Source organism: Monodelphis domestica, chromosome 3, assembly GCF_027887165.1.
Source record: "Monodelphis domestica isolate mMonDom1 chromosome 3, mMonDom1.pri, whole genome shotgun sequence".
Taxonomy (NCBI): Eukaryota; Metazoa; Chordata; class Mammalia; order Didelphimorphia; family Didelphidae; genus Monodelphis; species Monodelphis domestica.
This window is the reverse complement of record NC_077229.1, coordinates 314,120,090-314,192,178: the sequence shown is the minus strand read 5'-3', so window position 1 is coordinate 314,192,178 and position 72,089 is coordinate 314,120,090. Positions and strand designations below refer to the sequence as shown.

At 36.3% G+C, this 72,089-nt stretch overlaps 1 pseudogene; it reads left to right on the top strand.

Moving 5' to 3' along the window:
• Nucleotides 1–31,807: 31,807 nt before the first annotated feature.
• On the top strand, nt 31,808–54,037 carry LOC100029511 (60S ribosomal protein L13-like; annotated as a pseudogene).
• Nucleotides 54,038–72,089: the final 18,052 nt, after the last annotated feature.

Genomic DNA, 72,089 nt, shown 5'->3' with positions numbered 1-72,089 from the left:
TAATTTGATGTAGTCAAAATTATTTATTTTACATTTTGTGACTCTATGTCTTTCTTGGTTTTTAATATAGTACAACTAGCTCTTGAATAGGTGCTTTATTTTTAATTTGCATTCCCAGAACTTAGCACAGAATAGGATGCATAGCAAGCTCTTAATAAATGTTGGTTGACTGACTTAATTAGAACTTTTTTCTTTCATTCTTCCTTTACCTTTCTTCTCCCATCACATGTTTCTGGATCTCAATTTCTTTATTGCAGAATGAAGAGCTTTGGACTAGATGGTTTCTGAGCTTCAACTCTGTATCTGAGATATTATGGAACTAAAAATGAGTATGTCCCAAAAAACATTGGAGAAGCATATGACAACTGATCGTAGGCAGCAATATGTAACAAATAAGGAATGATAAAAGAAATGCAGAGTAAAGGATAATATTAAAGAAATGTTTTAGTGAAAAAGAAGATAGGCTAGTCTGGAGGCAAGAGCAAAGGAAAATTGATATACAGTCTGTGTGCTTTGTCGTCCCTTAGGAAGAAGTGAAAAAGGGCCCACAGCACATTATGTAGAACCAATTGTGGAAAATTTATGGGAGAATATGAACTAGAGCCACACAGGATTGCCTGACACAGAAGGAAATGTATACATCAATGAGAGAACATCCTCCATCTGAAAGCCTTTTAGTATCTAATAGTTGCATACTAGCAATTATATGCCTGTGTAGATTTGAACTTTTCCATATCCTAGAACAGTGTCTTTGCACATAATAGGTGTTTGAATATTGCCTCTAATATTTATTAGCTGAGGGGCCCCAGTGAGTCGTTTGATTCCCCCAAGCCATAGTTTTTATTTGTTAAACAGAAATAATAGCATCTCTAGCACTTATAATTTTTATGGCATTTATTAATAGTACAAGCGCTGTTGTATTAAATGAGATGTGTGTCAAGTGCTCAACAAACCTCAAAATACTATGTACATATCAGCTATGATTAATTATTCTTTGTTGAAATGAATTTTATAAAACAGACTATAATAAAAATTTATCACAGGCCAAAGGATTTGTAAGGATATAAGAGAAGATTTCCCTCTTGCCATGATCCATGTTGGTTTTATATCTCTCTAGTTTGTGTTCAACTTTATTTTTCTAGCATCTAACACATTTTGGGTGTTTGATGAATGCTAAGTAATGAAATTATAGGTAGGCAGTAGTCATTTTCTTGTGGATATATAAAAGTATATTTATTCTCCTGCCAGAAATGGTTATATCTTACTTTTTAAAAAAATTTCTATTATTTAACAGTTGGTATGCTCTCCATGGGTACAATCTTGGGGAATTTTTCTTGTGCCCTAATAATAAGTATTATAACCTGAAAAAGATAACTTCTACAAAAGGCACTTCATATTTTTAATTTTAAAAATAATTATCTGTTTTATATCACATTCACTTCCAAATATACCCCTCCTTTGTCCCTATCCATAGAGCAATTGTTGACAAGGGAAGAGGGAGGGAGAAAGAGAGAGAGAGAGAGAGAGAGAGAGAGAGAGAGAGAGAGAGAGAGAGAGAGAGAAGGAAGTTTAGTAAAAAAAATTCACTGCATGAATTGAATTTGATAATACATATAATATTTCACAAACATATTGAATTTGATAGTATATGCAATATCCCAGCTCTCCTGAAAAGGAAGAGAGGCCCATCTTCTTAACTCTTCCCTGGGTTCAAGTTTGGTCAGTTTATACTGACCAAATATATATTCATTTTCTTTTTTTCTTTTCATTTAAACAATTTTAGTAATTATGTATCTTGCTTTATTATTCTATTTACTTTACTATATAACATACTATCCAAGTCTTCTTATGGGAGAATATGAACTGAACATTTCTGAAATTTTATATTCATTGTTTCTTATGGTGAAGTGATATTCTATCACATGCATATGCTATAATCTGCTTAGCCATTACCCAATTGATGGATATATACTTTATTTGCAGTTCTTTGCTAACACAGAAAGTGCTGTTGTGAATCTTTTGTTGTATATTGGAGTTTGTTATCACCTCTCCTATTCTAGGGGCATATGTCTCAAATTCCAAACTTCTTTTCAAATTGGTTCTACTAAATCATGCCAATTTAAAAGTATTTTTACTTTACTTTGTGAAACTAAGTGAAACTGGTGAAAAACTAAATGTATTTCAATCAAGAAATCATTATTAATAATCAATTATGACTAATTGTTTCTCAATAAGAATTTAGATTTAGAAGACCAATTCTGGAAGTTTAAGTTTAGACTTATCATATCGTGACTTTGGACAAGGTACCTACTATCCAAGTATTACCATGGCCATCCCTGGGTAAGAATAACTTAAAAACTGGGCCTGATTCAGGGAGAAGCTTGGAGCCATTAACAGTACTATATAATTTCAAAATGGCAGAGCTACACAGCTATCGTAAAATATAGCTTTGGAAAATAAAATGATTCAAATAAGCATTGGGTGATTCTGTCTTCTCTTTCAATCTCATACTGACTTCTCTGACTGAATTTCTACACCTGTTCCCAGTAGAAGAAAGTCTCAAGAAATAAAGCATCTTTCTTCTGACTCCAAGAACAATGGACTTTCATTTGATCTTCCTAGCAACCCATCAAGGAAAACATCATTATGTCCATTTACAGATGATTGAGGTGAGTTTCAGAAAAGTTAAATGATCCTTTGAATAATTTGTAGTTAATAGTGACAGGGTAAGTTCTTTTTGATTTTTCAAAGGAAGCAGATAAAAAAAATTATTTGATTTTTGCTCTCTGTAGAAACAATGCTAATGACTCAATCTGGCCTTTTGTTTTAAGCTCATTGAGATCCAGAATCAGAACCTACCTCTCCTCAGCCTTAGTGCTAGTCCTAATCCCCAGCCTGTGCTGGTCTTTCCTTGGACAGGATAGAAGATGGTCTAGGAGAAGAGAAAAACTAGGAATAGGGGAATTATTTTCAGATGGATTTTTATGTGTATGTACACATGCATCACATGCATGAGTATGCATGGGTGTGCATATATAAAATTGTGATAAAGACAAACAAAAAAAGAGAAAAACAAAAAAATATTTGGACATAGTATTTTTGGTATAATTTATAAGCATTTCATATAGTAACAACACATTTCTATAATATTTTAAAGTGTACAGATTATTTTCTTTGCACTTTTTGAGGTGGTTAGTAATTATTATCTTCCCCATTTTATGTGTGAGATAACCAAGGTTCTGAATTAAATAGTTGCCTAATGTCTTATAGATAATGTGTGGAAAAGTCAAGACTTAATGTTAGGTATCTTAACTCCAAGAACACAGAACTTTCACATGCTGTTTAAAAAAAATACTTACTTACCTTCCATCTTTGAATCCATACTAAGTATTGGTTCCAGGGCAGAAGAATTGTAAAGGCTAGACAATGAGGGTCAAGTGGCTTGTCCAGGGACACATGACTAGGAAGTGTCTGAGGTCAAATTTGAACTCAGGACCTCCCATCTCTAGACCTTCCTCTTAAGTCATCTAATAGCCCTGTTTGCATGTCTTTTTTAACCATAATAACACTCAAAGTTGACATATTTATCTCCATTTCATAGATAACAAAAGTGAAACTTAGAAGCAAATTCTTCTGACTAGTCCATTATTCTTTCTAGTATACTTCTCTAGATCTTTTCTCCTCTCTTATATTTTGTATAATTGAGAGCAGACTTCATTCCTTTATGCCTGGCAAAATGTACTACCTCATTTAGTATTACACTTTCAAATGATACTTTGTTCATCTTATTATTCAATATAACCTCTTAAACCCAGAGAGTAAGTTCTGTTTCCCTCAGTCGGCACCATGTAAGAGTCCTATGTTAGTTGGTCACCTGTCATTATACATGGCTGACATATTAGCCCATCTCTCTTCTTCTTTCCCATTTCCCTTCCTCCACTAAATAAGGTTTATAATAGAAACACTAACTCAACCTTAACAAACATGAAACTGTCAAGTGATATGATAAGACCATCGGGTGATGTTTTATGATAATGGATTCTCTTTGGGTTTTATTTCCAAGATCATGAGATGGTGTCTCACCCTATAAAGGGCAGGCAAAATGTGAGAGCCTCAGAAGAAGTAAATTCATAGGTTGGCAATATGTATTTCTGTAATTTCCTATAACCTACTTGGAGATTTCACCTGACAAAGACCTTATTTTTGTTCCATAAATTTAGTACTTTTTGTCTAAAAAAAGTTTGCTAGTACTCTATTGAAAATGAAAAAAAGAGAGAAAAAACAAAGACAATAATTTAAGCATTTTGGACACAATTGATTTTCAACTACCTTTCATATTGGGAAAAACTCCCAAAGTCATCATTTTGTATATTATAATGTTTTCGTAAAATATGAAGCTAGTCTAAACTTCAAATGTAAGATGACCAAGAAATCATATCATTGAATTCATATTGTGACTAATGATGCACCCAATCATTGTGCATAAGAATTAATGGTAGGGATTGGTATGAGAGATCTTTGGTAAAGTCTCACAAAATGTTATTTATAAAGAATCTTAGTAGCTATCTAGTCAAATAATTTCTGAATAAGGGTACCCTCTATAACAGACCTAACAAGTGGTGATCTGTCTTTGTTTAATGATCTCCAGGAGGGAGAGTTCATTAATCCCTACAGCCATCATTTCACTTGTTTACAGCTTGAATTATCAATCAGCTTTTTTGATCATCAGGTGAAATTCCTGGCATCACTGCCCATTCCTCTTTATCTTCCTAGTTTTCTCCCTCTCTTTTTTTTCATATTGCAGTCTCATTCCCATCCCCTCTCCCCCACCTCTCTTCTCTAGCCTCAATATCCTATTTTCAAAGATCCTGAACATAATATGAACTTTCACCATCCATATTGCTTTCCTCTAGATACTCCATTAGTGTTTTTCCTAAAACATGGCACCCAAACCTGAGCATGATACTTTAGATGTGTTCTTTACAAGTAATTGTATAGTTTGTCACCTCCTAATTTCTGGGAATGATAATTGTCTTTTTTAAAATGTTTTTATTATCAGGCAAAACACAAATCTATATTGGTTATTGTTGTAAGAGCACTTCTTATGAAACCAAAACCCAAAAATAAAATCATAAATATACTGATGTGAAAGATAGTATACTTTGAACCACATCCATCTAACACCAACCACCTCTCTGGAGGTGGATAGCATTCTCTGTCATCAGTCTTTCAGGATTGTCCCAGATAATTGCATTGCTGAGAGTAACCAAATTTTCACAGCTGATTATTGTACAGTATTGCTGTTACTATGTACAATGTTCCCCTGGTTCTGTTTGTTTCACTCTGCATCAGATCATGCAGATCTTTTCAGATTTTTCCAAAATCATCTTGCATATTATTTCTTATAGCACAATAGTATTCCATCACCAACATGTACCACAGTTTGTTCAGCCATTCCCCAATTGATAGGCATCCCCTAAATTTCCAATCCTTTTCTACCACGAAAAGAGCTGCTATAAATATTTTTGTACAAGTAGGCCCTTTCCTCTTTTTTTATTATCTCTGTGGTATATAGACTGTTAGATTTAAAATAGTTTTGAGCATTAAATAGTTGTAGATAAGAGAGTAGGAGCCATAAACTGTGATAATTAAAATGTTTGGGAGCAAGGAAAATATATATATATATATCAATTATGACCGCTGAAATATGTTTTCTACTGTGTCTTGGTTTTATATAAATATAAGATGGTCACCAGGAAATATATTCCCAATTTATGAATATGCCCAAGCCAACTGGGTTTTATAGAGAAATTTAATTTATAATACACTGATTAATCAATAGAAAAAGAGAGAAAGTAAGAAAGGAATAAGAATGAATAAATCAATCAGTTGGTTTTATCACTCACCCAAGATCTCTCTAGGTAAGGCTTCTCATGCCAACCTCAGGCTCCACCTTCAAGAGAGCCTCCTTTCAAGAAATGTTTCCAGAGAATTCTCCTCCTTCAGAGCCAGCCTTCTCTCCTGGTCCTTCCACAGAGCAACCTCCTCAGTCCTCCTTCAGAGCCACCTCGCTCAGAGCAAAACCTACTTCCTCTTTCCTCAGACCCCGCTATCTTTAAGGAAACCATCTAAGTCCCCTCCCCTCAGTTCTCACATCTACCAATCACTGTCAATGTCTCCCCTGTGCCAATGGTGGCTCTAGCTTAACCCAGGACCACCCAGAGGTCTGTTTCCTTTGCACATGTCTGTTGTAGGTCATATTCTCAAATAATTAAATCTTGATCTATGCTACAGTCCTTCCTAAATCCTGTTAGACTGAGTAGGGTGGAGATTGTAAGTTCCAAGACCTGGTTCTGTCATTCCAAGTATCTCTATTGTATCAATTCTAAAATCAATCATGATTCAAAGAACTTCCTGTTCTATGCTTAAGCATAGGTCAAAGCCCTTTCCATTGTTTAGCAAAAGGTTTCTGTCCTAAAGTAGTCTTAGGTAGGGAGGAGAAGGATCCTCCCATGCCAAGGGGTTTCACATTCCAATAGAGTTCTTACTATCAGTAGGACATTTTTTCCAGTATGAGATTTCCCAATGGGGAAATTTCCGACATTCATAAGTCTAAGAAATTTTAAGGTTTACAAGACCCAGTAGTGATATTACAGGATCAAAGGGCATATGCAGTTTTATAGACTTCTGGGCATAAGAATTTTGATTGTCTTAATCCAATTCAAGATAATATTAGCTTTAATAATATTCATAAGCTAACATTTATCTAGTGCCAGATATGTTTCAGGTACTTTTTACAAATAATCTCATTTGATTTTCACAACCACCCTAGTAGGTAAGAGATATTATCATCCCTATTTTATAGGGGAGAAAATCGGGGCAGGCAGTGATTAAGTAATCTGTCTGACATTGTTTAGCTGGTAAAAAGTGTTGGAAACTGGATTTGAAATGAAGTCTTTCCAGTTCTAGCTCTAGCACTCTATTCATGCACTACTTACTACTCTTGACTACATTTTATAGTATTAACATATCAACTTTGCAGTCCACTAAAATCCTTTTCAGACACATTGCCATTTTAACCAAGCTTCCTAATCTTATATTATGAAATTGGTTGTTTGACTCAAAGTTTGACTTTGCATTTAGTCTTATTAAATTTTTCTTCTTAAATTCAGTCAAGTGTTATATCCTGGCAAACTTTGGAGCTTATTAACTATCATTCCTAGCTTGTGTTATCTGGAAATTTGATCTGTATACTCTCTCTGCCTTTAATTCAAGTTATCAATCAAAATTTTAGAAAGCATAAGGCTAAATACAGATTCCCTGGGACATTCCATTGAAGATTTCCTACCAGGCATAGAGTGGTTAAATAGTTTTGTCAGGGCCACACATGTAGTCCATATCAGAGGTGGGATTCACAAGTTTATTTCACATTACTCTCCTTCTGACTTCTAGAGTCAGATACATTTGCCTTTTATTCATTTCCTGACAGATGACATTATACTTTGTGCCTTAATATCTCTTGAAAGACTAATCTTCAAGGTGATAATTCATTCCTTCTTCCTTTTCCACTCTCAAAAGTCTTATCTTCCTTCAAAACTGAATATAAACAACAATTCCTCCATGCATGGTTGCTTGATCCCTGCAGTCACTACAGCCTCTCCCAACCTCTCCTCAGAAATTTCATGTTTCCTTTATATGGTCTTTTATGGCTACGTATTGTTTTCTCCCAATAAAACGAGAGCTTTTTGAAGGCAAGGGCTATTAAATTCTCTCTATCCCAAACCCCTAGCACAGCACTAGGTATATTGAAGGTGATTAATACATTTCATTGACCGAATGATTCTTGATTCCAAGGCTAGTGCTCTATCCACTACACTGAGCATATTCCTTGAGCTTAGTAATGTAAATTGTAGTTCACAGTTTCCTTTGGGAAGTAGTTGAGGGGACGATCTAATTCTCATAATGTATATATTACCCCTAAATGACTGGGTATCTCCCTCCAGATATCAATGGAACAAATCACAAGGTTCAACAATACCAATCTTTTAATTGTTGTTTGTACATTTGGGGTATTGAATTATTGGTATTCTTAATCTGATCCATTCTTTGGTGCCACACACATACAACCCACTTATGGTTAAGATTGCCAGGCAAGTAATTACCAGAATGGAGTGCTAAGCAAGCAGTCCCTGTGTCAAAAGAATCTGACCTTGGGAAGATAATGAGACAAGGAGAATTCAGAACAGATGAAAGCCAAGAGCACCTACTTTATCTACTGACAGCCAGAGAACACCTTCATGCTCAATCAGTTTCTGCTAATGAGACAAGATGGGGCAAGATGGTAAAACAGCAGTAACAGGCAAACTTTTTTTTTTTAGCTTAATGATCTATAACTTAGTTAGATAAAATTGTCTTTTTGACCAGGCAGCAACATGAGTCTGGGAAGAGAGAGAGATAAAGAGAGAGAGGGAGGGAGGGAGAGAGAGAGAGAGAGAGAGAGAGAGAGAGAGAGAGAGAGAGAGAGAGAGAGAGAGAGAGAGAGAGAGAGAGAGAGAGGAGAGAGAGAGAGAGAGATTTTAGTTTTGTTTACATTAGAAAGCAATGGTGAGGGGCATTACATTGATGCCATTTTCTGATGACAACCAGACAGACAGCTCTAAATCTACCTATGCCACAGTCGGCCACAGCCAGCCAATCACTTAAATCACTCTGCTTTACAAATCCCGTCACTTACCGGTTTAAAGTCCAACACGAATTTTAATATGCATCTGACACTTTTAATTAATCAGAGCTTTATTCTTTCTCTTCTGTGGTGCAAGTTATTACATGCCTCCTGGAGATGACACTGCAATTTCCATAAAGATTTGAGTGGTTGTAAACCTGAGAGTTTTGATGCCTCTTTTGTTTTGGGGGGTTTTTTGGCAGCAAAGGTGGGGACCCAGCTGTTAGTGGTAACTACTTTGAAGTCTGTTTTTGAGAAGGAATAAGGGAGAAAATGAGTATTTCTGGACTTGTGAAAGCTTTTTTCCTGTTGTGCCAATTTACTGACTGAAACTTTTGGAAGAAATAAATAGAGCCTGAAGGGATATGACATTAATTTTATGGACATACTATCATAAATAGGATAAGTTTCTCCTGATCCATATCTTGGGTTGAAAGGCGAGAGAGCAGAGTAACTTGCCTCCTGACGTGCAAAATCAGGTTTTGAACCCATTTGACTAAATTCAGCATGCTTTCCACAGAACCAAAATGCACTGGAAAATTTACCTTCCTCATTCTAGGCAAAGTCTGAGGCCTGTTCTGTATTCAATAGTCCCAGAGCACTATTAAAAGCATGCTGTCTAAAGAAATTCCCTTCATAATAGGACACATGAAATGAGCTCTTTTCCTCTTTTAGCTTATTTCTTGACTACTCACTGAATTAATTCACAGACTGAGCATAGGAAAGGTGGAATCATCACATGTGAGCATTTAATGAGTAAATGTTCATTGAAGGAGCTAATGGAGGAAAATAATTACCCATCCAAATACCTCTACAGTGTTCTCTCTTCTTTGGTTACTTAGATTGTTAATACCGAGCACACTACTTGGCACTTTGGTGCTTAAACAATGCTTTGCGGCTTGATTGTGTTGACACCCAGGGACATGTGACAAGCATTTTGAATAATAAGATGGCACAAATAAGCAAAACTGATATTGTCTTCATTGTTTATTTATAGAACTGGAAACACCATCTCAGTGGGCTCCACATTAGGAGAGAAGACCAGGAAAGGAATAAACCCTTTTCTGAAGATTTAGCTTGTGAAGGAAGTATAAACAATATTTCTGAAATCTGAATTTAAGAACATGAATTCCAGAGATAAAAAAAAAAAACTGATTTCAAATATTTTTCACAAACACAAGGGCTGATTGAAACATAGATACACACATACATATGGAAAAAAAAAACCCAAACCCTTGGATTCTGTCTTGAAACCAATACTAAGTATTGGTTCCAAGGCAGTATTGGTAAGGGTCAGACAATTGGGGTTAAGTGATTTGTGGAGGGTCACAGAGCTAGGAAGTGTCTAAGGTCAGATGTGAACCCAGGATCTCCTTCCTTCTTTCTATCCACTGAGCCAAATAGCTGCCCTTTGAGGGGTGATTTTTGAGCCATAGTTTCTTGATGCTTCACCAATGAATCATGACCAGAGACTATCTTATCCTTTCCACTGTCACTGGTTAAGTGGAAGTAAACATCAGAATATTGTACAAAATGTTTGGGAGTTCCAAGGTTGAAAGGCTTCTCTTGGAAAGGGTAATCCTTGTGTATTTAAGTATCATCATTAGACAGCACTAGCCTCTTAGCTGTCCCTGTGTCTCATTCCTTAACCTGAAATGTTAGGGCATTTTTGTTGATGACCTTTTCAATTCCTTTTTTCTCATGAGAGTATTTTCTTCCCAGTTATCTAAATTTGAATGTTGTTGATCTCTAGTGTATGAATCTTGGAGAGCAAGCCTATGTAACATATAAAGGCTAACTTTCTCCAGGTTTTCAGGAAAGACTTAGTCACTGAAATGTTCAGGCTTTGAGTTACCCTTTTTTTTTTCTATGTATGGCAAGGAGATACCTAGTAGGAAGGCAACACTTATTTCTGTGCCCTGGGAATGTGACCAATGGAATGCTGGACACATCTTGTAGACATAGACAAATGTGATGAATTTAGTTTCCTCTATCCAGAAGTATTCCAGAATTCAGAGGGGCTCTGAGACTCTGCCAAGAAATTGGGAGACTAGATAGACTAACACTAAAATTGACCAAAAATACAACCCAACTACCACAGGATCATCTTTGATCTAGAGCTAGAAGGGGCCTCAGAGACCATGTGGTCCACACTCATTTTTTATAGATGACAAAGCTAAAGCCTGGGTAGCTTAATTTACTTGGCCATGATTGTATTATATAAAATTAGAAAGCTTTCAAGAAAATTATGGTGAGGGAAGGAGATGGGTACTCATATTTCTCATGCTCACCAATTTCTACTTTGTTCAATGATATTCTTGTTGCCTATAATCCTCTATAACATCAGAATTGAAGAGATTATGCCCACTTTCCACCCAAAGATCTAATACATCCAACATTTACTTATGCCATTAACCTTCCCATGCTTGCTCTTCCCCCAACCTTTCTTTTCTAACTCAATAATTGCATGTTTTCAAGTTGCTTCCAGTCTTCAACTCACAGTTAATATTGAAACTGAAGAAATAGCTTGGGTCCAATAAACATTTCATTTCTTGTCCTGGCACATTGTATTCTATCTCAGGCAGATGTTTAATTTATCTCCTTGAGGGAGCATTTTTCTAGAACTCCTTTTCACAATGGGGGGAAAAGTACTATATGCATGTTACTTTTTTTCTTAGAAAATCCTAGCCAGAAATATTTGATTTGGGCTATTGCTGGTAAAAACTAATGTACTAAGAATCTCTGGCTTGTCCCATAGCATTGTTTCTACTATAGAACTGTTCTTCAAAGCAATGTGCAAGAAAGGAATGAAGATAAAATGAATAAGTAGCCAATCTGAAGGATCAATGTGGTTTCACTGGTTAGAAAGTACTACTTAGTGCCAATGCCAATCACCATCATAATCGCTTACACTTATATAGGACTTTAAAGACTAAAAAAGTTCAGCATGAATGGTCTGCCCCAAATTGCTTTTCCCAAAACAACCAAATGGGCAGCTAGGTGGCACAGTAGACAGAGTTCCAGGCCTGGAGTCAGGAAGACTCATCTTCTGGGCTATATCAAATATAGCCTCAGACAGTAGCAAGTCACTTAATCCTGTTTACCTTAGTTTCCTCAACTGTAAAATGAGCGGGAGAAGGATATGGCAAACCACTCCAGTTCCTCTGCCAAGAAAACCCCAAATGGGTCACAGAGAGTCAGATGCAACTGAAAAATGACTGCACAACAACAAGAAGAACCAAATATAAAGACTTCAGTGTTGGTGCTTGATAACTCAGAATGAAATGTAGCATAGAGGCTAAGAGGGAAAGTTAGTGATAATGTTAGTCCCTGATTATATCCTCTTTATGTGAATAGTTAACAGACAACTTCTGCCATCAGAAAAGGCAGGGACACATAAATAGTTTCAGATTTGTAGAACCTCATTAGGACCAGTCTTCTATAAAAAGTAGAGATTTGTACTATATCCTAAAAATCAGAAAAATTTTACAGAGATACATGGTATGGTTTAAACATTGTGGGAAAATTCTATTTGAGAAACATTATCTGCATTTGAGAACCAAAATGTGCATTACTACTATTCAGATAATAAAGTCTACTCTCTTTAGTATTAGGAATTCATAGTTATGTGAAAGGACAATTTATGTGATACAATGGATAGGGTAGAATCATCTTTATGAGTTCAAATCCAGTCTCAGACTATGTGTGACCCTGGGAAAATCACTTAACTTTCGTTGTTTCATTTTCTGCATCTGTAAAATAATCTAGAGAAGGAAATGGCAAATAACTCCAGGATCTTTGCCAAGAAAACCTCAAAATGGGGTCATGAAGAATCAGACCCAACTGAAAAACAACCAAAGTGACATGAAATCTATAAAATGGAATATAACCTTGACTCAAAAATAATGGAACAAAGTAAATAACTTTACATGGACACTTCATAAATATATGTTGTTTCACTTAAATGGTCAAAAAGTCTCTTGAAAATTGATATACCAAGTGGGCATTGCTTAGTTTGAATGCTCTGAACTCAAACTTGGAATTTTCCTTGGCATTTTCTTCAGGCAAAACTTTGTAAATTTCACTTAAAGCTTCTTGAGTCAGAGTATTGGGTTGAATTGTGGATTAAATGAAGACCCACAAAAAAGTAAATGGGAAAGTAACATCTATTTCCTTCTCTCCCAAATACAAACTCTTCCATCTAGCTTTTAAAAACCTTTCCAAAAATGATTACAACCTCTATTTCCAAACTTATTTATACATTGCTCCCCTTCACATAATGACCTTCTTGATGAACCCCATATATAATACATTATCTCCATTTTCCATACCTTTGCACAGTCTTTCCCCCATTCCTAGAATGCCTTCCTTCCTCACCTCTCCCTCTTAGAATCCCTGGTTTTCTTTAAACACAGTTCATGTTACCTTCAACATGAAGGTTTTCCTGATCTCCTAGCTGCTTGTTCCTCCATATTATCTTTATGTATTTATTTATATATTGGGAGATGTTTGTGTATGCAAAAGTCACTGGCAATATAAATTCTGCAAGGAAATGAATTAAGGGTTTGATTAAATATGTGAGAATTCTAAAATAGTATGGTAGTCACCAATTTAAAATATTATAGCTCAAGTCAAAATGACTTTTAATAGCTTTTATTTACAGAGGTGGGAAGAGTGAAAGTAGAGAAATACAAAAAGAGGATAGAGATGTCTACCCTATCACACTACATATTGCTCCAGTGCTCAGCTCAGCCTGGCAGGGCTTGTTAATCTGACTGGAGGACCCAGAGCTCCACCCTCAAAGAAGGGAAGACCTCTCTGAAACTAATCTCTCTCCATATACCAGGAAAGGAAAGCCAGCTACTCATTCACCCAAGAGGCAGTTCAAGAACCAGAGACTCAGGTCGAAGTCCCAAATTGTAGTTCCAAGCTGCAGTCCCAGTCCAAGGTTCTCCAAACTCCAGATACAGGCCAAAGAGGACTACTGGAAGACTATCTCCAGAAGACTGATTGCAGAAGACTCTCTCTCCAGGGGCAGAAATTTAACACTTTTATGGTAACTTCTTGTCTCTTCCCCTCTTCACAGGGGCCAATCACAGCTTTCAAATTTCCTAGCACTGCCCAAGGGGGCAGTGTCTGTGGGATTCACACATCCCATCCTCTGAAGGTATAAACTCTTATCAAAAGGATTCACAAGTTCCTGACTGACTGAGTTATCACCCACTTTAGCAAATGACTTGCAAACGCTTTTACTTAGTATTAAATAGGGGTGCTTTGAGTTCTAGAGTTATCACTCATTTTAGCAAGTGACTTTCGAATTCTCTCTACTTCTTGAGTGTTAACTCAAAATAGACAAAGAGAATAAAGAATTCCTTTCCACAATTCCTTGTAGTCAATTCGTTCTATCTGTCTTGTCATTGTATCTCTGGTGCCTACCACAGTGCCTGCCATATACAAGCTCAATTAATACTTGTGGATTGCTTGATTTATTCTCTCTACCCACATAGCCCACTACTTTGCTTCAGACCTTCTTTCCTACACTAGCTTGATAGACTTGATAGATAGAAGAGAAGCAAGAAGTAATTATCAAGGGTCAGTAGGTGGTATCATAGTATGCCACATGCTTGGGTCTATACAGAGCTGACAAAGTTGACATGGCTCTCATCCTTAGCTGGAACTATACCAAGAGTGATTTAGACCCTGGGCTGAGGATGTGGGATTCCAGTCATTCATTCCAGCAGAATATAAGATCCTGGAGGACCAAGATTGTTTGCTTACTTTTCTTTACATCCTTAATGATTAACATAGTGTATGTGCATAAAGTATTTAATAACTGTTTATAGAATTGGATTGTAATGGAAAGAGTAAATGCACTCGGAGTCAAGAGACCTGATATCAATTGTCCCATGTCTTCACTAGTTGAGACACCTTGAGAAAGAGAATCTTCCTGGCAACTAAAAGAGAAGATCCAATTAATTAGTAAATGTTTAAAAATTTTTAAATTACATTTCCAGATTGCATATCAATATTATTTTTGATAATCCTTTTATCACCTTTGGAATATATGTTCTCTCCCTCTATCCCACTCTTATACTCTTCCCAAGATGGAAGGTAATATGATGTAGATTGGACATGGGTTATCCTGCAATACATATTTCCCCGTTCATCATGTTGTGAAACAAGACATATATTGCTTACACTAGAGAAAAATACATGGAAGAAATAAAGTGAATTATGTTTAAATCTGCATTCAGTATCTGTCAATTCCTTCTATAGAAGATTAAGTAGTTTAAAAAAAAAAACCCTTACGTTGCATCTTAGCAATACTATATATTGGTTCCAAGACAGAGGAGTGTTAAGGGCTAGGCAATGAGGGTTAAGTGACTTGCCCAGGGTCATACAGCTAGGAGGTATCTGAGGTCAAATTTGAACTCAGTACCTTCCATCTATAGGCTTGGCTCTCAATCCACTGAGTCATCTAGCTAATCCCAATAAATACTTAAAATTGAGCGATACCTTCTGCTAATCTCTCTTTTTTTTTCACTTCAGGTCATGTCAGGACTGGATAGAACTCCTTCCCAAGAGGAATATGGGGAAGATCAATACCCTGTGTCTCCAGTTTTATTTTCCGAGTGTCCATGAGCACTTGGAAATGAAACCTATATCCTGCCTAAGCAAATCTTGCCTTGTATTCAAGGCTGATTCTTCTAGATATGTTCTTTCTAGATTTTTTTCCTTGGGTATGGAGTATTGATTACAAGACAAACATGTCTAGTTTTGAGGCCATCTTGTGAGCTGAAGATGTTTGGCAATATTGGGTCTTTTGGTTGGAGCTGACTGGAATCAAAGGGGAAAAGTCCTCAGTAACAATAATTCAAGCACGCTTGGAACCAGTGACCAATAACAAGAGATTAATCCTAGCCTTGATTTATCCTTAAAGAAGGCATAAAACATGAAAGTGACACCACTCAGTAGTCTGTCAAAGTGTCTTATATCTTTTGAGTTTTAAATATCACCCTGCTATGAGAGTATAACAGAACATACTTAATCTGTTTTTCTGTCAATGTATACTTGTGCTTTGTCATTAGGATATAATGAGGTCCTGGACAAAGGAACTTAATCCATTTCTTCTTTTTTTAAACCCTTACCTTCCATCTTAGAATCAATATGTGAAATGGTTCCAAGGCAGACTAGCAGTAAGAGCTAGGCAATGGGGGTTAAGTGACTTGCCCAGGGCCAACCAGCTAGGAAGTGTCTGAGGCCAGATTTGAACTTAGGACCTCCTATCTCTAAGGCCTGGTTTTTAATTCACTGAGCTAGCCATCTGCCCCCTTAAACCATTTCTTCAGAGGTTATGACTCCCCAGGATGGAACCCTGACTAGTTACTTTGTGTCAGTACCAGTGGGGCTTTTTAGGAATAGAAGAGAGAGATTGCTCCAATTTACTTGGATTCAGCAGCAGTTCTAATTGTTACATATCCCTTTCCACCATTATGGATCTCAATTTCTTACCAAACAAACAAGAAAGATTAGACATGATGAACTTGGCAATGGTTGTAATTGCTAGATTTTTTCCTTCTATATTCTTCTATATTATATTCTCAGTTTCCTAACCAATAAAATGAGATAACTTCATCTCTGTCATCTCTGAGAGTCCTTCCAGCTCTGATATTCTATTTCAGAGGCAGCTCCATTTGTTGTTTATTTAGTGTTCTAAAAGATCTGACTTCTTTCTTGCTGTCAAAGAAGCCATATTATGGATTGGACGCTTTTTCCTTTTATTTTTAATCACACGGCACTTGTGAAGGAAAATTTTTGCCATACTCTGATATCAGCTCTGAAAGAAACTTCAAGCTGCCAGGTAATAAGTCAGGTCCAAACATCCATTCAACCTCTATAACCAAAATTGTTCCTTGAAAGTAATACAACTGCATCCAATTGTCTGAAGGAGATTTAAGGTAAACTTAATTTTCTAGACTAATGGAGGGAAGTGTGACACTGATAATTCCACGGAACTTCTAGGCTCACTATCCTGACTAGTTTTTGCTGAGTATAGTATTAACATGAGTTTTCATTCCTTGGATACACAGCCACAGGTGATAGGCAAGAGAAGGTGACCTAGAAATATGCTAAGCAGCAGGCAAAACCAGCATGGTATTAAGAAGTGGTGACCACATAAGCCTTGACTTCTGGATCCTTGTTTCTCTAGAAGATTTGGGGGACACCTGCATTGGAACTCTTGGTTTTTAATAGCCCTTTCTTTGTAACTGAAGCTTCTTGGAGTTTTTGGGGCTTGATGGATGACCAGGGTGACATACAACATCTGCCCCTATTGGCATGTTATGTTATCGTGCAGAGAGGCAGTGTTGCTCAGTGGACTGCATGAGGCAGGAAAAGTAAGAGAATCTGTATTCTCCTTCCAGCTCTGCCCTTCAAACCTGCTGGATGACCTTGGAGAAGACATTTAACTGATCTGTAGCTACTCTTCCCATCCATAAGCATGGGGGAAATAAGTACATTCCACCTACCTGTGAAGCATTGGCTAATCAATCACTGTTAACAGGCAGTAGCCAATATGATGGTGTAGGAGCAATGCTAAGAAATAGCAGCTTGCAAACGCACTCAGAGGATGTGCTTACCCAGTAAGTTGGCCAGGTATGACTCCATCCAAACCCACAGGGGGAGAAATACAGTGATGAACACATTTTCAGTAGAGCACCACACGTTGTAATATTATTAAGGTGAAGCCTTTGTAATTTGTCCAGATGATGTGAGTGCAATGCCAACTGGATAATGGGAACAATAATAATGATAATAAATAACAACTTACATTTATATAGTGCTTTGAGGTTTATAAAGTACTTTGCACACATTATCTCCTTCGAGCCTATTGCTTCATTAAATTGTATGCTCTTTTCTCAATTCATCACTTCCTCTATATTAGATAGCTCCTTGCCATTTCCTATCTATCTATCCTTCAATAACTAACTCGTCATTGAAGTGTTTCCCAACTATTCCTGCGCACACACATATATATATATACATATGTATATGTATATATGTATATGTATGTATACAGACCTCAAGGCTAATTTTACTTCTGTACAATCCACCTAGCTTAAGTTCTCTGTTCTAATCGGGGAGTCCTCATTACTCCTCATATATGCCATACAGATTCATATCTCTATACTCTTGTTCATGTTGCTCCTACAACCTAGAACACCTCCTCTCTAAGTCCAGTCTATTTTCAACTATCCAAATCCTATCCATCCTTCAAGACTCAGTTCAAGTTCTACTAGCTCAGCGTTACTTTTGTTAATTGCTCTGACTTGCACCAATCTCATCCCTTTCTTCATCTTTACTACACTTTTCATATGAACCTCTTTACTCAGAGCTGAAGGATGTACTACTTTTAAATCCATCACTATTTGTTCCAAACCTGCTAATCTAATTTTTCCAATTATGCAGGGGCCACAGTTATGAAGACTGGACCCACATCTTTATTAAAGTTCAATTAAGCAGTTAATTATCTGCTATTTTCCAGGGCTGTATGTATGAGGTGTTCAGGGAGGACTAGCACATCTTAGATGATGGCTTGATTAACCCTTTTCAGGACTGATCATCCCTCTTTGGTGTCTGCCTTCACCCAAGTCTTACCTGTAGTTCCAACAAGCTGTAACATCAGCGACATTCCTGTAAAACCATAGGTGAGTTAAACCAGGATGAGGATAACTGGCTGATCTCAAACCCATCAGTAAGTTAGGGGAATGTCTACACAAGCATGTGAAGACCTCATCCAATGGAATGTGCAGATGAAAACAATTTGTTCCAGTGGCCACAAAAGTGACTGAAACAAGTGCAGTGCAGTGCTTAGAGCTTGATCAGATCTCAAAGATGCCAAAGTCATCCACTGTATCCCAACCATTACCAGTCCTCCTGATTTTTGTCATTTCACTGGATTTGGATAACTCTAGAAGAGAGACTGAGACTGACTACTTTGTACAACTCTACCTTACTTAAATCCAATTCATGCACAAATCAAGACATCATTTTTGTAATATTGTTGTTCTTCTTTGAAAACAAAGTCATAGTATAATGAAAAGAGCTCTTGCTTTGGAGTCAGAGGATCTCAGTTCAAATCTTGCTCCTGACATTTAGTATTCATTTGACTTTGGACAAATGACAACCTTTCTGAGCTTCAGTTTCTTCATCTGTAAAAATGAGGGGATTGAATGGATGGCCGCTGTCAGTTCTATATGTATAATTTTTATCACTGTGCTAGATATTGGAAACACAAAGACAAGTAAATCATGTGGTTCTTGCCCTTAAAGAGCTCACATATTGGAAAAAGGGAAACAAGAGGTTGATAGATAAGTAAATGTCAACTATGAGCATAGTAGCTTTGCAGGCAGTGCTTCCAAGAATGCTAAGTATTAAAAGTCCCCAGATAAGAAATAGTTCTTTTACTGAAAATGGAATCAAAGTAGGCATTCCTAATGGTGGAAATAAGTAGGGAGAAGCATGGGGAACAATGTATGCAAATACACAGGCAGAAAACAATGTCCAGTAGTGGGAAGAGTAAGTTGATCAGTTTGCCTGGAATATGAAAGAAGGAATGGGAAATAAATCTGAAAAGACAGGTTAAAGTCATATTGTAAGAGGTTTTATTATTATTATTTTTAAAACCTATGCCTTCTATAACCAATATGAAGTACTGATTCCAAATGCAATAAGAGCTAGGCAACTGAGGTTAAGTTACTTGCTCAGAGTCACACATTTAGGAAGTATTTGAGGCAAGATTTGAGTCCTAGGACTCCTGACTCTAGGCCTGGCTCTTTATCCACTGAGCCACCTGATTGCCTTTGTGAGTGACTTTTAATGCCAGAAGAATTTATAGTTTGCCTTATAGGCTATGCATGAATGAAAGAATGAGTGAAATAACATTTATTAAGTGCTTTCTGTGTCCAATACACTGTGCTAAGGACTGGGAATAAAAATAAAAAGTAAGACAGCTCCTTCCTTCAAGGAGCTCTTTTTTATAGCAATAGGGTTAGACAACACATAAAGAAGGTTTCAGTAGCATTTCATAGGGAGAGATCAAGGGGTCCTTAGAGGGAATTGGCAAATGAGATTATAATGCATCTGCTTTAATTTTTTCATTGATAAAACTGTATTTATTTCTGATGTTGAACTTTTTTACAGATGCCAATGACCTTGATGCTTTCTTTTCATAGGATTTCAGTAGTTGTAGGCACTGAGGAGACAGAGATTACAAAAGCAGTAATGGAATTTGAATATTTTGAGCAGGGAGACATTTTCAAGTATAATTCTACCATGGCTATATTTTATCTATACGAACTCAAACCTAATGCTTTAAATTAGTCAATTGTGAATTAGACAATAAAGGAAGATAGCTTTTTTCCCTATTCAACATAGAATGTAAAAAGGGCAAAGAAGACATTATTTTGCTAAAGAAGAAAACAGTGACTTTCTACTAACCCTGAAATAGGGCTACTTTTTTGTCTCAAGAATTTTTAAAAATTTAAATATGAAAATGCCCATAAGAAGCTCAAAAAACACTTGCTGCTTTGAATTATTTTCACTTTTAAAGAATAAATTTCTTCCATGACCTTTTGATTCTCCTTTTCCAATGTGGTCCATTCTACTTTTCATGGAACTCTTTCCTTCATTGGATTTTTGTGCCTCTTCCAATTGAATAATTTTGCTTTTTTTTAACTGTTATTTTCTTTTTCATTACTTTCATTTCTTTTTTCCATCTTCTTTCCATTTTCTTCAACCTGTCTAATTTGATTTTTGAATTCCTTTTTGAATTCTTCCAGTGCCTAAGACCAATTCACATTTTTCTTTGAAATTCTGCATGTGGTTGCTTAGATCTCACACTCCCCTATTGTCTCTATGCTTTGCTCTTTGTCACCATAGACATTTTCTATGGTTAGGTGTTTCTTTTGGTGTTTGTTCATTTTCCCAGTTGTTTTTTTTTTTTGCCTGTGGACTGGGACTTCTGAAAGCTTCCGATTCTTTCTCCTCTGTTATTGTTTTGCAGGACCCAGAACTCCAAGTTATTTTTCCCTGGTGCTAAGGGCTTCATCACAGTGCAGGCTTGAAAGGCTCCAGTGCTATGGACTTTTGGGCCTTACTGGTACCAGGACTGGGGACTTCAATGGGTGATGTGCTCTGTTGTTGGTATAGATGAGGTCCCAGGATCCCAAAGTTGGCCTATGCCCCGACTCAGAACCTGGTACAGTTGGTGAAGGGGTGGTTGGCCAGCACTCTTATGTGTACAGGTTTCTTACATTTCCCCCTCATCCCATGAAAATTGACCCTGTCTGCAACTTTCAAGTTGTGTTAAGCAGAAGAGCCCCCTCACTCCACCTCACTGTTTTTTTTTCCCTGTCATTTTGAGACACTTTTTAAAGAGTGATTTGGAAGGATTGTCAGAGCAATTTCAGATTTTACTGCTACTAAGCTGCCATCTTGGCTTTGTCCCCCTGCCCATCTCTTCAAACTTTTCTTGAAATTTCTGAGCTGGCAATCTCATAAGGCTGTCTATATTGAGAAAGGCATCAATTCAATGCCATATATTCTTGGTATTAATATGGGAGTAAGGTCAGAAACATTTAAAATCATTAGGCAAAAGAATGCAGAGACAGGTGGTATAATGTAAAGAATATTTCACTAAGAAGAAAGAGACCTCAGTTCTAGCATTGTCTTTATCACTAATGAGATATGTAATCTTAGGTCAATAACTTCACCTCTCTAGGTCTTAATTTCCTCATCTATATAAAATATTGTCGTTGAGTTAGATGATCTCTGAGGTGCCTTCTAGTTTTATTATTTTTGTGATTCCTTTCCCTAGGAACTTTGGTAAAATAATTTTTACAGTTTCCCAGTGGGTTAATTAAAATGTTTTATTGGTACCATTGTCTCTATATTTACAAAGATGTCTTTATAGTATAATATTTAAAATTATGAGACTGTTTGTATCTTAATAATTTTATTAAATCAAAAATAGCTGTAGTAGTAGTAAAGAGTAGAAAAAGTAGGGGAGAGGTAGAGAGGTACTTAACCTTTCTAATCTGCAGACACCGTTTTGGGCCTTTAGCTAGACTTCAACAAGAATCCCCTCTGTTTCTCCATGTGCATGCCAAAGACCTCACCTTCCTGCTGGGTCTCCCCTTATAAATTCTTTTTTCCACCTCCTAACTCTCACACATTACATCTCAGGAACCAATAATAGTTTCTTAATTTGCCTGAGTTGCCCAGGGAGGGCAGTGCCTGTGGAATCAGTTTCCTGTCTTGTTGATTCCTTGGTTCTTTAACTTCCTCTTATGAGGCTCACATATACCTGAATTTACTCAGTGGTATTTGATCTCCAGTCACTGAAAGACGACATTAAAAAAGGTGACAGTGGAAAGAGAGAAGTATGCTTCTGACAATAGTCATTAACCCTCTTCCTCAACTAAAACATTCAATGTGATAGAGAAAAACAATTAAACTGAAGCATTGGGCACAGAAACTTTGTCTTACAATGTATATGATTTTCTGCTTAAAGTTCCATCCTCCTATGCCCATAAAGTTTATTTTCCATGGGATCAGTTCTCAACAAAATTAAGTCGTTTGAAGCATTTTCCATATATTGGAAAACCTCTGATGAAGCTGTAAGGGCTGTTTTTGCCATTAGCTTCTTCTGTAGCCTCCTTCTAAAGATGAGACTCCTCTTTGGGCTATAACCTTGCCCTTTTTAATGTTTTTCTCTCCAAAATTGAATCATCATATACACTGAACCATTAATAGTGCTATGGGTTATATTTTCTATTGTGTTAGAAACCTCAAGTCATAGGCTATCTTAGAACTATAATTAGCATTTCTGACTCCCAAGGCAAGCAGTATGAGCAATATTCTCACATTAATTTTCTGCAGCAAATTCAGTAAGGCAGAATCATCATATTTGGAGACATAAGATCTGGTGAGGGGGAAGAGCCTTGGACACCATCCTATTTGGGTGGAGGCAGAGCACTAAGGCACTCATAGGTTGCCAGGGAGGGTCCAATATAGGGCAGGAAGGAACTCAATTGAGTTGTAGTCAGAAGGAAAGGGAAGCAAGGAGTCTGGTAGCTTCCTGTTTTATCTAATTGTTCTTGATAAGGCAGCACAATTTGTTGGTTGGTTTTGTATGACAAAAGAATACAAGGGCTCTTTGGTGTCTTCTAAATTTCTTTGCCATGATTCAAAGTCCTGCTTACCCCAACCTACTTAGACTCTAAAGTACATAGAAGGGTAGTCATACGCTATGTAATTTAGAAGTCATTTTGATCCTTAACCACACATATCTTTTCTTGCCTAGTATCTTGTGAACTCTGGCACTTCTTCTTTTTCCATTCTCCCTTTCTAAGGCCAAGATGCAGCCCTCTTATCAGAACAGTTGGTTACTGGAGAAAGAGTCCTTTCTGTCTTATTTATCCAGAATCTGGATTCTAGATCTTACCTTCTCTTTCAGGATGAATGCCATTGCAGACAGATCTTTGGGGCACCATGCCATGTTATTGCCTTTGAAACACCCTTGCTCTCATAGAAATCTCCTTGAATTAACTTTCTTTTGAATTTTAGAAGACTTATGACATGGACAATCCAATCTTTTGCTGAATAATCCATTAATCTTTTTCTTTCTTCAACTTGTTTATATTTCTTTGCACATGTAGTACACTCCTCCACTCTCGTCAAACCTAATTCAATCTTTCACTTTTTTATGATTCATAGGAGTTACTTCTGGTGTGAGAGTTTGATGAGCCCCTTTCAGGGCTGCTTTCCTTGTTTGGTGTCCACCTGACACCCAGTTCTGTGGCATGCACAGAGGCCACACTTTGGGAAACCATCTCAGTAGTCCAGTTCAACCAGGTTGAAGGTAGCCAACAGACCTCAAACCCATTGGTGAGTTGGAGGGATGTATGCCCAAAACATGTAAAGACTTCCTCTAGGGGAAGGAATGGTTGAGAAAAATTTGTTCTAATGATCATTAAGGCAGCTGAAGCAGGTGCTGTGGAATACTTAGAGCTTAGTCAAATATTATAGAAGTGAAGTTCATTCATTGCCTCCTGAGCCATCCCACAGAGTATTGACTTTGATCTTGTCATTGTACTGATGACTTTGGAAAAGAAAGGTGAGACCAATGACTGTGTAACTCTGCCTCCCCTAAATCCAATTGATGAGCAAGTCAAAAGACATTACTGGCCATGTCATTTGATCCTCTTCCAGCATGTAGTAAAACAACTAATAATGAATCTCTTACTTTTTATCAGTTAATAGTTACAAATATTCTTCAAATTAATCATATTGAAGATGCCCACTGCCAAGAATTAAAAAGAAATACATGCAATTGAGGACAAGGCTGGTTACCACATCATTCACAAAACATAAAATAGGTGTGACAACTGAATGTGCCCAAGTAGTCCTAGAGCGACAGACTTTGAATGCAGGAAGAGTCTTGGAGATGATTTAAATCAGGGCGTGCTTAACCTTTTTTGTGTGTCATGGTCCTAACAGTCCAGTGTAGCCAAATGGACCCTCTCTTTGAGTAATAGTTTGTTGCCTAAATTTATAACTGAAGGACATGAAAATTTTAAATCAGATGTTAATGAAAATAAAAATGTATTTTTCACCATCCAAATACAAGGATCCCCTAAAAATTTGTCCACAGACCTTTTGGAAATCCCCAGGCAAAGAGCTTCTGATCTAAATCCATCCCACAGCTTCAAGAAATGGAATTATGTATGTTTGTATCATCTTTTTATTGTTCTGCCAGACACCAACCTAATTTACCTCTACAGGGCCCTCTGCCTAACAAAAGTTTCCTGATGAAGCCATTAGGAGTCTGTTGAGATCCATTGAGAACTTTCAGGGGAGGTTTTGGGGAGGGGGTGTTGAGGAGCAAAGCCGCACAGATTTTGTTTTATAAAATTTTCAGAACATTAATTTAACATCTTGTTCTCTAAAATATGTTCTCTCTGGTGTTGATAATTATAGAGGATGTGAGTGCAGCCGCATCTGAATCATTTAAGGCCTTGACACCCATAAATAATGCTCATCAGTGCCTATTTCTAAGATAGACATTTAGGCAGTAATTCAACTAATGAAGTCTTGTGGTGTTTCAAGAAAATCAACGACCAAGTAAACAGCTTGTATTGTATTTAGATGATTAAGTAGGTATTCGATGAAGACGAGAGTTCTTTCTGTCTAGTTAGGATTGCTATAACAGAAACAGCTTTGGCTAATGGCCTGATCATTTCACTCAGTACAAGCTTAGGGCTTCTTAGGGTCATGAAAGAAGTTTGTCGAATTGAAAAATGTGCCCTCGATGACAAGCCTGTCAAATCATTCAGACTAAGGCATAAGGAATGATGCATGTTCATGTGTAATTGCCAATGCTGCTGGAAGATTGGGTACGATTCCATTTTTTAAATGAAAGCCCTTTCCTTAAGGGGGTGATTCTGCCCAATTCTTGGAAAGTACCTTTCCAGTAACCCTGCTTTGGTACTGAGTTGTCATTCCAGTATTTGGCTTTGGAAAGGGTGTTTGCAAGCTCATTATGAGTTCCCAATAGAGCAGCCAAAAAAGCTAATATAAAACTGGCCTGTATTCAGAGAACTGTAGAGGGGAGACTTGTGGGGCTAGTCTTTCTGTAACCTACCCTGGCCAAATGATATCTCCATTCAATTCTGGATACCACTTTAGGAAGGAGAAAAGCAAGTTATAGAATATATATATATATGGGGGTAACCAAAAGTTGGTTACTGTGCTGGGATCTATGCCCAACTTCAGTTGGAGGTGCTGTGGCATGTTTAGCCTGAAGTAGATAAGATCCAGGGGTTCCTGAGAGGGATCTCCAAGTTTCTGAAGTTGGGAAAATGATCAAATATGCTCTTTTTGGTCAAGAGAACAATTTGTAAAAATGACTTTAAGTTTTAAAGAGATAAATTTGCGTTTGATGTCAGAAAAAAAAAAAACACCACTTTGTAACAATCACAACTCTTTAACTTCATTCAAAGTTCAGTCTGCCCTAAGAAGTAATTGGTTTCCCACTCTCTTGCAGTCATCATTCTCTACTTGCTGGCTATTTTTCTGGTATCTTGTCATGGGAATTTTTTGGCTGGAAATGGGTTGGACTGTGCATCAGCATTTATTGCAGAGGAAGAAGAGAAACTCTATATTGAATAAGATGCGGCTCTCCAAATAGGTATACACTTTAGTACTAGGTGACTTCATTGAAAAGGCAGAAATAGATAAAGATGATAAATTGATCAGGAAAGATTGGTCAGGCATAAGAAATGAGAGGAGAGAAATATTTTTAGACTATAAAGAGGCTCATGCCTCTACTCTATGAACACTTTGTTCTAGGAACAAAAAAGTAAACAATGAAAATGACAAACTCCAAATAACACCACAAAAATTAGACTGATTTTATTTTAACACACAGGAAAAATACATTGCTAATGTAGGAATCATTCCTGAATTAGTTATCTGTGTAAAGTTAGACCACCAAATTGATAGAGCAATGGTAAAAAATTATTATAGAGACAGAAGAAAGAAGAGTAATGAGAAAAAGATATGGCACAAAATGGAAACAACTCAATCCTGAACAAGTGATTTGATAATGAAAAATGGTTAATGGCTGGTAAAATTACATTGACACTGATTATAATAATTAAATCCATTGCCATAACAAGAAACCCTGCAGGGCCTAAAAATCACATTATACTTCACACATTTCGAATGCTGGCGTGGAATATAAACTCATTTGTAAATTCTTTAAAAGAATTTGATGGAGATACATGAATGGTGAGAGGTGATTCCCATATAAAGAAACCTTGACAAAGGGACCATAGAAGTAAAATCTTGGGGGCATTCAAGAATGAAAACAGAAAGACAACTAACAAGAAAAATGGAAAATATCTACAGAGATTTTTATGATGATGTTTTCATTATTAGGGATAGTAGAGCCACAACACTTTAGTTCTAATGTCAAAGTGTTTTTAGAGGAGGTAGAAATAGCATTAATGAGAACAAGAATGAGAAAAGCAGCTGAATTAGAGCCAGTATCCATAGATGAAGGGAAGAGGAAGGAATATGGGAATTAGAATTTCTGTAGCACCAACTTTGTATACTGTAATTCTGCTAAGCATTCTTACAAATGTGATCTCATATTATCCCCTCAAAAACCCTGATGGGTAGATGCTATTATTATACCCATTTTTGTAGTTGAGAAAACTGAGGCAAAAAAGGATACATGACCTGTTCAGTAACACACAACTAATAAATGTCTAATGTCAGATTTTAACTCATGTCCTCCTGTCTCAAAGGCCAAGTAGTCTACCCATTGTGTCACTAGGTGCATGCCAAACACATTCTGTAAGGGACACAATTATGAGGATAATGAGTGACTGACTAACAAGATATCTGAAAGAGAAGATATCAAAGGCTCAGGAAAACACAGACACAACTCATATTTTATTAATGCCAAAAAAAACACATGAAAGAACACTGAAAACTGCTGAGGCAGCTAGTTGGAAGGGAGGACAGGGCACTAGGTTTGGGTCGGGAAAACATGCATTCATATTTGACCCCAAATATTTATTAGCTGTGTAACCATGGTCAAGTCCCTAAACTTCTGTCTGCTCCAGTTTCCCCAGCTATAAAAATGGCACCTCCCTCTCAAGGCTGTTGGGAGGATCAATTCAAATAAGACATTTTAAAGTGCTTAGCACAGTGTCTGGAATGTAATACATGTTTATTTCCTTCTTTTATACTGGCATGTATGACCACCTCATCGATATAAAATTTTCATAAGAATTGATTTAAACATTTGAGTGCATCCTTGATTAGGATACTCATAGGAACAGGCAAATTTTAATAAGTAATATTACATAATGCATTATGTCTTTTCACTACAAAATTGATAGAAAGATAAAGATAACATATCACATGATATTTATTTTTTGTTGATTATGAGGATACATTTGGTTTGATAGGGCAAAATGTCATTTTAAGGTTCCTTTTCCTATAAGAATCCTCCTCCAGACAGATGCTTCTGCTTTTGGATGATTTTATACTAATTGTGTCAAGCCTTAAAATATTTCAGAGCCTCTTGGAAGAGGTTCATACCATTCAAAAGTGTGTGGTCTGACTGTTAACTCAGGAAAAACAAAGTAGATGAAAAATATGATACATATATTATGACATGAATTTGGATAGATAACCTCTAGAGTCATCCTGGGACATCACCAACCATCTTGACTTTTGTCTTGTCACTGGACTTTAGTGACTGGAAGAGAGTTATTCCAAATCTGCCTCATGTATATCCAATTTATGCACAAGTCAAAAGACATCACCCATTTAGGTCAGTTTGGTTCTCTTCTAGTATAAAGTTCAACAACCATTTATGTCTAGCAATTAGAGAATGAGGAGAGCAGGCTAGAATGAAAAAAAAAATAAACAGCCTTCTTTAATGGTCCCAAACTTCTGTCAGAAAAAAGATCTGGAGACTTCCAGGTAACCATGGCGGCAGTCTAGATGCAGGACTCTTCCTTGACTCAGCAACTACCTCAAAAGACCAAAAAAACCACCCCAAATTCATAAGAACAAAGGGACTCTACAATAGGGCACAGCATTGAAGGTACGTGGGATTTGGGCATTTCCACACTATAAGGGGGTGAAAAAGCTTCCACCAAAACACGAGCTATCCCCTACCCCACCTACAGAGCCAGAGTCAGAGACAGCACATGCTAGAATCAGTGAGTGAGTGAGCGGCACATCTAGAGCAAGTGAGGGGCACCTCTAGATCTTTGGCAGCTGACTAAGACTACCAAAGACCTATTCCTGAGAGCAGCTATACCTGAAACCCCAGCAGGCTAAAGAGCGCAGACCATGGGTGCCCGTGAGGAGATAGCACAAAGAAGGGCAGCAAACAGTAGAAGCTGCAGAGATTCAAGAGGTGGCCTCAGGCAAAATCCTTGCTCCTTAGCTCCATACACAGACAGCCTGCCCATCTCACTCAGATTTCTGAATGGAAAGGGAAGGAAAAACTACCATAGTGAAGGCAAAGAGTGCCTAGGAACAACAACTTCCCAACACCAAGAAAAATAAGAAGAAGGTGTTGATCCTGGATAATTTCTACTAAGGAAAAACCCAGGATACAGAGGAAATAGAAGGCACCAAATCCTTCCAAAAATGGAAATTGTCCACAAGCTCTTGAAGAATTTAAATTGGAGTTTATCAAAAAGAGGAAAGCCCTCTGGCAAGAAAAGTGGGAAATAGTTCAAAAAGAAAATAACAGTTTAAAGTACAAGAACTCCCAATTGGAGAAACAGCTGGAAGCCACAAAAAGCAGGATAGACCAAACTGAAAAGGAAAACCAGTCTTTAAAGACCAGAATTAGGCAATTGGAAGCCAATGATCTTGCAAAACAGCAAGAATTAATAAAGCAAAGTTGTAAAATGGAGATTTGAACCCTAGACTTCAATCCCCAGAAGTCCTTGGTATTTCCCACAATTCCCTATAATCTCACCTGAGTCTCCACCTGGGTGAGATCACAATTAGTATTTAACTGGCTCTCTGCCTCCCGCGTGGCCTCTTCCTCTACTTGGCCTCTTCCTCTACTTGGCCATTGCAATATGTAGTAAGTAAGCTCTGAATGGGCTAATCAGCCCCAGGCATGTGGTTTTCTTATTTTGTATTCTCTTTTTATTCCTTGATTTCATATAATCCTTAATAAATTTCATAAAATATAATATTTCTATTACTAGAGACCAATTTAGTTTTTTACAAAGTCAAAAGAAAAAAAAGATGCTTCCATAATACCAGTATTCTACAAGTGTTTATAAGGCTACAAGATATGGAACACAACAATCTTTGAAGAATTGAAAATGAATAATACACAAAGGGCAGTGGAGTGGTTCATGGTACATGTGAATGAGCTGCAACATATAAGAAAGAAGGAAATTCTAAGAACAAAAGCAGAGGATCCCATCAGGGAAATATGCAGTCAGTAAAGTGAATGAGTTGATCACATGGTGAGAGTGAATGGTGAATGGTGGATAGCTCTTGTACTCCACTATATTAAGAAATGATATGTGAAGAATTAGAAGCATTTATGCCATATTTGTATACACAGATAAAAAAAGATAACAACAATACATACAATGACCACACCAATATAAGTGGAATGAACAAAACATCTGAAATTATAATGACCAAAACCTAGACCCAGAAAAACTTTATTCCCTCTCCTTTTTGACTTAGGTGGAAACTATGAGTATTCAGCATTACATACATTGTAATTGTTAATGATCTGATTAGTTTTGCTGAACTACTGTTTTTCTTCATTTAAAAATATTCTTTGTTACAAGAGATTACTGCTCACTCTCCCAACTCTCTTAGTAACTTAAGGAATCATTCTGTGAACAGAAACTGACTGTCTTTGTACCACCTTCAATTAGCATAATTCCTTGCTCATTTTATACACTTAAAAAAACCCTTACCTTTTTTCTTAAAAATTATACTAGATATTGGTTCCAGGGCAGAAGAGCAGTAAGGACCAGGCAAATGAGGTTAAGTGACTTGCTCAGGCTTATGCAGCTAGGTAGAGTCTGAGGACAGATTTGAACTCAGGACTTCCCATCTCCAGGCACAGCTCTATCCATTTAGCAACCTAGATGTCCTTAGTAGTATCAATCAACATCATTTAATAAGAACCTATATGTACCAGGCATCATTTGGGATACCAAGGCAAAAATAATATGGTCTCTATCCTTAAGGGACTTACTTACATTCTACCAGGGGAGACAAAATGTACAAAATAAATATGAAGTAATTTTGGGAGGAAAGCACTATTAGATGGCAGGGAACCAAGTGAGGCATCTTATTAGAAGATGCCCTTTGACCTAATAAATGGAAGGAAACTAGATATTCTAAGAGGTAGACATGAGGAAGGAGTTCCTTCTAGGCACGGGAATCAGCTGGGTAAAGGCAAAGAAAGAGGATAAATACAGGCTTGAGTAAGGAAAGGGAAGATCCATTTACTTAGAACATAGGTTGCATGAAGGGTGACCTATAATAGGGTTGGAAAAGAAGGCTGGAGTCAGGTTATGAAAGAAAGATTTTAGATGTGAATGTGACCTAAAAAGAACAGGAAGCCATTTAGTTACAGAGTAGTAAAGTCAAACCTATCGTTTTGGGGTATCATTTTGGCAGCTGTGTGGGAGAAGGATTGGAGAGGAAGGAGACCTGAGTCAACTGACTTTATGCACCATTACAAAGTTTCCTTACAAACTCACCTCTGTGCTTTTCAATAAGGAAACTTTACAAACTCACCTCTGTGCTTTTCAATAATCCCTCTACTCTACTGTTTGTCACTTCACTTCAAGAAGATTTTACTAAGCATCTATTATGTGACAGAAACACTGCTATGCATTTGTAAGCAAAACCAAAACTTCCTCTGCCTTCAAGGAACTCAGATGTTATTGGGGGAAAATGCCATGTCTACATCTAAATAAATACCAAATATGTATGAATTACAAAGCTGCTGGAATGGATGCAGCATACCACTTCTGCAAAGACATAGCTGATATCATCAAATCCATGCTAACATACAAATCCCAAATTTAGAAGAGTTAGGACTTGTAGAAATTATTTCTAGTTAAAGCCAGCTACAGAGCTGGAAGCTAAGGGCATAATTTTCTGAGCAATTGTATTAGTGTTTTCCATGGCTTATGGATGTTCTCTACTTTGAAGCAAAACGTTTTGCAACTAATTTCCATATTCTTCAGTGTTTAGTCCAAACTTTATCTCTCTTTTTCTTCAACTACTTACTTTCCCACTTACTACTGTTTCCTTTGTTCAGCCTCCTTCACTGAGAAAATTGGGGTCATTCTTCCACCTCCTCTAGGACTTAAGTCAAATAGTCATCATTTTTCTTTCATGAATCTACTTGGAAGTGATAAGGAGCCACTGGAATTTATTGAAAAGAGTTATGGTAGAACTGCACTTAATATCAATTTGACAGCTGAATGGAGCATGGACTACAGTGGGGAGAGATTTGAGGGAGGGGAACCAATTAAGATGTTACTGCAAGAGTCCAAGTGTGAATTGAAGAAAGCTGGTACCAGGGTGGCAAAGGCAGAGGAGAAAAGTGAGTGTTTATGAACTTTATGAGATCCAAATGTGAATCCTCACCTGTCTATAGGATCATGATCTACCTTTACTTTGAGATGCACCAAACTAAATTGTCTTCATCCTTAAATCTGTTTCTGACTTTGCCATTCCTGTCTATAGCACCAACATTCATTTTATCTCTTAAATTTTAGGATCATATTGAATCTTTCTTCTCATACATATCTAATTAGTTATCTTGTAATTTCAATCTTTATTCTACTTTATCCAATCTTTATATTATCTCACATTGGTTTCCATTTCATTGTTCATAGATTTTCAAACTAGAAAGGACCTTAGACATCAATTTAGACTCCCTACTCATTTTATAAATAAGGAAGCTGAGATCTAAAAAGGTTAAGTGACTTCTCCAAGGTCAGATAACAAGTGACAGAACTAGGATTCAAACCCAGGTCCCTTTAAATTGAAATCTAGCACATTAATGGTACGATTCTGCCTCCCTGCTGCTGGAGCCCTCATTACAAGCCCTTATTATTATCCTCTTGTCCTCTTAACATACCTTTAATCTTCTCTCTACTTAAATCAACCTTCAAACCACTATTCAAATGATGTATCTTTTAGAGATATGGTTATATCATTTTACTGAAAAACAAAAAGAAAAATCTGTTAGGTTGTTCTTTTTGTCACCCAAATAAAATTTAAACTCCTTTTTCTGGGATTCAAAGTTTTCCATCAAAATCTGGTTCCACCTAACTTTTCCAGATTTATTTTATATTACACTCCTTCCCACCAGTCCCATTTCCATACACAGTACTCCAGATTAGTATATTTTCTGTTCCTCATACTTAGCATATGCCCCCTTTCTCACATCCATGACATAACTTAAAATTTGTTACCTCTTAAAATATCCTCTCTTCTCTTTTCTTCCTGTGCAATTCTGACCCATCCTTTAAAAGCCATTTCAAAGGCCATCTCTTCCTGTGTAAAATAATGTTTACATGCAATTGATTAATAAAGTTTGATTGCCAGTATTAAGAAATGTAAGTCTAATTAATGTTTCCATCACACTATTCTGGCAGAAACTGACATAGGCCAATATCTTATATCACTAAGCCATGACAAGTTCAAAGTGAATACATCATCTAGGCATAAAGGGAGAAGTCATAAGCAAATTAGAAGAATAGGAAACATACTACCTATCAGATTTATGGATAGGAGAAGAATTTATATAAACAAGGGATAGAAATCTTGTGATATATAAAAAGAGATAATGATGGATACATTAAATTGAGAAATTTTTGTACAAATAAAACTAATGTAGCCAAAATTAGAAGCAAAGCAGTAAGTTGGGGGAAAACTTTATAGACAATTTCTCATATAGCGGTATCCTACTAAAATAGAGAACTTTGCCAAATATATAAGAATATGAGTCATTCCCCAACTGATAAATGATCAAAAGATGTGAATGCATAATTTTATATGAAGAAACAAAATGCATCTGTAATCATATGAAAAGTGCTTTAAATCACTATTCATTAAAGAAATACAAATCAAATCAAAACAACTCAGATATCGTCTCATACCTATAAAGTTAAATAAAATTATATAAGGGCAAAATGACATATGTTGGAGGACATATGGAAAAATAGGTATACTAATACACTGTTGGTGGACCTGTGAACTAATCTAACCATTCTGAAGAGCAATCAGAATTATGTTCTAAGAATTATAAAATGGTATATGCCTTTTCAATCAGCAATACTGCTATGAGGTTTATTTCCTGAAGTATTTTGGGAAAAAAATGAAAGAACCTACATGTTTTAAAATATTTATGGTAACTCTCTTTGTAGTAGCAAAGAACTGGAAATTGAAGAGATGCCCACAGACTGGAAAATTTCTAAACAAGTTATAGCATATGATTTTGATAGAATACTACTATGCTGTAAGAAATGACAAACAGGTTAATTTTGAAAAAAATGGAAAGACATACATGAAAATATGAAGACTGAAATGATCAAAACCAAAAGCATATTATATATAGCAATAGAAATATTGTTTGAAGAATTACCCATGTCCACCTCCAGAGAAAGAACTGACAAATAGAAATAAATAGAACAATGATTTACATATACATATATATTTTTCTCAAACGATGCCTTCTCTAATAGGGAGAGAGTAGGAAGAGAGTCAGCTGGATATTTAAATGTAACAAACAAAGTAATTAATTTAAAAAAAAGAATTATTCACCTAAGCTAAATAAATAATTGTTAAAGGAAGTGACTGATACTTGGATCTCACTCTCATCTGAACTAGTAAAAGGAGGGAAGAATATACATATACTGAGTTGGGTACAGAAGTACATTTTACTTAGTGAAATAGGAGGAAAAAGGGAGACGGGGGCACTAGGAACTAGAGAAAGAATAAGTTAAGTAGGAGATTAGTCCAAAGCAAAACAGACTTTAACCAAAGATACACAAAAATATTTATTATTCTTTTTGAGGTGGCAAAGGATGGCAACTTGAGGAAATGCCCATCAATTGAGGAATAGATAAGCAAATTTGGTATATAAATGTGATTAACTACTATATAGCTATAAGACATGATGAAGAGAATTGTTTTGGAGAAACCTGAGAAGCGTTAGTTTAATTGATGCAGAATGCAGTGAAAGAACCTTGGAGAATAATGTATACAATGACAATAATACCATAAATACAAACAACTTTGTAAAGATTAAGGATTCTGATCAGTGTAAAGTCCAACCACAATTCCAGAGAACTAATGATGAAACATGCTACCCACTCCCTAACAGAGAAGTAAAGGACTCAGAGTACAGAATGAGACATTTTGGTGGGGAGGACATGGTCAAAGCAGAAATCTTTTTCTTGGATCTACATATTTTAATAGGGTCTTTGTTTTTCTTTAATTCTCAGTTGGAGGGACCATTTGATTAGGAAAAGAAATAAGGCTAGTTTTTGCTAAATGGAAGATACAATTAAATAAAAAAGAATGATGGAAAAGTGCAGATCATGAAGATATTTTCTTTTAACATATAGTGTATGACCATCAATTTTTATATACATACAGCTTTCCAAACACATTTTCAGTTATACTTTCAGCTATTTAATTTTAAAATATTCCAGTACATTTAAAATAGCAACCATATGTTACATTGCCCATATGAATAAGGGGGATCAGCTAAACAACCTTGAATGAGCAAATAAAATAGATTACTAATTAAGCTGCAAAGAGTATACTTGGCAATAATAAGCCCAATCAAATCTGTAGTCTCTATTGTATTAAATGAAATCCCAGAGATAAAGTGCTAAGTAGTGGAGATGGGCCTATGAGAATATTTTCTAAAATCACATTTTCCCCTTGGGATGAAAGGATACTTATTATAAATGCATGATTATCATGTGGGCATGATAACTAACTATAGTGCAAGCTTTCTTAAAGACAGGTTAAAATTAACTAGAAAATACCTTCATCAAATGATAAAAATTTGTCCAAGCCATGACCATGATCATGTATAACATAAAACTTCATTTTGATGCTGTGGGCAATCTGCTCATGGGTTGCAAAACTTCAAGAAGATACCATCATGGATCCCCTAACTTTTGTTTGGACAAGCATTTTTTTACAGAAATGTTCATAGTAACCTCCCCTCTTTTTGTTGGCAAAGAATTGGGAATTAAGAGGATGCCCATCAAATGGGGAATGTTTGAACTAGTTGTGTTATATATAATAGAGTAATATTCTACCAGAAGAAATGACCCAAAAAAAGATGATTTCAGAGAAACTTGGGAAGAACAATTTAGACAATGACAATATCTTCATAGTGACTAATCTTTGATAGACTCATCAAGTACCCACTTCTCTGAAAGAGGGGGTGGAAGTCAATTGTGACAATAAATGCCTTGAGAGTCAATGTGGCATATTGGAAAGAATACTGGACTTAGAACCAGAAAACCTCACTTTTGATCCTAGTTCTGATGCTTTCCAGCTGTGTGACCTTCAAAACTTCACTTTACCTCTCAGAGCCACAATTTCTTCATCTTTAAAATACTGCTGATACATTTATACTACTTAATTCATAGTGCTATTTTAAAGATCCCTAAGAAGCTCATGTATGTAAGGTCTTTGGCAAACCTTAAAGCATTATGTAAATTTAAGTTTTTTGAGGAATCATGAGTTAGATTGCTACACTTTCCTGTCAGTGAAGTGGAATGACTGGAATGTGAGACATTGGGTCAGGAAGATGAGTTCAAATACAGCATTAGGAATTTACTAGCTGTATGATCCTGGGCAAGTTACTTAACCACTATCTGCCTCAGTTTCCCCAGCTCTAAAATAGGGATAATAAAACTTTTCTCACTGGATTATTGTGAGAATAAAATGAGATATTGGTAAAGCATTTTGTAAGCTTTAAACTGCTATATAATTATAATTATTATTACTTCAATTGCTGGAGTTCTGACATGGAAAGAGGATAGTATATTAGAAATGGGGCTTGAGATAGGTTTGTGGAATGCAACTATCTTCAAGATCTACTAAGAGGTCTTGATCTCTTGGTTGAGGGGTGCTAGTGTAGGTTTATATTTTAATAACAGAAAGTCATCATAGTGGCTCCAGAGCCCTATTCACTATTATGATGAATAGTGAATTCCTATGTGGTAGCCTGCCTAGAATATTGGTACTTAGTAATGTTAACTGTAGTTAAGAAGACAGCATAGTTCAGTGGAAAGAATTAGGTACAATAGAAAGAAAGAGGACCTGAATTTGAATCTTTGCTCTACTGCGACTTTATACAAATCATTCAGACTCTTTGGGCCTCCAGTGTCTCATCTGTGAAATGAGGAGATTGGACCAGATGGTCTAGAAGGTCTCTCTCAGTTCTGTCCATGGTGCTGTGATCACAAATGTGAATCTGTGTGCTTGAGAAAGGAAGGAATGAAAGAAACAATCTAAAATAATAGCTTATCTTAGAAACAATTGTATTTGGCTTTGAGAAGATTCATCTATTATACTGAAAATTCCAGGAAGAGCATATGAGAATAGAAGAATTCCCTAGAGATGAGATAATAATAAAGATCCCTTTCTGAAATTTTTGTGGCAAAGAAACCAAGAAGAGATACCTAAAGGAGAGATTCTGGCATGAAACAAAGAGCAAAGAAGGTGAATAATACCCTAATAAAGAATGCCTTTAATTGGAGGAATAAAGTTATATCATAGAAAGATTATCATTTCTAATAGACTCCAGTTAATTTATTTGATACCCACTAGATATTGGCTAATGTGCACAGCAGAAAAATAGCTCATTCCTGCCTCAAAAAATTAGTGGACTAAGCCATGCATTTTTAAGTTGGAAACCTAAATGACAGGAAAAAAATAGTATAGGAAATTCTCAATCTAGGAAACTGCGTGTGTGGCATAAAGCATAGAATTCTGGACGTGGAGTCTGGTCTATGGTCTATACCCAGTCTCTGACATTTATTAGCTAAGAAATCATGTGTCAATCACTTAACATCTCAGAGCTCTAGTTTCCTCATTTGTATTTAACTATCATATTGAATTAATAGCCATTGTCCAGGTCAAATGATGATATCGAAACTTATGGCACTGACCATATAGGATTTTCATGAAACTAAAATTAGGTGTGTCAAATGCTTTGCAAACTTTTAAAACACTCTAAGTGCCTATCTGTATCATACTCTATGGCTCACTTAGCTTTTATTTCTCTTATTTGGCTTAGAATTATTTTGAGGGAATTTATCCAATTTTTCATCTCTATTCTTTCCTACATGTAATAGCAATTAAGTAACTTTGTGATAAACTCACCACCACACACAAGAAAAAAAAGAAACAGACTACATGTGCAGAACTAACAAATCTTAAGGAGCTTTACTGAAGTATATGCTTTAGCCACCAGAGGTCTCAGTGGGGCTGGAGATGGGATAAGAAGGCTCTGACTCTTGGAGGTATTAATGTGAATAGATCTACGTATATCCTTTTACAAAGAGAAGAATGAACAGAACCATGAGAACATTTATACAGCAACAAAAAATTGTTTGAAGAATAACTTGTATAGGTCTACCTCATGCAAAAGGTCTGATAAAAAGAAACAAGCAAGATATAGTTTATATATATATGTGTGTGTATACATATGTGTGTAGGTGTGTGTGTGTGTGTATGTCAAATGATTCCTTCTCTCATGGAAGTAGGGAAAGGAGGAAGAGAGGGAAATACATGAGAACTTTAATGTAACAAACAAATACATTCGTTAAAATAAAAAATAAAATAAAATGGGTTGATCTCCACTAGCCATCTATGATTCTAGAATGCTGTGTGTGTGTGTGTGTGTGTGTGTGTGTGTGTGTGTGTGTGTGTGCTCCTCAGACAGCTAATGGAGGCTTGCAAAACAGGACACCAGCATCTAAAGGTGGCTCATTAGGTTTTACTTTTTTATGCAATCATACTTGGATTATTGTTATAGCCTGCTAGTAGTCTATCTGCCTGTCTCTTCTCTCTCCATTTCATTTCCCATTCATCCTCCAGGGATTTTCCTAAAGTACATAAACTCTAACATGTACTTCCCTTACTCAATAAGCTACAGTGGTTCTCTATCAATTCCAAGATCAAATACAAAATCCTCTGCTTCAAATTCAAAGTCCTTCATAATCTAATTTCCCCTCTCTCTTTCCAGACTTTTGAACCTTCATTCCCACATCCAATCCTCACATACTTTTTTGAAAAATAAAACCCTTACCTTCCATCTTGGAATCAATTTTGTGTATTGGTTCCAAGGCAGAAGAGCAATATGGACTAGGCAATGGGGGCTAAGTAACTTGCCCAGAATCTCACAGCTAGGAAGTGTCTGAGGCCACATTTGAACCCAGAACCTCCTATCTGTAGACTTAGCTCTCAGTTCACTGAGCCACCTACCTGCCCTTCCCCACCTCATTTACTCTTTAATCTAGTGACACTGGGCTCCTTGAAGATTTTTGAATAAGACACTCTCTCGGCTCTAGACATTTTCTCTAGGCTCCCTATTCCTGAGGGAGATATCCCCTCTCTCTTTCTTCCTCTCTTCCTATTGCCTTTCTTGACTTGCATTTCCTAGTGGTTTTAATTCTATTTCTTAATGCCCTCCCTCTCTAAGACATTTGTATTTTTTCTTGTATATTGCTTATTTGTAGATATGTGTTCATTTGATGGCTCCCTCGTTAGATTGAGAGCTCCTTGAAGGTTTGGATTATTTTTTGCTTCTTTTAGTGTTCTTGGCACTTAGCACAGAAGCTGGCACCTAATAGATATGTAATAACTATCTACCGCGTGCCTGACACACATATGTACATATATGTGTAATATATATCCATAAAAATGAATGCATCATACCAAACATCTTATTGGGATTTTAATAAGCTTTAATAACTTAAAACTACAATAAGACTTTTGTAGCACCCCATATTTGCTTCAGAACAGGTTTGGAAAGTTCACAATTTTCCGGGACTCTGATAATAATATTTCTAAAACATAACAATATTAAAGTTTGTCATTATTCAATGTAGGCTAACAAGTACTCTTGATGAAATTAAAAATTCAAAGCACTTGCTAAATAACCACTAATATTTAATAAGTTTGAAGCTAGATTGTAGTACTAGGCAACCGCAAGGGAACTATAATCCTGGCTACTTTTCTTTAAAGCCAAATCAAACTTTCCCAAATAAAAAACTGACACTAGTGCTTAGGAAATAGGGATCAGCAATAAAGTTACATTTAATTGATCTGAAATGTCAATTAAAATTAGAATTTGCATACTCACCACTAAAGTAATGGAGTTAATTATATATTATGTTATTTTTATGTTATATATATATTATGATCTATAAAATTAAAAATAAGTTATAGTTTTAAAAGTCCTGGATTTTTTTTTGAAAGCCCTGAGAGTAGGAGAACTTTGGGGTTGGTCAGACCTCAAACTCTAGTTCTTTAACCTCTTGTAGAACATCTACCAGTGACAACTAGGAAGTTTCTGTCAGACTAAACTGTAACCACACAGGCCCAGAATATCATACCAGGGCAACTTTTGAAATCTATTAATTCATTTGAGCCTCTCAACAATCTGATCCAGATAAGTCTTGATTGTATGGTTATTCCCATTTTATAGGAAATTATAGTTCAGAGGTGCTAAAGAAATTAGAGGAATCAGAAAGGGCAAAAAAGTAATAAAACTAACCTTTTTTCCACAGATGATAAGATGGTGTATATGGGAAATCTGAGAGAATCAAGTAAAAAAAATGATTTGAAAACATCAATAATTTATCAAAGTAACAAGATATAAAATAAACTCACATAAATCATAGGTAATTTTATATAGAAACAATAATGAGATAATCCATTTAAAATAACCATAGATAGAATAAAATACTAGTAGTACACTTGCCTAAACAAACCCCGGAATTTCATGGAACATAATTATAAAACAGTATTTATATAAATAAAATCAAATTTAAATAACTGGAGAAATATTAATTGTTCATGGGTTTTCAGAGCCAAAGTAATTAAAATGGCAATCTTACCTAAACTAATCTACTTATTCAATGTCACCCAAATTACATTACCAAAAAATATTTTATTGAAGTAGGAAAAACAACACAATTCATTTGTAAAAACAAAAGGTAAAAAAATACCAAAGAAATTGGTGAAAAATATAAATGAAGGAGGTCTAGCTATATCATATTTTAAAGTGCATTATAAAGAAGTAATCACCAAAACTACCTGGTATTAACTAAGAAATAGAAACATAGATTATTGGAACAGAACAGACATAAAACTAACAGTTGTAAAAGATTAGAGAAGTTAAATAACTTACTATGGGCGCACGGTTACTAAATATACCTGGCAAGATTTTATCCTAAATCTTCTTGACTTCATTTATATTTTTAACCCTTACTTTACATGTTAGAATCAGTATTGTGTATTGGTTCCAGAGCAGAAGAAAGGTAAAGGCTAGGCAATTGGAGGTTAATTGATTTGCCCAGGGTCACATGGCTAGGAAGTGTTTGAGGTCAAATTTGAACCCAGGATCTCCAGTGTCTAGGTTTGGCTCTCAATCGACTGAGTTACTTAATTTTATTTAAATAATTATGCTATGCTTCTGAGAAGAGATGTGGAAGAACTCCACCAGAAATTGTGTTCTAAGAGGATATCAGATAATTAATGGCTACTTTTTTTTTAGCCATTTCTGAGTTTACTGACATCTAGCTTACATATTTCCAACAATTCCACAAGGAGAACACAAAAGATTTTGTCAAATATTTTTAGAAAAACAAACATATCTCTTATTAACCTGTGTAAAGAACCCTGTCAAAAAGATTAATAAGGCTTGCTCAGCATATGTTCTTGATGTAGTGATTGTGGCTATTTGTGCCCATTATTTCATTTTCTACATATTTACTTGTTTTATTAAAGGATGGATATTTATTTTATATATTATACATAACAAAATATGTGACATAACAATAATATAATACATGACTTGTTATAAATATATAATAAATGATAATACATTTTCTTATCCAAGAGAAACATTCTCACATTAGCTATATTTAAAAATCTATATCTCATTCTTTTTCACCCTCCCTCTCACTCTTCTCTCCTCCCCAAGAAGGCAATTATGTGGGTTGGACATATATTATCATATAATACATATTTTCCTATTCATCATGTTGTAAAACAAGAGTCATATTACTTACACTAGAGAAAATTTATGGAGAAAATAAAGTGAAGAATTGTATGTCTTAATTTGCATTCAGATTCCATCTGTTGCTTCTAAGGCAGTGGATATCCTTTTCTGACATAATTCCCTTTGAGTTGTCTTGAATTCTTATCTTGTTGAATATATTTATTCATTCACAGTTAATCATCATACATTATGGTTGTTACTGTTTTTCTGATTCTGTTCACTTCACTTTGCATCACTTCATATAAATATTTCCAGATTTTCTGTGATCATCTCGCCTGTCATTTCTTCTGGCACAATAATATTCCATTATGATCATGTGTTACAACTTGTTTGGTCATTCTTTAATTGATGGAAATCCCTTTAATTTCCAATTCTTTGTCAGCACTAAAAGAACCACTCTAAGAATTTTAGAATATATGGTTTCTTCTCCTTTTTGTCTGACCCTCCTAGGAAATAAACCTAATCTTGGTATTACTGAGTCAAAATGTTTTATATTTTATATAAAATATATAACTTTTTTATAACACTGAGTTTTTTTTATAACTCTTTGAGTATAATTCCAGATTGCTCTACAAAATGGTTGGATCAATTCAAAGTTCTACCAACAATGTATATGTTCTTATTTTTCCATATCCCTTCCAACATTTGACATTTTGCTTTTATCAATATAGCCAATCTGATAGGTATGAGATGATATATCAGTAGTTTTGAGTTGTGCTTCTCTAATCAATAATGTTTTAGAGCAATTTTTCATATAGTTTTGATGTCTTCATCTAAACACTATCTGTTCCTGTTCCTGTTTGTTTACCATTTATCAATTGGGGTTTTTAAATAATTTTTGTTGTTCACTTGTTTCAGTCATGTTGTCATAGTTAGAATGGGTTTGACAAATATAGAAATTAACTCAAGTCATGTGGCTGTAGCTTTAGTAGCTTTATTATAGCAAGGTAAAAATAGTGAGTGAAGAAAATGTAGGAAGGAAGCAAAGCTATCACCCCATAGTCTGTCTCAGAATCTCAGACTCAGAAACCACACACCCCTTCCTGCAGGGCTTTACCTTATAAGCCCTTCCCTTCACCCACTAGCTTCCTCCCCAGGAACCAATCACAGTTCTTCAATTATTCTGGCACCCAGGAGGGGCAGTGCCTGTGGGATCAATTCTCTGATAGCTGATTGACCCAAATTCAGAACAAATGGTAGGGAAGTCCAAATCTCTGATTGAACAAATCAAAACACAAATTCTTTTCTCATAATCCCCCCCTTTGATTCTACTTGGAGGTGAGCAAGTTGAAATCTCCTAAACTTGGAGATTAATATGCCTAGTATCCCTAATGAATGATTTTAAATAACCAAATTATGCCACTAAGGATTCTACCACTAAAGGAGTATAAAACACTGCACTTTCTAAGGGGAAATTACAGCAATTTGGGAACAAGAGGGAAAGAAAAGAGAAAAAAACAAAAACAATAATTAATAAAGGCACTGACAAAAAGCCAATTAGGGGAGATTTCCCTTTGGCATAAGAATTACATTCAGAATAAATGTATTAAACCCCTTTCAGTTCAGTTCATTATATCCCAAAGTTCATTCTGGATGTCTTGATGCAGTATATGGTTTCCACAGGCATCTCCATGGTACCCTCTTCAAAAGATTCACTTTCCTGATTCAAGATGTTGGTGAATTTCTTCTACTAAAATTCCTCCAAAAGATTTCAAACCCTTGATTTTAGGATAATTATACAATGTCTAATTCTTTGTTACCCCATTTGGGGTTTTCTTGGAAAGGACACTGGAATAGTTTACTATTTTCTTCTTTAGTTCATTTTATACATAAGGAAACTGAGGCAAACAGTTTTAAGTGACTTGTCCAGGGCCATATAGCTAGCTTTTAATGTCTAAGGCCAAATTTGAACTCATGAAGATGATTCTTCCTTATTCCAAGCCCAGTGCTCTATTAACTGCACCATGGAACTGCCTTATTAAATAATACATTCTAGAATTTAGTCAGAGTTGAGAGTCAAGCTCAATAGCACATTGTTTAAAGATTTTGTTCTCTTTGTTATTTGAATAATCAGGACGATATTTGCCCTTTCCTAATTCTGAGGTAACTCTCTCCTATTCATCAAAGATAATTTATATTGTCATTAAAGCTACAAATAGGCATCAGATCTCTGATTTGAATGACAGAGCGAACTCATAGTTGATAAAAATACTTCTACTAAAAGAGACCAGGATGGGAAGATTGGTATAAGCTGATATGGCATGAAGAAAACAGGAGTGGGGCAATAATGTGCACAATGATGAAATAATAAAAACAAAGATATTGCTGAAAGTCATATTAAACAATGACCAAACTTGATCCTAGATGACAAGTGATGAAGTACACTTCTTTCCCCTTGGTAGAGAGGTGAGAGATTGTGAGTGTTGAATGTTGTATATGTATGCTATTTGTCAGTTTTCCTGAACTATTCATCTTTGTTACTGGGAAGTGTTCTACAGTGATAGTTGGTTGTTTTACTGAGAATTATTATGGTGTCATATATAAGAAGAAACAATACAATTTTTTTAAATGGGAATTGACATTTTACTTTATAGGCAACTGGAAACTACTGAAGACTTTTGAGGGAGAAGATATTGTCCTGTGAACTAGAAAAATTATTTTGCCAGGTATGGGTAGGATGGATTTGTAAATGGAGAGTCTGGAAAAAGGATAACAAATTAAAGGGCTATTGTAATAGTTTAGAAGTGACATAATGAAGGAATGAATTAGTTAGTGATCCTGTAGGTGGAGAGTGGGGAAAGAATACAGTTAACTATATAGGGGTAGATTCTATGAGATTTGACAAGTGATTGGTTGAGAGGGAAATGGAATTGCCAAAGGACTCCTCACTTTTGAGCCTGTAGTGGGGGATTGTTCTGTCCTTAAGAAAAATAGGCAAGTTAGTGGTAAGAATTAGGCATAGGGAAGAAAACTATGAGTTGTTTGACAGATGCTGGTGGGACTTATAAGGAAATATGTCAATACATTGTTGGGGATGGAGAATTTAAGTTCAGGAGAGAAATTAGAGATGAATACAGAAAGGAAAACTATCTGCAAAGAAATAATCATTAAAATAGTAGAGAATAGTGAAATCACCAAAGAAGATAGTATTCATTGAGAGCCCTAGTCAGAACATGGAAGTATGTGCAGTTCACACTCTTACTGGAAGAAGGAAAGGACTTATCAAAGAAAGAATAGTGAGGCAAATGGAAAGAAACAGTACCACTAAAGCCAAAGTATGAGGGAGCATCATGAAGAAAAGGAAATTCAATAATGTGGACTGTTGCAGAAAGGTCAAAGATAATGAAGACTAAGAAATATTTAATAATGAAAAAAGTATATTTAAGTGAACCAAACTGAATTCTTCCAAACAATAAACCAAGACATTAATGAGCTAATCTGAAAGTCTTACTTGACAGAGAAACCTCTATGAACATTCTCATCTGATTTTTTGTACTTATGGTGCATTTTCCACTAGAGGGAAAGGGCCTGGAAATGATTCCTTTAAATATCATTTCTTCATATGTGAATTGGAGTGTTGAAAGCAGAAGAGGAGGCAAGTTTTGGTATCTTTACTTAAAGATGAATTTCTAAAAAAGCCTGGATAAGCATTAGTTGTCACTCATTGGGGTTGGGTAAAGGGATAACAAAAGACAAGATGGAAAGCATGTAGCTTTGAAGTCATAGGATGTGAGTTCAAATCTCACCTCTGTGATATATTACCTATGTGACCTAAGGCAAGTCTTTTAAACTCTCTGGGCCTTACTTTCTTCATATTATAAAATGAGAGGGTTGGACAAGATAATAATAAAATAAGAACAACAATAATAATAGCTTGTGTTTACTATGTGCCAAATAAGATGCTATGACAATCTCCACAATCATATCCAGCTCTGAATTTATGATCCTCTGAAAAATAAAACTGACTGTGAGATTTTCTTGTAAAGAAAAGGGCATTTTGGTGGAATATGATTAGAGAAGAGGTGCTAAGATACTCTAAGACTAGATAATGAAGGAAGTGGGTATTTCTTCTCAGGGATCAAATTTGCTTTCATCACAAATTTGATGTGCCATTAGACTTTTGCCAAGGAGGTTTGTAATAAGGACAGAATATTGCACATTTTCTGCCTTTTCAAATAAAATTTTGTTTTTTCTTTGTTGCTGATATAACTACTCATATTATCATAATTGGGTGGTTATCATTAAGACTGAATTGGGAGCAGCTGACCTTAATTGCTTGAGTCAGTAAGTCAAGGTTCACCTTGAGAAATCTATGGCCTTATTGCATGCCATTCACAGTTGATGCTGTATCATTTCATTAGTTCAGTAGAGGAACATTGGATATGGAGTCAGATGATCTGGCTTATATCCCCAACTCTGCTACTTACTACTTATTACCTATGTAGTAAATTGCTAAATGGGGGGGGGGAGCTCCGTTTCCTCATCTATAAACTCAGGGAGTTGGAGTGATGATCTCCAAGGTTCCTTCCAGTTTTATATGATATAAGGCTAAGATCAGCAATCTAGTCCCCTGGGTTACCATTTTTTTTCTGTCAGTCTTTTAGCCATCTATTCCAGAAGGAATAGTGGAAATTCACAGGTCTCAAGTTCAAATTCTGGATTTGCCAATTTTGTTGGGTTTTTTTGTTGTTGTTCAGTTGTTCAGTCATGTCTGACTCCATGGACCAAAGCACTCCAGGCCCTTCTGTTCTCCACTATCTCCCTTAGTCTGTTTAAATTCAGGTCTGTTGCTTCCATTATACAATTGATTCATCTCATCTTCTGCCAGTCATTTTGCCTTCTACCTTTTAAACTTTCCCAACTTCAGAGCCTTTTGCAATGAGTCCTTTCTTCTTCTTATGTGGCCAAAGTATGCCAATTAATCCTCTTGTTACCCTGGACATGCCACATAACTCCTTGGGCTCGTCTTCATCTGTAACATGGACAAGTTGGACCAGATTGACTTCTAAGGTCACTGTTAACCTAGGATTCCAGTGGCACTAAAACTCATGCCATATTATTTTGCACTATTTTAGCAGTTCAGCTAAAAACAAAGTAGACAAAAGAAAAACCAAGTGACAAATGAAACTAGAACCATTAGTTAAAATAAATTCTTGATTCTCCCCAAATTTGAATTGTATTCTCTGAATGTTACTCAAATATAACTGCTTTCTTTGCACTTGAATTTGGGATCCCTCCAAATTTGTAGATTTCTATTTTATTCACCAGTTTCTCATATCTTTTCTACTCTCATGATCCCTGGAGGTCTTTGTGACCTTCTTGCTTCTCTACAATTAACTTTAAAGTATGGACAGATTTCAAAATCCTTTCTTTCTTGATTTTTTCCCCAGAAAAAGGTCTCTATTTATATTAATCATCTTCAATTTAATTAGGTGAGAAAATTATATCTATATTGAAGAATAAAACCAATATGTATCTGCTTTTCTCTATACTTTGAGGTATTACTTACTGTGACACTTTTACTGAGGAATTAAGCAGTCACATTTACACTTGAGAAGAAATGAAGCCAAGCTCCATTTTCCATCTTCCCAGGGTTAGTTCCCAAGATCCTAGCTGCATTTGCCAAAAAGATGCTCCCTACTACTGAGGCAACATTAGTTAACTCAGACCTAGACCAGAAATTGACCTATCAAGCCACGTTCCTGAGAATTCCTGGAACACAGGTCAAAAACTGTAGTACTGCACAGTTACCACTAAGTGTCAGCCATGGAATAGTCTATCTGCAAAGGTTTTGTTTTCAGCCTCTCAGCTTTCAACCTATTTTCTATTGTGTGCTTCTTCAAAGAAAGTGAATTAAATGAGCACACTGAACTTTCTGACCCAGATCTCTTTAGATCCCAAGAAAAGAATAAATATTGGTAGCTCTTTCCTTCTCAGGGTCTTATTAAGTTAGTTAGTTTCACTTTATTCACAAGGTCCACTTTTACTTTTGCCTTTTATTATTATGATGGACATTTACTAATCTTTTAAATAGAGAGGCTGTGCTATAGTATTTCCACTTATACATAAAGCATTCCCAGAGATGAAGGGTATGTAGAAACCAAATCAAGAATATGCCAAATGCCAAACAAAACTGAACCGAAAAAAGGGAAACAAAGTCAAACCTGTTCTGAGCAGGGTCAGCATCAGAAATTGCAGCTCACCACACGCTGGTGCTCTCTATCAGACAAGAGAAGGGTCCAGGCCAGGAATTCTAATATATATTTCCTCTGCTTGCTTTCTTACATTTTTTACTACTAAACATATTGTATCCTTCAGATTGGAGAGTTTTTATATTAATGTGGAGAATTCATTCACTCTTAGAGAAAATCCTAAAGTTTTCAGATGATTTTTCATCTAAAATCCTAAAGTTTTCAGTCAAGGCCCACTGACTTCAAGAGCTAAAGAATACATTCATATACACTATAGATTTTATAGTTTATTGCCTAATGTAGGTGATGTGATCAATCAATGACAAAATAAAGCTAAGCTGAAGGAATCTAATAAATAACCTCTTTTAGGTTTTAGAATTCCATTATAGGACTGTTTACTACAACAGATTTAGCTCCCTAATTTTACTTCATTCAGTATAATATTAAAAGATACTTTTCCTTCTCAGTGTTCACTCAGTGCAATGAAGAGAAAAGTAATTTAAAGTTATTTGTCTTTTTCCATAGCTGAGGAAGTTAATCTGGGATTAAAACTTTTCCACATAAGGTAATGAGTAATCCAGTTAGAAATGATGTAGAATTGACTATATATGATGAAATCACAAAGCTGAAGGGAATAGAGAACCTAGGGCTGCTGCAAATTAGGAAACTGGATACCTTAGCAATCAATCTACAAGCGTTTTATCAGGGGTTTACAGTGTACCAGACACTATGCTGAGCACTAGAGATGCAGGAAGAAGGAATGGAATAATCTCTACTTTTGAGGTTTTTAAATTCTAATGAAGACAATAAGTACATATATAAGCATCACACCTATATAATTATATACAGAGTAATCAGATATAACTAAATAGATATAATAAAAATTACATAGTACAGCTATTTAACTAAATAACTAGTCTGTATCTGCTTTCCCTCATATTACTATAATACTTTCAATAAAGAATCAAGTAGTCACATTTAAGCTTGGGAAGAAATAAAGCCAACCTCCATTTTCCATTTTCTCAGGGTTACTACCTGAGATCCTGGTAGCATTTACCAAAAAGATGCTCCCCATTGCTGAGGAGACAATGGTTAGCTCAGACATAGGGAAGAAATATACATACATATATATATATACATATATATATATAACTAGTATATATTATATTCAAGTAAATATAACTAAAAAGAGAGTAGTAAGATATCAAGATTTAGTGGAAGACATTAGAAGTTGGGGGGAACAAGAAAAGATTCATATAAGTCAAGCCAACAACCATTTAGTTAGCATTTACAATGTTCCCCTGAATTGTGCTAAGCATTAGGAATTCAAAAAAAGGCCAATACCTCAAGGATTTCATGTTCTAATGGGAGAAACAATATTATAATGATTCTACAGATAAGCTAAATATAGAATAAATTACAGGTAATTTCAGAGAAAATGCATTAACATAAAGAAGGACTATGAAAATCGTTTTTGCAAAAGATGAGATTTTGGTTGACACTTGAAGGAAGACAAGGAGGAAGGGAATTCCAGAAATAGGCAGCCAGTGAAAATACATGGAGATAGGAGATGAAGTGTCTTGTTCAAGGAAATGCAAGGAGGCCCATGTCACTGACACATAGAGTATATAGAAAGCAATAATGTGTAAGAAGACTGAAGAGACAGGAAAGGTACTAGTTATAAAAGGTCTTAAATGCCAAAAAAGGTAGTCACTGAGCTGTGTCTTGCAGGAAGAGAGAAATCATATAAGATGGAGGTAAGGGCGGGGGGGGGTAGATTTTAGGCATGGGCAATGGCCAATGCAAAGTCTTAGAAAACAACACAAAGAATATTATTTTCCTGGGACAGCGGAGTGTAGGATAGAATATAATGGCCAAAAAGTAGGGAAAAGGAGACTGGGATGAGGTTTTCTTGGCTTTAAAAACTAAACAGAGGAGTTTATCACACAATAGAGAGACACGAGAATGTATTTATTAGGGTAGTGACACTTATAGCTATACTTATGGAAAATCACTTTGCCAATAGTGTGTAGGATGGACTGGAGTGGGGAGAACATTGGGGTGGGAAGGACAATTGGAGATTTTTGTGATGAGGAGATGAGAGTCTGAACCAAAGTGGTGGTTGTATGAGCAGAGAAGAGTGGTGAGATTAAAGATGTATTTAGGTAGAAATGGTAAGATTTATTAACATATTTATTATTTAGGGTACGGGAAAGTGTAGATTCATGAATAATGCTGAGGTTATGAATTTGAGAGACTGAATGAATGATTTACTGAAAAAGCATTTTTTTATGCACACACTATGTGGAATGCCTTGTGCTTAGTGCTGGAAACACAAATTGAAAGGTAAGCTAGTCTCTAAACCCAAGGAACTCACATTTTAATAGAAGAATCAACATGTGGAAGGTTTCATCTAGAAAGATTCCATGGTCTTTAGGGCACAGTGGTAAAGTAGATGGTAATACCTCTCCTTTAATGTCATTTCTACCAATAAAAACATACCATTTTCTGATGTTCAACCTCTTGAACATCTTGTGCAACTCTTGAACAAAGTGCCAAGAACTTTGGTGGAAAGAACCTTTTCTGCAGCTTCAGTAGCTGTGACTGCAGCATCTGTAGAAACAGTTTCCAAGCTGCAACTCTACAGTAGTTTCCCAGTATAATGGTTACAGATATTGTGCTGGAAACATTGTTGTTTCTCAGGCTCTTAAACTAGTGTTTCTGAGGTGCCTCCAACTAGGATCTGAAGGAAGATGATGGTAAAGGTGTTCATAGTGCCTTGACTTTCCATTGTGATCTTAGAGGCAAGCCAGAAAGAGAGAACTTCAGGCTTGCAAACCAAGGCTGAGGACATGTCTCTCAATCAAGGAGAAGGTTCCAAATGGAATGGTTTTGGCCATGAGGATATGTAAGGATGTGTTGTACATGTGAACATCACATATATATGCATGCACATCCTACATAGCAAAGGAAGATATTTCATGGAATGGATAAGTATACAATGTGCATAGTTGCATAACATAAAGACACACTGATGAGAAATTTCTGTGGAAAATTCAAACAGACAAAGATATTTCTTTTCTGCATGAGTTTGCACAGAAATCTAGAATGATGTACATATGCAAATCTGTACTAAGTATGGTACCCTATGTACATATGTAAGTACTAATAACTAACATGCTAACTATTTTAGAGTAAGTTATTAACATTCTAATGACTAGCATAGTAATAGCCTAGTGAATTTGTTTAAGGCTTAAGACAGTAGAGACATAGAAGTTCTGAAGTATAGAAGTTATATTGCATTATGATTGTAGGTTAGCATTTGTTAGTGTTAAGAAAATTTTCTTAGTGAATTTATAGACCTTAGAAAATAGGACATTTGCATATTCTTAATATTAGTGGAATTGAGATGATTTGAAATTTGTTAATTGACTTGTTGTGATGTAAAAAACTATGTGCATGTAAATCCCTTACCTAAACCATTTTCCTATAACCCATTCTTAGCTTAGCATTTAGATAGATAGAATAGCTAAGATTAGTCAGGATTTTGTTCTTTGGGGGTGGGGGTAAGGGTATATTTATAGCAGAGCAGAGTTAAAAACATAGATAGATAGAATTATTATGACAGTAAGTATCATTAAAAAATGCAAGTTGCATTTTTATGGAATAAAAGGGGGGATTGTTATAGAGGCAAGCCAGAAAGAGAGAACTTCAGGCTTGCAAACCAAGGCTGGGGACATGTCTGTCAATCAAGGAGAAGGTTCCAAATGGAATCTTCCCTGGAAAAGTTGGAGGAAAGCCAGGCTGAAGGAGGGACTTTTCTTGGTGGCTGGCTGAGGGGGAAGAAGCTAAACTGATCTTGTTAGCTTTTGTCCCAGGCTAAAGGACCCTTGAGGGGGGCTTCTGAAATTAGGCTGAGAGACCTTGGTGGCTTTGCGAAGAAGAAAGAAGATTTTAAACAGTTGTCCTCCATCCATCTCTCTAACTGTCCCTCTATCATAGTTATTACTAGACTGATTTCCCAAACCCTCAAATTCTTATTATAGATTAGGGTCACCCCTATCCCCTTCACCTCAATCCCCATCCTGTTTGTTTCCAATAAACCTCCTTACCTGAAAAAGAGAACAAGAGGAGTTTCTCTAAACCTCACAGTCACCATTAAGTTACTAGAAAGGAGACTGACAAGGGGGAGGGGAAGGGAGGCAGGTGGGAGAGGGTAGAAAGGGAGGGAGTGAAGGGAGAAGGAGGTTAGGAAATAGATTGATCTATCAGTCATTAGAGATCAGTAGGCAAACCCCAGAGCAGCATCTCTCTCTACCTCTATAGTACCCCATACTAGTAGCAGTTCTCTAGTCACAAGCCAGAGTACATCAGTTGTTACACAAGGAATAGTGTCACTGATTTACATTTCTATTTCACCATGGAACATGACACTTCCTATCTGTCTTTCAGGGTGCCTTGCCTCTTTAGCTAGGCTGGATTGCCTGCCTTTTGGGTGAAGGTAGTTTTCTCTACTGACGATGTTTTTCAAGTGATGCCATTGACAGAAATTGAGAAGTTCGAGAAAGGATTGGGGTGAAAGATAAATTTGGTTTTGTGTATTTTGAATTTAATATGTCTCTGGCAAATAGACATTGAAATGGTCAATATACAATTAATGACATGGGACTGAAGTTCAGAAAAGAGATGGGCTTGATATGTAAATCTGAGTCATCTACATAAAATGATAGTTAACTCAATAGAAATCTGACAATATTACCAAGAAAGTGTAAGAGTCTGTGGAACATTCAGTTGGTGGTTTCTAATAGGTGGATGGAATCAGCAGAGAGTTCAGCTTTGCTTGAGGTTCATTGAGCCGCAGGGCGCTGGGGACATCCTGGCTGAGGAGGCCCCCCAGAAGTTCAGGTCTACGCAGGTGGCAGGCGGGATTTCAACCCTCGGCCAGAGGGTTCTCCCTGTCTACTGTTAACACAGCTGCTTTCCCCCAGAACTCTTCTTCAAGGGGTTCCCAAGCCAGCTGGGCATTTTCCCATTGGATACACAACTGGCAGCTGGGAAGGGAATGGATGGGAGACTTCCAGAATGTTGAATCATCAGACAAGCACAGAAATCATGTGAATTGCTTACTATTTAGGGTCAGTGAAGATTGGAAACCAAATCTCTTGCCTTGGCAGAGTTCTTTCCATTACTTCGTTATGGGGGTTTTTTTGAGAGAGATTCCTAGTGCAGGAGATTTTGTGATTTTTGCATCTGCAAGGTACAACCAACAGGAAATGACGCCACTCAAATCACTTTGGTGATTGATTTCAAGTTTCATGGCTGTGGTAGGGGAGAAAATGGAGTTCTGCATTTTTAAGGTTGACGATGCCATCTTTGTGAAGGTACAACCTTTGACCTCTCTTTGAATTTCCACCTCTCTTTGAATTTCCGCCTCTCTTGGTAGCTCCAACTGGTTGGAAAGCGCCGGGGATTCTGATGGAGTGAAACCATCGCTATCCCAGAGTGCTTCAGGGCACTGCTTTCCTTTCTGCTGTGGTGCCTTGAGGAGGGCTCTAAGCAGCCAGGGCACCCGGCCGAAATGGCATGATTCTGAAGCCTCATTTCCACAAAGACTGGCAAAGTCAAGTTGCCACATGGTTTAACTAGCCAGCCAGGAAGATCAGAAGACAAAAGACTCATAAAGCAAAAGCCCAACGAATTGCTCCTTGCCCTGTGTCTGGTCTTATCTGGCCAATAGTGAGGTACCCCACAGCTGGATACCACACGAAAGTACATGCTGGTAGAGGATTCAGCTTGGAAGAGTTTTGAGTGGCTGGGATCCATTAAAAAAAGTGGCATGGACTATTGGTATCTCTGTGGACCCTCGGCACCAAAATAAATCTACAGAATCTCTCCAGGCAAATGTGCAGCGGCAGAAAGAATATCATTCCAAACTAATCCTCTTCCCAAGGAAACCATCTACACCTAAGTAGGGAGATAGCTCTGCTGAAAAACTTAATTTGGCAACTCAACTTTCAGGACCCGTTATGCCCATCAGAAATGTCTTCAAGAAAGAGAAAGTTCGTATCATTACTGAAGATGAGAAGAACTTCAAGGCATTTGCTCATCTTCTGATGGCCCACCAATGCCCGTCTTTTTGGCATCCAGGCAAATGGAGCCAAAGAGGCTGCAGAGCAGGATGTGGAGAAGAAAAAGTAAAAAACTTCTGAGAAATTTGAATAAAATAATACAATTTGGCACCCCAGAAAAGATCTTACCCTCTCCCTAAACAATGAAGGCTAAATAGAAAAAAAGATGTTTCTACAAGTAATCTGTGGTATGGTGATACTTTCAATCCTTGCCTGCTACTGGATTTACAATATTATGTACAGTGCAGTGACTAACATCGTGATGGATACAATAGGATTTATATCTAATTCCACCTCATTTATAATGAACATGCCTTTCACCACTGACATAGTGATATGGCAAATCCTTACCCAGATGTATGTTTTCACTATGGCTGCCATACACATCTTCACTTATCTACGAAGTATTTTCAAGTTCTTAACACCAAAGAAGACAGTGCAAATCATGGTTATTGATACAAACCTAGAATTTTCCTTGATGGACAAATTTTCAAGCTTCCATTCATTGCATCTGCTTTTCCAGGTTTTCTGCAGCATTAATCTCTTACAAAAGATAGGGTAAAGGGAGAAGAGGAGATGTCTCAAGGCAGAACTTTCAAAAAAACCTACAGTGGGGAGAGGTAGGGAGTTCATATCAAATTAATCAACAAGTCAAGAAATTTAGACGGAATGAATGAGAAAAATTGTCAATTTCCATATGTAAAGTACTTTGCTAATCAATAAACTTTTTTTTTTCTTTCAGTCAGTTGTTATTTTATTTTATTTTTTTTAAATATATTTTATTTGATCATTTCCAAGCATTATTCGTTAAAGACATAGATCATTTTCTTTTCCTCCCCCCCTCCCACCCCCATAGCCGACGCGTAAGTCCACTGGGCATTAGATGTTTTCTTGATTTGAACCCATTGCTTTGTTGATAGTATTTGCATTAGAGTGTTCATTTAGAGTCTCTCCTCTGTCATGTCCCCTCAACCTCTGTATTCAGGCAGTTGCTTTTTCTCGGTGTTTCCACTCCCATAGTTTATCCTTTGCTTATGAATGGTGTTTTTTTCTCCTGGGTCCCTGCAAGTTGTTCAGGGACATTACACCACCACCAATGGAGAAGTCCATTACGTTCGATGATACCACAGTGTGTTTGTCTCTGTGTACAATGTTCTCCTGGTTCTGCTCCTCTCGCTCTGCATCACTTCCTGGAGGTTGTTCCAGTCTCCATGGAACTTCTCCACTTTATTATTCCTTTTAGCACAATAGTACTCCATCACCAACATATACCACAGTTTGTTCAGCCATTCCCCAATTGATGGGCATCCCCTCATTTTCCAGTTTTGGGCCACCACAAAGAGCGCAGCTATGAATATTTTTGTACAAGTCTTTGTGTCCATTATCTCTTTGGGGTACAGACCCAGCAGTGCTATGGCTGGGTCAAAGGGTAGATATTCTTTTAGCACCCTTTGGGCATAGTTCCAAATTGCCCTCCAGAATGGTTGGATCAGTTCACAGCTCCACCAGCAATGAATTAATGTCCCTATTTTGCCACATCCCCTCCAGCATTCATTACTTTCCTTTGCTGTTATGTTAGCCAATCTGCTAGGTGTGAGGTGATACCTCAGAGTTGTTTTGATTTGCATCTCTCTGATTATAAGAGATGTAGAACACTTCTTCATGTGCTTGTTAATAGTTTTGATTTCTTTATCTGAGAATAATCAATAAACTTTTATAAAGTATCAACTATGTACTAGACACTGCAAGGTGCTAAGAAAAACTAAAATAGGCCCATCTTACAAAGAACTTGTATTCTTAAGGTGGAGACAACATTCAAAAATGGTTTTTAGCTTCAAGAAAGATGTATGAAAAGGTCACATGGTCCTCAGAGTGCTGTGTCAAAGTAAATGATAACAAATATCATTTAATGCCATTTCTACTGACATCTTATCTATTCTGATGTTGAACTATTTGGTCACTGGTGTCAAGAATTTTACTTTATGGGTTTTCAGAACCTGTGGCCACTAAGGAAACAGAAGCTCTAGCATCCATAGAAGCAAGTTGTATATCTACTGTTGTTACATAGCAGTACCATGGCTGGTAACAGAATTGGTAATCTGAGGATGCTTCCATTCCCAGAGTTCTGGAGTTATCTGCCCAAAGATGTCAGAAGTTACTGTTCATGGTAATAAAAAAGGGGGCCTCTTCTCCACAGTGACTGCTTCTCTAAGTGTTGGTAGTGAAGCCTGGGCCAGAAGCAGGGCCAGTGGTCTTAGATAAACTGCTATTCCCAAGGTTCTGGGGTTCAGAGTCCTGGGCCATCTCCATTACAATGTGAAAGGAAGTAGTAGTCATGGTTGTAGCAATTAAGATGCCATTAATAACTTTGGAAAGAACAGTTTCATTTGAGTCATGATGTCAAAGGGAGACATCAGAGGGTTAAACAAATGAAAGAGAAGAGAGGAAGTTGAACCAGTAAACGTAGTTAGTATTTTTCTATGTTTGGCTGGTAAAGTAAAGAGAAATATAGGATTAAAACTTGAAAGGTTAGTATTGTCTGATGAACGTTTTTGGTGTGTGTGGGAGAGACTCAAGAATGTTTAAAGACAATAGGGTAAGAATCAAAGGCAGGGAAAACTAGAAGATTTGAAAAAGTGGTTTCTACTCTGAAGAAAGTTACATTTGAATGGAGCAAGACTACCAAAAAAAGGGAAGCCCAAAAAAGGGTGGCAGAGACATACTCAAATGTGGACAAGGCAATTGGTGTAGAGACTGAGTTGGTACTGAAATGAGCAGCATGGCAGGAACTTCTAATGATATCTCATGTAGCAGGATTTGCCTTGGCAAGAAGAAGGACCACCTCTTTTTCAGGAACTGGGAGAAAAGAAAGCATTGGGTTTGAAATGAAGAAACAAGTAAAATGACCTCAGTTTTCTCAGCAAAGTAAGAGGCAAAGTCTTCATCTGAGACAGGGAAAACTTAAGGAGAGAAGAGAAAGTTCAGAATAGCTTCTGTGAAGAGAATAATGGATAATCAATGATCAGTCAATGCCTTATTGCAGTGAGGGTAGAGTTGAAGTTAAATAAGGGTAGAGTTGAAGTTAAATAACATGAATTTATAATGTACCTAATTTGCGCAGTTGTAATCCTCTTTCCAACTGTATTTAGTAGCCTATGGATATGAATAGAAAAGGAAGATGATGGGAATAATCCAGAGCCAAAGTTTGGGCAAAAGCACATGGGAAGAAAGATTCAGCAGTAGAAGACACTAGACATGTAAAATGGTGAATTCCAGGGTCAAACTGGAAAGAGATTAAAGTGGAGTTCAAAATTCTGAGGGATAGAGGGATAGAATGGGTGACGCATTGGAATAGGTGAAATGTGAGGAAATTAAAGTGAGATAGTGATGTACCACTTTCTTATTAAGGCCATGGAACATTTATACATAATGGCTAACCTATTATGGTCAACTCTGTAAACCTGAGTTGGAATGAAGAAGCTAATGAGATTTAAAGAGGGTTAGGTTTGCCCAACAATCCTCCCCTAGAGATAGCACTGAGAGATCTTCTGTCAAAGCTCCAAGAGGGGAGACTGACAGAAGCTCCCAAAATAAAAAAAAATGAGAGGAGCAAGAGCACAGACAAATAAGGGGAGCTAAGAAGGGGTGAATATGGGCAAACAACAGAAAAAGAAGAAAGAAATTACAATAGACAACTTCTATTCAGCGAACGAACCAGAGTGCGAGAGATAAGCAAACGATAAATCAGAATTCCCAGTGAATTGGATACAGACTGTGGAAGAATTCAAAATGCAATTCAAAACACAATTAAGAGAGGCTGAAGACAATTGGGAAAAAGAGCTTAAAAACTAAGATAAGTCATCTGGAAACAGAGGCACTTGAACTAGAATGAGAAAGTGTCTTGAAAGCCAAAATCAACACCAGCTTTAAAATGAAGCAAAGGAGATGAAAGATGAAGCAAAAAAGATGAAAGATGAGGCAAAAAAGATGAAAGATGACACAAAGGAGATGAAAGATGACCTTCAAAGAAAATCAGACCAGAAGGAAAAGGATGGTCAAAAAACCAGGGATTAAATCCAGTCATTAAGAATCAGAATACAACTGGAATTAAGTGACCTCACAAGGCAGCAGGGCACTATAAAACAAAACCAAAAGAATAAAAAAATTGAGGAAAATATGAAGCATCTCATTCACAAAACAGAGGATTTAGAAAATGGTTCCAGGAGAGAAAATTTAAGAATCATTGGTCTACCAGAAGACCATGACAAAAGAAAAATCCTGGACATAATACTATAGGAAATTATTCAAGAAAACTGCCCTGATATCCTAGAATAAGAGGGAAAAGTGGAGATTGAAAGAATCCACAGATCACCTCCTGTACTTATTTCCCAACTGACAACACCCAGGAAAGCTATAGTCAAATTCAAGAACTATGAGACCAAAGAAAATATATTATAAGCTGCCAAGAAGAAGTCATTCAGATACCATGGAACCACAATGAGGATAACACAGGTTCTGGCTGCATCCACACTGAAGGACCAAAAGGCATGGAATATGATATTCCAGAAAGCAAGGGAACTAGGTCTACAACCAAGAATCAACTACCCAGAAAAACTGACTATATTCTTACAGGGGAAAGTATGGTCATTCACCAAAATAGAAGAATTCCAAGAATTTTTAAATAAAAGACCAGACCTGAACAGAAAATTTGATGTCCAAGCAAAGAACTCAAGAGAATCATCAAAAGGTAATTAAAAAGATGGGGAAAAGAAAAACAACAACAACAACAACAACAACAAATTTTTTTTTGAAACCCTTACCTTCCACCTTGGAATCAATACTGTGTATTGGCTCCAATGCAGAAGAGTGGTAAGGGCTAGGCAATGGGGGTCAAGTGACTTGCCCAGGGTCACACAGCTGGAATGTGTCTGAGGCCAGATTTGAACCTAGGACCTCCCGTCTCTAGGCCTGGCTCTCAATCCACTGAGCTACCCAGCCGCCCCCAACAAAAAATTTTTAAGAGACTCAATAAGTTAAAATGATATGTATCCCTATAAGAAAAAAGGTCATTGGTAACTCTTAAAAACTGTTGCTATCACCTGGGCAGCTAGAATAATTACACTTAGAAGGAACAGTGACAAACTGTATAGGAAGAAATGACAAGACATAAATAGGTATATAGATATATGCATGCATAAATACATATACATGTGTATATATATATATGTATACACAACAAGAGGTAAAAAAAGAGGTTAATACTAAAAGAAATGGGAAAAGAAACAAAAAGGGGTAAATTTATATGTCAAAAAAGAAGCTCATGGTGGGAGGGGGGAGAACATCAATACACTGGAAGGGTAAAGAGGTTGGAGATAGAAAATACTCAATTCCTACGTGCTTTGAAATTGACCCAAAGAGGAAAGAACAATCTAATCCATTGGGGCAGAGAATAAATTTGCGCCATATAGGGGAGTAGAAGGGTAAAAAATGGATTGGTGGGGAGGGAAGCAGTACAAGGGAGGAAAAGGTGGGTGGGGAAATTTTAGAAAGACTACAGGGAAAATAAGGGGGGAATAAGAAAGGAAGGGGGTAGAAAGGGAAATAAAATAAGGGTGGGAACTAGGGGGACTGATTAAAAACAAATATTGCTGTAGAAGGAAATAGTGAAAGAAGAAAAGGTAGGACCAGGAGTAGAAATCAAAATGCTGGGAAATACACAGCTAGTAATCATAACTCTGAATGTGAATGGAATTAACTCACCCATAAAATGCAAGTGAATAGCAGAGTGGATTAGAATCCAAAACCCTACCATATACTGTGTACAAGAAACACACATGAGGATGGTAGATACATATAAGGTGAAAGTAAGAGGATGGAGTCAAATCCATTGGGCATCAACTGATAAAAAGAAAGCAGGAGTTACAATCATGATATCTGACAAAGCCAAAGTAAAAATAAATCTAGTTAAAAGAGATAGGGAAGGTAATTACATCCTGATAAAAGGCAGTATAGACAATGAAGAATCAACCTGTATGCGCCAAATGGCATAGCATCCAAATTTCTAGAGGAGAAACTAGAGGAGCTCAAGGATGAAATAGATAGAAAGACTATACTAGTGGGAGATCTGAACCTTCCTCTATCCAAACTAGATAAATCAAACCAAAAAATAAATAAGAAAGAGGTAAGAGAAATGAATGAAATCTTAGAAAAATTAGAGTTAGTAGATATCTGAAGAAAAATAAATAGGGACAAAAAGTATACCTTCTTCTAAGCAGCACATGGTACATTCAGAAAAATTGACCATGTATTAGAGCAAAAAACATTGCAAAGGAATGCAAAAGAGCAGAAATAATAAATGCAACCTTCTCAGATCACAATGCAATGAAAATAATAATTAGTAAGGGTACATGGAGAGGTAAATCAAAAATTAATTGGAAATTAAATAATATGATTCTCCAAAACTGGTTAGTGAAAGAACAAATAATAGAAACAATAACTTCATTAAAGAAAATGACAATGATGAGACATCCTTTCAAAACCTATGGGATGCAGCCAAAGCAGTACTCAGGGGGAAATTTATATCCTTGAGTTCATATATTAACAAAATAAGAAGGGCAGAGGTTAATGGGTCAATTGAGCATGCAAATTAAAAAAATACTAGAAAGCAAAGAAATTAAAAATCCTCAGATGAAGAGTAAATTAGAGATCCTACAAATCAAATGAGAAACTAATAAAATTGAAAGTCAAAGAACTATTGATTTTATAAATAAGACTAGAAGCTGGTACTTTGAAAAAACAAATAAAATAGACAATATACTAATCAGTCTAATTTAAAAAAAGGAAAGAAAAAAACAATTGACAATATCCAAGATTAAAAGCGAGACCCTACCTCTAATGAAAAGGAAATTAAGGCAACCATTAAAAACTACTATTCCCAATTATATGGCAACAAATATGGCAATCTAGGTGAAATGAATGAATACTTACAAAAATATAAATTGCCTAGGTTAACAGAGGAAGAAATAGATTACCTAAACAACCCCATATCAGAAAGAGAAATTGAACAAGCCATCAAAGAACTCCCTAAGAAAAAATCCCCAGGTGCAGATGGATTCACAAATGAATTCTATCAAACATTCAAAGAACAACTAATCCCAATATTATACAAACTATTTGACAGAATAAGCAAAGGAGGAGTGCTACCAAATTCATTTAAAACACAAACATGGAACTGATCCCAAAGCCAGGCAGGTCAAAAACAGAGAAAGAAAACTATAGACTAATCTACTTAATGAACATAGATGCAAAAATCTTAAATACAATACCAGCAAAAAGACTCCAGCAAGTCATCTCAAGGGTTATTCACTATGACCAGGTAGGATTCATACCAGGAATGCAAGGCTGGTTCAATATTAGGAAAACCATCCACAAAAGTGACCATATTAACAAGCAAACCAACAAAAATCACATGATTATCGCCATAGATGCAGAAAAAGCCTTTGATAAAATGCAACATCCATTCCTATTGAAAACACTAGAAAGTATGGGAATAGAAGGGTCTTTCCTAAAAATAATAAATAGTATATATCTGAAACCATCAGCAAACATCATCTGCAATGGGGATAAACTAGAAACCTTCCCAATAAGATCAGGAGTGAAAAAAGGATGCCCATTATCACCTCTATTATTTAACATTGTACTAGAAACACTAGCAGTAGCAATTAGAGAAGAAAAAGAACTTGAAGGTATTAAAATTGGCAATGAGGAGACCAAGCTATCATTCTTTGTTGATGATTTGATGGTTTACTTAAAGAATCCTAGAGAACCAACCAAAAAGCTAGTTGAAATAATCAACATCTTTAGCAAAGTTGCAGAATATAAAATAAACCCGCATAAGTCATCAGCATTTCTATGTATCTCCAATCCATCTTAGCAGCAAGAATTAGAAAGAGAAATTCCATTTAAAATCACCCTAGACAATATACAATACTTAGGAATCTATCTTCTGAGAAAAACACAGGAACTATATGAACACAACTACAAAACACTCTCCACATATTTAAAACTAGATCTAAACAATTGGAAACACATTGATTCCTCATGGGTGGGATGAGCTAACATAATAAAAATGACAATCCTACCCAAATTAATTTACTTATTTAGTGCCATACCCATTGAACTACCAAAAAATTTCTTTACAGAATTAGAAAAAAAAAAACATAACTAAGTTCATTTGGAAGAACAAAAGATCAAAGATATCTAGGAAAATCATTAAAAAAAATACAAAGGAAGGAGGACTTGCAGTCTGTGAACCTTAAAAATTCCCAGACCCTACTTCATAAGATTGGATTAAGACCATTCCCCATTTGGGCAGTGAACTCTACTTAGATCAGAAATGTGTACATACAGAAATATGTCCACCCATACTTAAGCCTGCTTTAGGGGAGAAAACTCCTTGCTGAACAATGAAAAGTACTTAAACCCATACTTAAGCCATGCCTATTTTTAGAACTAATACAAAGGGGTGCTAAGTACCTATAAAGGTCAAGCAACTTGTGAATTTACAAGGAACAAAAAGCTGAGAAACTTACTCAGAGCTTTCCTGGTGTGAATTACTCAAAAGTTCTGTCCTTTGAAAAACGTCTACTGTGATTGGTAGATGTAAGAATTTAGGGGAGGTAACAAAGGAGAAAATGCCTTTTAAAAGGAGATGAAAAGCTCTCTCTGAAAACAGTCAGCTGGGAAAGGCTGCCTTGAAGGGTCTCTCTTGAGACTCTCTTGGGGACATTTCAGATTCAGGATTGAGCTGGTGAAGTCAGCTGAGATGGAGCTGGCCTGGTGTCACTAGATTCCTTGCTTGGACAGATCTTGTGGTGAGTGATTAAGGAGTGACTGATCTTTTCTCTTTGGGCTTAGGCTTGGTTGGCCAGGACTGCCCTGGGCTGGCCTATCCTTTTCTCATTATTCCCCTTTTTCTCTCTTTCTCTCCTTTTCTTATTTCCTCATTTGTATTAATTAAAATCTCTATAAAACCCAGCTGACTTGGGTATATATTTTAATAATTGGGAATATATTCCCTGGCGACCACCTTATATTTGATTTAAAAACAAAACACTGTAGTGAAAACATATTTCCTGTGGTCACAACTTACTCATCCACGTATATCTACTACAATTTAAGTCTTCCACTATTTTAATCACTACAGTTTAAGGGCCACAACTATTTTAATTACTACCGTTTATGACACCCACTCTTTTAAATCTTACAAGTCCCAGATCTCAAACTATACTACAAAGCAGTGGTTATCAAAACAATCTGGTACTGGCTAAGAGATACAAAGGAGGATCAGTGGAATAGACTTGGGGTAAATGACTTCAGCAGGACAGTATGATAAACCCAAAGATCCCAGTTTTGGAGACCAAAACCCACTTTTTGATAAAAACTGCTGGGAAAATTAGAAGACAGTATGAGAGATATTGGGTTTGGATCAATATCTCACACCCTACACCAAGATAAACTCAGAATGGGTGAATGACCTGAATATAAAGAAGAAAACTATAAGCAAATTAGGTGAATACAGAATAGTATGTTTGTCAGATTTTGGGGAAAGGAAACACTTTAAAACTAAGCAAGAGTTAGAAAAAAAACACAAAATGTAAAATAAATAATTCTGATTATATCAAATTAAAAAGTTTTTGTACAAACAAAACAAATGCATCCAAAATTAGAAGGGAAGCAACAAATTGGGAAACAATCTTCATAACAAAAATCTCTGGCAAAGGTCTAATTACTCAAATTTATAAAGAGCTACAGAGCTGTACAAAAAATCAAGCCATTCTCCAATTGATAAATGGTCAAGGGACATGAATAGGCAAATATCAGTTAAAGAAACAAAACTATTATTAAGCATGTGAAAAAGTGCTCTGAATCTCTTATAATCAGAGAAATGCAAATCAAAACAACTCTGAGGTATCACCTCACAGCAGATTGGCTAACGTGACAGTAAAGGAAAGTCATGAATGTTGGAAGGGATGTGGCAAAGTTGGGACATTAATTCATTCCTGGTGGAACTGTGAACTGATCTAACCATTCTAGAGGGCAATTTAGAACTATGCCCAAAGGGCGCTAAAAGACTGTCTGCCCTTTGATCCAGCCATAGCACTATTGGGTTTGTACCCCAAAGAGATAATAAAGAAAAAGATATGTTCAAAAATATTCATAGCTGCACTCTTTGTGGTGGCCAAAATTTGAAACACGAGGGGATGCCCTTCAATTGGGGAATGGCTAAGCAAATTATGGTATATGTTGGTGATGGAATACTATTGTGCTCAAAGGAATAATAAAGTGGAGGAATTCCATGGGGACTGGAACAACCTCCAGTAATTGATGCAGAGTGAGAGGAGCAGAACCAGGAAAACATTGTACACATAGACTGATACACTGTGGTACAGTCAAATGTAATGGACTTCTCCATTAGCGGCAATGCAATGACCCTGAACAACTTGGAGGTACCTACAAGAAAAACCACTATCCACATCCAGAGGAAACACTGTGGGAGTAAAAACACAGAAGAAAAACAATTGCTTGATTACATGGGTCAAAGCAATATGGTTGGGGATGTAGACTCTAAATGAACATCCCAGTGTAAACAACAACATGGAAATAGGTTCTGATCAAGGACACTGAGTAATACCCAATGAAATTGCGTGCTGGCTGCCGGAAGAGTGGGTGGAGGGGAGGGATGGAAATAACGTGATTATTGTAACCAAGGAATAATGTTCTAAATTGACTAAATAAACTTATTCAAATGGAAAAATATAAAGAGTGTTAGGTTTGGGGAGTTTAGGGAATTAGAGGGAATTTCAATATTGAAGTTCCTCATATAAATGAAAGAGTTATGAAAGAGGCAAGAGGGAGATCTTGTCCCAGACGCTTAATTCATTGTGCTTTAAGCTAATATGTAACAACTGTCATAATTTGGATTGAGTGGAAAATGTTGAAGAGTTGCCTTCAAAGGAGAGTGTAAGGGGAGAACCTAGAAGTGGCAGTGGGAAGCAGGGAGTATTCTGACCTCTCCATGCCTCCCCTACCCAGGGCCAGAGTGGCAAGGAGTACAGCCAGTGCTAGAGAGGATATCTGGAGCGGGCAGTGTTGTTGTGAGAAACCAAGTCTCAGTGAAGAATGGTAGAGGGAAAGAGTATTAGTGAAAAATTTTCAGGATGAAGGGAAGCTTGTTCATTATAGAATTGGAATTCAAGAGAGTATACTGGCAAGTGCATATAGGCAGTGGCACATAGGTAGGGTCAGGTTGAGGAGGATTTGAATGAAACAATTCGAGGTGGAGTTGGTAAATTTGTTTCTGCATGCCTGGTAATTGTTTAATCCAGGGATAGGAAGAAAAAGAGGAGAGAGAAATTGGTAGCAATAAGGATAATAGAAGCTAATGTAAGAGAAGATTTGCTTCTCTCTTCAAATCTTACAAATCTTCTCTTACACTAGAAAAAACATAATGGAGCTCCTAGTCTCCAAGGTTGTTGGCTTGGGTTCCTGCATGTGGCTGGAACTGTTCCTCTAGAGCGGCAGGCAGATGGTTAAAGTGGTGGCTCTGGACTTGAAAGAACCTGAGCACCAGTGGGTTTCATATCAGTTATCCTGGTGGAAGAATTAAAGGGAATATTTTACTAACTTGATTACATTAAGAAAAGAGTTTGAATTAGCATTAGGGTTAAGGTTCATCTTCTTTATATTCAATAATACTTTGCTTACTGAATGCTTTAAGAGTCTAAGAGCAGTCTAAGTAACTGATGTATTCAACAAACTATCTGATAAGGGGAATCTGAAAGGTCTCTAACAAACCCAATCAAATACCAAAACACTTCCTTGTCAGGAAATTATTCTAAAAATATACAAAGTGAACCATAACTATTACCATTACACAAAATGCTCCTTTTAAAAAAATTAATGCCTCTTCCTTTGCACATTTCTATAGATTAATCAAATACCATTGAAGGTTGTAAAATTAAATTAGTCTCTAGTAATAGAAATATTATATTTTGTGAGGTTTATTAAGGATTATTAGAAATCAAGAAATAAAGAAAATACACCACATGCCCATGGCGGATTAGCCAATTCAGAATGCCCATGCTTAGCTTACTTACTACACCATTGCAATGGCTGAGTAGAGAGACTGCATGTGAGGCAGAGAGCCTGTTAAATACTAATTGTGATCTTGTCCAGGTGAAGACTCAGGTGAGATTATATATATATATATATATATATATATATATATATATGGAATTCTGGGAAATACCAAGGACTTTAGGGATTGAAGTCTAGGGTTCAAATCTCCATTTTACATTTTGTCCCCTGAGGTCTGAGGAAGACTAGTCTTTCTGCTGGGTCTTGTAAACATATCAACTTTGGAATTACAACAATTTGAGAATAAGAGGAAAAGAGAACAAAACCAATAATTGCTAGACGCATTTACAAAAAACCAGTTAGGGGTAGTCCCCTTTGGCCTGAAAGTACACATACAAATAAATGTTCAACCAACCACACCCAAAGTTCATTCTTGATCTTCTCTTGCAACTTGTGGTCTGTAGAGGCATCTTCATGGTGTCTTCTCCAAACAGTTCAGTTTCTGGATTCAGAGAGGTAACATGTTTCTTAACCTAAAATTTCTCTCTCAAGGAATTTAAACTTTGCAATTTAAAATAATAATAATTTATACATCCCCCCCCAAGAAGGTGATTAAAAAACATAGGGATCACTTAGGGATGTATAGTTGAGTTATGAGGGAGGTGTATGAATCAATTGGTAAGAGAAATTAAAAAAAATTTAAAAATTAATTTAAAAATCCAAATTAAAAAAAGATAATTTCTGATGAAATATAGACTATCAACGTCTTATGTGTAAAAATTCCAAGTAAAGGAAAAATAAATCTATAACAGGTCCTTGAATCAGGGCCCAATTTAAATGATCTAAGCAATTAAGCATTTACCCAGTCAGTAGCCAGGACTACAGAAAGTTGCCACATTATGAAAGACAGAAAAGGGACTAGATTATAGGAGCCAGGTAGGAACCAAATTTGAGATACTTGTCTTTAAGCATTTTCACAAAGAGTATGGATACAAGGAAGGATTATGTCTTAATGTATGTCAAGTGTCGCAATCTCGAGTCTCAGACTAGGTTCAAGTCCTTTGTATTGGCTTAGAAGTGCATCAATACTACCTGGACTGGTTTCTTCTTTTTTTTTTTACCTGTGTGCTCTTTTGGCACAATTCAGGTTTAGCTTTGTGCTTCTTTGGCCCTGTGCAATGGCTCTTTTGTATATCTTGTTCTAGAATCAGGCAGAATATTAACCAAAGTCCCATAATTTTTATCAATAAATGGCATCATTTTTACAGTCTCAAGCTTTTGGGGCATGAATTGACATTATAGCAAGTGTATTTTAAACATATTACTGCTAAATCAAAAAAGTTAAAAAAATCTTAATACTGGTGACATGTGCTTCAAATATAAAAGGAGAGAAAAACTGAAATAGTATATTGCACATGCAATAAAAACATAATAAAAGAGTTTTAAAATTCAAAAATATAGCTTATAATCATTGACACACTGTGTCACCTAAGAAAATATAGAATAAAGGTTTCTCACCAAAAATGAGATCCATTTCCTCTTCATGCCTGGCCATGATCCACTGTGAGTACAAGCAAATGAATTTTACAAAGTAACCATTTTTAAAATAAAGAACAGTAGTACAAATACATAGGTATCAATATCCCCAAAATCCTCAAAAGCCCAGTTAAATACAATAGCAAACAAACCCACTGTCATGTTTTACATAAGTTGCTGTATGACATAAAAAAACAAACAAACTATGAATTGATGGATATTTGTCACAATTTTTACAGATGTAGCAAATCTTTCAACCTTGGCAAATACATTTTTTAAATAAACTAAAACTTATTTGGGTCTAGAACATCATCAAGAAATCTAAATATCATTAAAAAAATATGACAGAGGAGTCTAGGGAAAAAAACAAACTCTGTACTGTTGATGTTGGGTAAAGTGAGCTGGAGAGTTATAAATGAGAGATGCTCCTCTTTTTGGGAGTTATCTAGGGGTACCATGCCCTGGTATTAACTTCCCAGCTCCTTTGTTATGAGACTGTGTTGTATTTCACTTCAGCTACTAAAATGGACCTGACCTCTTCTTAGAAACAGGCAAAATAGCCAGTTGTTGAAAAAAAATCTAAAAACTATGTCTAAAAGACCCCTTAAAATCAATTTGACATATTTAGCTCATTAAATTTTCCAAAGGTTGTTATACAATTGTAACCAGGTTTTTTGAAGTCTATCCATCCTTTATGTGACAATTTACAAATTCAAAACAGAAAAAAAGGCTGTTTTTATATGGGCTGATTCAATAAAATTCATTCAGTATAGTTATAGGGGAAAAGAAACAGAATATAACAGTAGTTAAAACTCAGTACATTAAAATGATTCAGTGTAACAGAATTGTATTGAATGCATTAATATATGAACTTAAAACCAACAAAATTAATTGTTAAACAAAACAATCAGCACAATGCAATAAAATACAGAGATTTTTATAAAACATTGGAGTCTGAAATGCCTTAAAAATATAGCCTCCAGTCTCTTTAAAGTTCATTTTTTTTCATTCAATTAGATGCCTATTGTCAGAAGGCAGAAGATTGGTAAGAGGTAGGCAATGGGGTTCAAGTGACTTGCCCAGGGAAGTATCCGAGGCCAGATTAGAACCCAGGACCTCCCATCTCTAGGCCTGGCTCTCAATCCACTGAGCTGCCCCCACATAGTGAGGGTGGGTTTTAGGAATCTCAAATTGGGCCAAAGAGTTGCAGGGAGATGAAATTCTCTCCTGAATCTCAGGTGAGATAAATAATAGAATCAGTGCACTCAAAAGATATTCCTTGAAATATGCCAGGCTTGTAACTTCCTGTTTGGAAAAGTCTCTTTCTTCTCCTCATTGCCATTCCCCCTTCCTAGCCATGTGGAGGCTAATTGTAGCCTAAGGAAAGAAAACCCCCATTTTTACCAGCTGGTTTGTGATTCCTGATGACACAGGAGCAGCTACCAGCAACCTGGGTCCTGGGGCTGGGCCTGAGGTGATGCCAGAGTTGCTGGGGCTGGGGCTGGGCCAGGTGAGCAAGATGGCTAGAGGCCAGGAGCAGGAGCAAGAGCCAAAGCCAGGCGGGCAGGGCCAGGACCAGGTGAGCAATCTGGGTCAAGCAGGTCAAGAGTGGATGACTGGAGTGGAGAAGCAGGCAGGCAGGCAAGCAGGCATCGGGAGCAAGCTGAATCAAGAGGCTTTGCTGAAAAGCCTTGGAGAAACGTGGCTTAGAAAAATTATCTAGGCAGTTGTTCCCTCTACAGCTGATCAAAATAAGCTATTAAAAGCTGAACTTAATCACAGTAGAGAAAAGATTTAGGAAAGTTAAGAAAATTGAGGGTATTTCATCACAACCGATGTGGTCAGCAAAAACTGTAAAAATTAAATTAGTCTCCAGTAATAGAAATTATATTTTGTGAGATTTATTAAGGATTATTAGAAATCAAGGAATAAAGAAAATACACCATATGCTGATTAGCCAATTCAGAATGTCCACGCTCAGCTTACTACACCATTGCATTGCAGTGGCTGAGTAGAGAGCCTGCATGTGAGTCAGAGAACCCATTGAATACTAATTGTGATCTCACCCAGGTGGAGTCTCAGGTGAGATTATAGAGAATTCTGGGAAATACCAAGGACTTCGGGGGTTTGAAGTCTAGGGTTCAAATCTCCATTTTACAAGGTGAAGATCTTCACTTTAAGTCCTGGACTTAAGTTCTTGTCTAATACTACAGCATGTCTTGGAGGTGACCTTGGCTTCTTGAAGCTATGCCCAGAATTAAGCTTGGACAGGATACACCAAGAATTAAGTCCGTATCTGAGAGTCAGCTTCTGTAAGAGCAAAGGAACTCTTTGCCAGAAGGTTAGCCACCAATTGATGATTTTTTTGGCTCTAGTTCTTCATGAAGATCATCTACTGAGGCAAAAAACAGATTTTGAACTACATCACAGAGAAAAAGTACATATTTTGAAATAACTGCAAATCCCTGAAAATGCTTCTGTCAAGAGTCTATTATAGAAACTGACCTATTTGCAAAGCAACCAAGTCAACCGTAGAGAAAAGCTAATTTGTATTATTTCTCTTATTATTCTGTAGACTACTAAAGGATTAAGGAGTTAAGGATCTAATGTCTTTGTATCCATTCAAGCTAGCACAATCCTTTGCACAATAATAAGTGGTACATAAATATTTATCGAGTGAATAAATGAAAATAGCAAATAATGCCAATTTTTTATTTCATTTAGATCCAGAGAATTTAAAGAGAGCTTTGAACAAGTCTCTCTTTTTTTAATCTAATGAAAGTGTTCTTTAGTCCTTTCATTAATTTTAATGGATCAAGCAAGTAACATGCATTTATTAAGTGCCAATTGCTATGTGCCAAATACTGAGAATATAAAGTCAAAGAATGAAAAAAAAACCTCATATCAAGGAGCTTGGATTGTCCAGTAAATAAGTAAAATTAAAAAAATAATCTTTACCTTCTGTCTTTGTGTCAATTTTAAGACAAGAGATGCAAGGGCTAGGCAAGCAAAGTTAAGTGACTTGCCTAGGGTCAGACATCTAGGAAATATCTGGAGCCAGATTTGAACCCAATGTCCTCCATATTCCAGACCTGGAGTTCTATCTATTGTTTATAATTATTTTTAATAGACATGGCTTTTAATAAATTCAGATAGCCTATGCATTTAAATAGTCCTATATTACTATTTGCAGATATTCTGATTCAATTAAAATATGTAATTTATTTTTTTCTTAACTTATAATGGTCATTAGAATTAGCAATCATTCATTTATATATATCATATAATACATACTATATCAAAGTATTACTATATTACATATTGTGTATACATTTCATATAAGCATGTATTCTTTTTGAAAAGTGATTAATAAATTACAAAATTACAGACTTTCCTTTGGTGACACAGAAAAAGGCTGACCTAACATCAGCAGGATATATACACTTAGAGTTTTTTTTTCATTAACAGTGATGTTTCTGTGCTAAGCCATCCATACTCCTTTACTGGTTTTTGATAATAATGTCCCTCCAGTTTATAATAACCCGCAAGGTCTTGGAGATTTAAAAAAATCTAGAACAAAGGTACAACATAAACTCCCAATATAATATACTCTAAATGGAGAAGGATTTTTGCTTTTTGTTGTTGTTTTTGTTGTGTTCATTGAATTATCTTCTCAAAATCCTCACATTTAGCAAAAGGGCTTGTGCTGCTTGTATCATCAGTTTTGTCAATTTTATTCTTTAAAAGGATCTAGAAATTTCAAGTATTATAAGAACAAAATTACTTTTAAAATTTTTACCTTTTGTATTAGAATCAATACTATGATTCTAAGGCAGAAGAGTTTTAAGGGTTAGGCAGTGGGGGTTAAGTGATTTGCTCAAGGTCACACAGTTAGGAAGTAAGTGTGTGAGGCCATATTTGAACCAAGGACCTCCCATCTCTGAGTCTAGCTCTCAATCCATTGAGCCATGTAGCTGCCCCAAAGAACAAAATTCATTGTGGTCCATTTGCCTAAAGATGTAATGATGCTGCGTTCCAGAATGAAATTATTCAAGCTCCACAGAACTCATTCAATAAAGCAAGAGACACCATCTGACTAATACTTTACACATATCATTTCACTTCCAAATGTCAAGTACTATTTTTTTAAACTGTAAAGTAGTTAACAACACACACACACACACACACACACACACACACACACACACACACACACACACTCACACCCAACCACCCTTCAAATGTGTTTTAGCTAAGGGATTCACATATATAGAAGTTGTGGCTGCAACTTATTTCTTCTGTGTTTGACAAATAGTGTTTGATTACCAAATTGCAATTCAATGGAACCCACCTTCCTATTTTAAAAGATCACATGAACTTGTCTTCCCAGTGTGCCCTGTGTATGTGTGTGTGAGTGTGTGTAGGGAGGTTGTCCAATTTTGCAGTTA